The following is a 72,089-nucleotide window of genomic DNA, read 5'->3' on the forward strand; positions in this document are numbered from 1 at the left end:
GAACGAGGCAGTTGTGGCAGGACTGCCACGTTCTTGGTCATCGGCAACTATTGTTCCAATTTACAAAACAGGGAATCGGGATGACCCACAATGTTATTGCCCTATATCTTTAATCGACGTGACGGCTAAGGTGCTGGGCGGTGCTATTTTAAATCGTCTACAAGAATGGGCTGTGGAAAACCAAATTCTCACAGATATACAATATGGGTTCAGGGAGGGCAGATCTACTACCGACCAGTGTCTGAATTTATACCTTTTGACCGCCAAGTATACTATTGCCAGTAAGGGGGCCATTTATATGGGGTTTATGGACTTCTCTGCGGCCTTCGACCGCATAAACAGAGAAAAACTGTGGGCATTGATGCTAAACATAGGAGTGGAACAAAAGTTAGTTGACATCCTGAAGGCCCTACACTTGAACACCTCGGCAACGGTCCGATATAACCAAGAGGGAAGCAAGACGGAACAATTTTTATGCATGAGTGGCGTGCGGCAGGGCTGTATTTTAGCGCCATTTTTATTCTCGTTATATATTAATAACCTGGACAAAGAACTATCCAAACTGAGCGTGGATTCCCCCCAAATAGGACACCGTGCGGTGCCCGTATTGCTTTACGCGGACGACGCGGTGTTGCTAGCCAGAACACCGCTGGGGCTCCAGAAGCTGATTGATGGATTCGTCAACTTTATGGCCACACTCGATCTATCTGCTAACCTGGAAAAATCCTACGTCATGATAGCGGGAGGTACAGCAAAAAGGAAATTTGTATACAAGATAGGCTCTCACAAAATAGGCCAGGTCAAGTCTTTCTCCTATTTAGGCGTGTTATTTGATGAACATTTAAATTTTAAACCCCTGATGGAAAAACATGCAGCGAAACTGGTGGCGTCATCGGGGGTTATAATGGGCTATGGGAGAAGACTTGGAAGATGGTCACCGGAGCAATTTTGCACCAGATTCAGGTGGAGGAAAACAAGTTTTTCAAAAGAATCTTGAAAGTGCCACAGAGTACTCCATCTTATATTATACACGAAGAACTGGGAGAGCCCTACATTGAAGACCGAATTAAGATCAGGCCACTTTTGACTTGGATTAAAATCTGGACCAACCCAGAGGCGGGACTCACGAGGCAAATTCTTAAAGACTGCCTGAACCTCGACAGAGGGGGTCTTATCCCCTGGCTGAACTACGTAAAAGTTTCCTTGGAGGCAATTGGCTGCAAAACTTTTTCACTGCACCAGAAGCTTTAAATACCCAGAACAAGTCAATGGTCAAAAAACTTTTCACTGATTGGACATTTGCTAACAGGACTGTTGTCGAAAAGCGTAAATCTGCAGTCTTGACCTATTGCTCACTGAAAAAGAAATATGGAATGGAACCATACCTCGCCGTGCTGTATAACGCACAGGATAGATTTTACATGACTCGTTTCTGACTTAATATGTTACATCATCTACTTTCTGTCCCCTCTGGATTCACCCTATCATTGGAGTTGAAGGGTACCTGTGGCTGCGACGGTAGGTCTCCGCAGGATACCCTTCACTTCGTACTGCTATGCCGTTTTTATTCTGTCCCCAGACGTAAGTTTTTAGTGGGGATTCTGAAAGAAGTTAAATTTAGACAGGCGAAAGCAGCCCTAATGTTTCTACAGGAAGCTCCTGATGCTCATACATTGTTTTGTATAGTAAGCTTTATCAAGGTGGCAATGAGGCTATGGAACACAAGAGAAGCAAGCGATTGTAATGCCCCATAATCAGAGACTTATCTTCGGAAACCCTTTTAAATGAATGTAATGCTTTTTGGCTTTTTTAAATCATTTTAAACGTGCTTTTTTATATACTTTTAAAATGTAATTGCTTATGTACTTTTATGGTGTCTTTTTAAGTACCGAATAAAGCATTTAATTGAATTGATTGATTGAAGTTCTAGGGCTGATCTCCAGAACCCTCAAAGAGGATATACATATAAGTATATACTAAAGTATATATATATATATTCACTGAAAAAACCATAGGTTATAGACCATATATAGTTAGGAATTAGCATTTAAAAAACCTTATTTTACTCACACAAAACCATTGAAATTCCATATATAGTTAGTTGCACTAACTATATATCGCGCACCCGCAATCCACTGCTGATCATGTCACATATTACATCATTCATGACATGGTCAGTGACATCACTGATGACATCACTGATGACATCTCAAATGACATCACTGATGAGATCACTGATGACGTCATCCAGTGACTGTGTGTTTCTGTAAAGTTTAAATATGTTTTACATATTGAAGAATGAGTAGATGTATAAGTGTCTGGACGAAGGATTTAGTAGGTGCATGACTGAATGTATGAGTGAGTGATTAAATGTGTCTCACTGAATGCATGGGTTAGTGACTAAACTGTCTTAATTTGTGCATCATTATGTCTGTTGTTCTGTAAACTGCTGCATGTGTTGATCATTAGCTATACGAGAGGCTATATGTGTTATTAATTGGTTGCCCAAGTATTTCTATGGCAGATTGAGTTTGTGTGGGGGTGGCTGGAAGGTGTGTGACTCTATGCATAGATGTGTGAGCAGTTTATTCACTAGGTGTATGAGTTCAAGAGTGCATGTGGAAACAGCTACATGGGCAGTTGACTGTGTGCATGAGTGTATTGATGAGTGAATGGATATCTCAATGCTACATGTCATAGTAAGTACATATGTAAAACACAGTACATGTGAGAGTTGGCATATATAAATAACTGTGCATGAGAGCCACTGAATGAGTGAGTGGTTGTATCGATCATTGTGAACTTGTATCAGGGATTGTATAAGAGAGTAAATATGTGTTAGTATATGTTTCAATAAGTAAGGTGTGTTTAACTGTATAGTTGAAGAAATGGAGGTGAGATTGTTTCTTTGCATGACTGACTGGGTGTGTGAGTAACTCCATGGATGAGTGGCAGTGTGTGAGTGTCTGTATACACTGAGTGTATCTAAGGTTATATTAGAGTCTGAAGAGGTTTATCGTATTAGCACACGAATGATGTCAAATGAGATGTCATCAGTGATGTCATCAGTGATGTCATTTGAGATGTCATCAGTGATGTCATCAGTGATGTCACTGACCATGTCATGAATGATGTAATATGTGACATGATCAGCAGTGGATTGCGGGTGCGCGATATATAGTTAGTGCAACTAACTATATATGGAATTTCAATGGTTTTGTGTGAGTAAAATAAGGTTTTTTAAATGCTAATTCCTAACTATATATGGTCTATAACCTATGGTTTTTTCAGTGAATTTTCAAGGTTTTGTAAATGCTAATTCCTAACTATATATGGTCTATAACCTATGGTTTTTTCAGTGAATTTCAATGGTTTTTTAATAGCAAATATCATAAGCTGTCGAATGTCAAGTACGTGGTAAGTGAAAACATTTTCGTGTTTATGCACACTGATCTGCTTTGAATGGTGCCCCCCCCCCTCATTTCTATTAGGAGTACTCTCTCTTTGCAGATAGTGAAAGGTAGTTAACGCAGGCCTTTGCCCCCGTTGTAATCCGTCGTGCCTGCTTCTCTCTCCATTTGATTGATTGTTATCCAAGTATTTACTGTTTTAGAATTAGTTCTCTTTGGTTCATTCTCTATTTACAAACAAACACAGAGTCGCAATACTCTGTTTAGTCTTTGCAGATAACGAAAAATCGTGTAAAAAAAAAGAAAAGGAATCGAGCAAAATCAGTAGGCCACTAATGGGATCTCTTTTTGACCTCGCTAAAATAGAAACATTAGGAACAACCCCTCATGACAAATACAAAACTAGTGAGATGAACTGAACTCCACACAATGATGGCTGCAAAACAGCTCGGCTCCGCCACCCACCCCGCCCAAAATAACGATAAAGAGCGGCTGCCATGATTGGTTGCGGAATGGCCACAACGGAGCTACGAAATGGTGGTGCTCTCATGCTAACCCCAGCTTCAGTCTGAAACATCCAGAAACACTGTAGACTACCAATTCGATCAGTTCCGGTAGCGCCCCAATGTAACCCGGTAGAGAAGAACTAGCCCTCCCCTCTTTGACTGATGGTTCTTGTTGCCTGTCCCTTCTGTTGTCATTTAACAGAACTATTTAGCCTGCTGAAAGGGGTTGTGTTTCGACCGCTGGTTGGTGGAGACATTTTGACTATATTCTGGACCTGCGTTGTCGCGTAATGCGTCATATGACGCGCCGCGTTAGCGCATCCGGAAGTCATCCGGGGCGCGCAGCGCGTAACGTAAGCATAACAAGTCATGTGACTTGTTAATAAAACTTTTCATTGGTTCATTTTACTTTTCTTATTCTAATGATGAAAGCCTTGGTCATATCACCTAAAAATTACGCTTTTAATTACTTCCGAACATTTTTTTTTCTTAAATATATGTTATAATGTTCCAGGCTAATGTACTTTCCCGGAAATTTTACAACTGTCCTGCAAGTAAAATATATTCTTTTTTCGAGAAAAAGAGCGTTTCTTCGTCCCATGACGGAGCCGTTGAGCAAAAGAGGGTCGACCTGCTGTCTTAGTCGCCGATACGCCTGAATATGAGATTCCTATCGATCACTTTATGTTGCAGGAATAGAAAACACAACAGCCCTTGACCATTTATCTTTACTGCGTTCCTTCGTATTATACCTTTTACCCTTCATGTAATTGGTCTGCTTTATTTCACTTGCCTTTTAATGATTCTAAAACAGTGACTATTATTAAAAACTTTACCAATGTATATACTACTACCATGTTTTCTTTTAAAAACCTTTATTGTGAAAATTTCATTATACAAATACGAGCCTATAACCACGTGGGCCTGCCACGGAGCAAACTGTAATCGTATATGATGAATAGACATTTACACTGTAGAGGAACGTAACGGGCGGGCCATTAGGTTGCAAGAACTAAGGTGTCTAACAGTTACGGAATCGGTGGACGTACATTTTATAATTAAAATACGACAGGGCCAGTTACAATAAAATTATCTAGATATACATTTGCGGGCAAGTACCATGGGTGACGTTAATTCGAATTTTCAACAGTACAGTAATCAATAACACATCAGAACTTAATATCAATAGGGATGTCGAAATATTCAATCAATTCTCGTCCCCGCCCGCCATGTGCTTCAAAACTGCATACGTATCTCGTGATTTCAAGGTTCTGCAACCAGTACACAACAAGGAGTTACGAGTCCCATTTATTCCGGCGCCATTTTGGGCGAGGACGGGCAGGTCCAGGATATAGTCAAAATGTCTCTACCAACCATCGACTATGATGATGTTCATATGCTGTATTTATTAGAGTAACACTCATCTGTCCACAATCTAAACATGTCATTTTAATCTTTCCAAAGTTCTTCTAAATATTTGGGACCGTTTCCCTTGCCTCTGAAGCTCTCAGTGCCACTTCTTTGATGAATGTACTAGCAGGTCAGGGGTTCTCCTCCAAATCTCTCTTTTATGCAGCACTATAATTAATTGGTGCCACCTCTCCATATGACGATGCATGGTATAGTTACCACAACTATATTTTTTTTCGGTTCCTCTGGAGAGTTCATCGTGGCAGATGAAGCGTGTAACGTACCGGGCATTTACCTTTTTTTGCATGTACAGGAAAGGAAAAAAAAATCGAGCGTCCGAGTTCTAAGGTGTCCCAGGGCCATTTTAGTGGACCAGGCCCAAATCCAAAGAACAGGCCGCCATTTTGAGAGTCCTCTTGCAGCCGCCTGTCGCTGTAGCATCAAGAGCAGCCGAAACTCAGCTGAATGGCAACTGAAACGGTAAATGGGCGCCCCACTACATTTCAGCATTGTAGGATGACCACACCAGTACAGCAACTTGCTAGACATCACCTCGGTGCCATCCGGATCTCGGCGCCCCACTGCAGATGAAGTGCCTCTCAACTATGAAACCACCACGGTGACATCCGGATCTTGGCGCGTTGTGCTGCCTTCGGCCTATTCGCACATCGGTCCGCTACTGACGCCATCTCACAGGCTAATGGGGTGACCCACGCCGAGTTTCAGCATTGTAGGATGACCACACCAACTTGCTAGACATCACCTCGGTGCCATCCGAATCTTGGCATCTCAACGCCTAGTGGTATCTTCCATACAGAAAATATTGTTACGCTGCCTTTGGCCCCATTCGCACATCAGTCCGCAACTTAGACATCACCTCGGTGCCATCCGGATCTTGGCATCTCAGCGCCTTGTGGTGTCAGTCAGAAAATATTGTTGCGCTGCCTTTGGCCCCATTCGCACATCAGTCCGCTACTGACACCATCTCACAGGCCAATAGGGCGCCCCACGCCGACTTTTACCATTGTACGATGGCCACACCATGGCACAACTTGCTAGACATCACCTCGGTGCCATCCGAATCTTGGCATCTCAACGCCTAGTGGTATCTTCCATACAGAAAATCTTGTTACGCTACCTTTGGCCCCATTCGCACATCGGTCCGCAACTTAGACATCACCTCGGTGCCATCCGGATCTTGGCATCTCAGCGCCTTGTGGTGTATTCTCTTCAGAAAATATTGTTGAGCTGCCTTTGGCCCCATTCGCACATCGGTCCGCAACTTAGACATCACCTCGGTGCCATCCGGATCTTGGCATCTCAGCGCCTTGTGGTGTCTTCTACTCCGAAAATATTGTAGAAAATATTGTTGCGCTGCCTTTGGCCCCATTCACACATCAGTCCGCTACTGACACCATCTCACAGGGCAACAGGGCGCCCCACGCCGACTTTTACCATTGTACGATGGCCACACCAGTGCCACAACTTGCTAGACACCACCTCGGTGCCATCCGGATCTTGGCATCTCAGCGCCTTGTGGTGTCTTCAAATCAGAAAATATTGTTGCGCTGCCTTTGGCCCCATTCGCACATCGGTCCGCTACTGACGCCATCTCACAGGCCAACGGGGCGCCCCACGCCGACTTTCAACATTGTAGGATGGCCACAGAAGTGCGACAACTTACTAGACACCACCTCGGTGCCATCCGGATCTTGGCGCGTTGTGCTGCCTTCGGCCTATTCGCACATCGGTCCGCTACTGACGCAAACTCACAGGCCAACGGGGCGCCCCACGCCGACTTTCAGCATTGTAGGATGGCCGCACCAGTGCGGCAACTTGCTACACACCACCTCGGTGCCATCCGGATCTTGGCATCTCAGCGCCTAGTGGTGTCTTCTATTCCGAAAATATTGTTGCGTTGCCTTCGGCCCCATTCACACATCGGTCCGCTACTGACGCCATCTCACAGTCCAACGGGGCACCCCACGCCGACTTTCAGCATTGTAGGATGGCCACACCAGTGCGGCAACTTACTAGACACCACCTCGGTGCCATCCGGATCTTGGCGCGTTGTGCTGCCTTCGGCCTATTCGCACATCGGTCCGCTACTGACGCAAACTCACAGGCCAACGGGGCGCCCCACGCCGACTTTCAGCATTGTTGGATGGCCACACCAGTGCGGCAACTTACTAGACACCACCTCGGTGCCATCCGGATCTTGGCGCGTTGTGCTGCCTTCGGCCTATTCGCACATCGGTCCGCTACTGACGCAAACTCACAGGCCAACGGGGCGCCCCACGCCGACTTTCAGCATTGTAGGATGGCCACACCAGTGCTGCAACTTGCTGGACACCACCTCGGTGCCATCCGGATCTTGGCGCGTTGTGTTGCCTTCGGCCTATTCGCACATCGGTCCGCTACTGACGCCGCCTCACGTGCCAACGTATTTTCTCCGCATTTTACACCCTATGCCGCATAACAGGTCATGTGACTTGTTTATAAAACTTTTCATTGGTTCATTTTACTTTTGGTTTCCTAATGATGGAAGGCTTGATCATGTGACCTAAAAACAACACTTTTCATTGGATGAAAACTTTTTTTTTTTTCCCAAACGATGAAAGCCCCACCTTGTTTCTGGATGTTTCAGACTGAAGCTGGCGTCAGCATGAGAGCACCACCATCTCGTAGCTCAGTCGTGGTCATTCCGCGAGCAATCATGGCAGCCGCTCCCCACCAGAAGCCTGCAGGAGTCGGAGCCCCCAAAACTTTTGATGAATTCTCAAGGCGGAGGGGACGCTTTCGAGAATGGGGTCCAAGACCTAGCAGACAAGCGTCCGATTTCCAAGGTGTCCCAGGGCCATTTCAGTGGACCAGGCCCAAAAAGGAAACAGCCTGCCGCCATTTTGAGAGTCCTGTGACAGCCGCCTATCGCTGCACCGCAAGAGTGGGCGCAACTCAGCTGAATTGCGGCTTTTGACACAGTGGACCAAAAACGGACGGAATGGCAACTGAAACGGTAAAGGGGCGCCCCACTACAACAGATGACACTCCACCTGGAGAGGCCCGTTCACGCCGCCTCCCCCGGGGCGCCCCACGCCGTTATTCGGAGCAGCATTGTAGGATACCAAAACCAGTGCGGCAACTTACTGGACATCACCTTGGTGCCATCGTTCTGCTGCCTTGGAACTATTCGCGCAACAGTTTGCTACTGATGACCCACCCCCCGCGACGCCCCAGGCCGTTATTTGCTGGGTGGCAACTTACTAGACATCACTTTCGTGTCATCTAGATTTCAGCGCGTTCTGCTGCCTTGGAACTATTCGCACAACAGTTTGCTACTGATGACCCACCCCCCGCGACGCCCCACGCCGGAAATCTGGACGTTGTGCTGCGTTGGGACTATTCGCACAGCCGACCGCTACTTCGTTGTTTTTCCCTAAAAATGTTTATATGTTATTACTATTTTTGTTTTCTTGTATATATTTATAAATTATTAAAGTTTTATAATCTTACTACTTTGTCGGAGTGCTATATATTTTTAATGTGACACATAATTGTAAAAACTTTGATGTACAAAGAGTCATCCCTGGAATCTTCCGCTTCAGGCTCGGTCCCCTCCCCAATCACAATACAGGATGGTTTTCAGATAATAGCAACGCTTCTGCTGTGACGGATCTCATCGAGTGTGGGCCTTGATCTACTATAACTCCTTTGAAGAGGGGTGATTCTTTACAGCTGTGGCCATAAACTACATCTGCAGGGCTAGCTGATACCCTAGGACCAGCCTGGACAATCGGACACAGAGGAAAAGGAGTGTCAGAGGGTGCGGTAGTGAATAGGGCGAAAGGGAGGTGTCGGGCGGGCACAGGGTGTGATTCTCAGGGAAGAGCAGCGCAGATGGGGGGAGGTTTATTACCCATGCATAAGACAGAGAGCGGGGGTGACCACTGCCTGGGGGAGATGCTTGCGAGGGTGGGGAGCCATGCTAAGGATCGACAGCGTGCACAGAGTGGGTCTGGTCAAGGCATCTAAAATGGCTGCCGTGCACGACAAAAGTGTGGCATTTGAAAAAAGACAAGATGGCGCAGACAATGTTTTTCAACACTTCCTGATTTCCTTCGAATCGAACGTTAACAGACGTTGGGGCATATTACCAAAGTTAAGCGATATTTATCCCTAACGATGCTTAGCAACGATTTTTTTACCGTCAGAAATTATCGCAGATAAACCTTGCTATTATCAAGGTTTATCGGAAATACGATAAAAAACGACCGCAATGCATTAATATCGCTGAAAACTCAGCGATATTCATGCATTACCGAGCTAATGCTCTTAGCCATGTTATCCACCTCCCATTGGATAACATGGCTAAGAACTGCTCAGGGCAGGTGGTAGCTTTTGGAGATATTCGCGCTTATCTCGAATATTTCCAAAAGTTGATAATAGGAGATAGCGATGTTAGCGACTGTTTCCAGTCGCTAACATCTTGGCATGCCCACTTTGCATGTCATTAGTGATAAATATCACTCACATGCAAAGTGGGGCCCAAGATGGTCGCTATCTTCTACTAGCCGTCGCTAACTGGTGTTAGCAACAGCTAGGTAATACACATATAATTTTATCTCCGCGAAGCGGAGCGCTGTTACAGATATATATCTTGTTTCTGAACGTTAATTTCTCAAAATGCACTGAAGCACATATATTGAGACCTAGCAAAGGCACATCGGGCTACCAGTCCCTACAATTTTGCCAAGTTTCGTGCAAATCCATTCAGCTGTTCGATCCTACCGAGAGACAAGATGGCGGCCGCTACGGACTGTTTGGAATGTTTACAGACACCGGAGAGCCAATCAGCTTCGCTTCGCAAAGCTCCGTAACGCGAAAAGTACGCGAAGCGGTGCGCTGTTACAGATATATATCTTTTTTTGAACGTTAATTTCTCAAAATCCACTGGAGCACATATATTGAGATCTAGCAAAGGCACATCGGGCTACCAGTCCCTACAATTTTGCCAAGTTTCGTGCAAATCCATTCAGCTGTTCGATTATTATTATTTTTATTTTTTTTTGCCCCGCGGGGCCCTTTTAAAACCTCCACATCAAACCTAGGGGGTGAGCGACAATGTACTATGCCCCCTTATGGTCATTTGCCCCTTCGCTTTGGCCTCCTCTTGTCTCTCGATCCTACCGAGAGACAAGATGGCGGCCGCTACGGACTGTTTGGAATGTTGACAGACGCCGGAGAACCAATCAGCTTCGCTTCACAAAGCTCCGTTGCGCGAAAAGTACGCGAAGCGGTGCGCTGTTACAGATATATATCTTTTTTTGAACGTTAATTTCTCAAAATCCACTGGAGCACATATATTGAGATCTAGCAAAGGCACATCGGGCTACCAGTCCCTACAATTTTGCCAAGTTTCGTGCAAATCCATTCAGCTGTTCGATTATTATTATTTTTATTTTTTTTGCCCCGTGGGCCCTTTTAAAACCTCCACATCAAACCTAGGGGGTGAGCGACAATGTACTATGCCCCCTTATGGTCATTTGCCCCTTCGCTTTGGCCTCCTCTTGTCTCTCGATCCTACCGAGAGACAAGATGGCGGCCGCTACGGACTGTTTGGAATGTTGACAGACGCCGGAGAACCAATCAGCTTCGCTTCACAAAGCTCTGTTGCGCGAAAAGTACGCGTCCTGGGGCGCTGCCCGGTCCGCTGTTACAGATATATATCTTTTTTTAAACGTTAATTTCTCAAAATCCACTGGAGCACATATATTGAGACCTACAAAAGGCACATCGGGCTACCAGTCCCTACAATTTTGCCAAGTTTCGTGCAAATCCATTCAGCCGTTCGGGCTAAAAGTGAGGCCAACCGCCCTATGGAAATTAACATGGGAAAAACGCGTTTTGGGACCCCCCTTTTTTCTCGGCCCCCCCTTGACGAACCCCCCCAAAATTTTCAGGGGCTGCTCAGAAACAAAATGTGCCATTTTCCTGAAAATTTCAGCCAATTCCGTCCACAAACGCCAAAGTTATTAGACATAGAATTTTCAAAAATCCCATAGGGAAAAAATCCTAACTATATATACCTACTGGCGACCGCCAGTAGGTAATATATATATATATTCAATAGATCTGGAATGCTCTACAAATGCTGGTATTAACTACTGTAACGTGAACAACCAGGTTTTGGAACTTTTATCTTAGCAATATCTTCCAACTTTTTTAAATCTAAAATTTTTTATTACGGTCATTCAAAGAGATCGACGCATCATATATATAAAATACTGGATCTAGTTACTGTTTTTCAGACTTAAATTTTAGGAGATTATTGTTTAAATAACTCCTCCAAAAATTGGTGTTTATTCTCCCATCACTCCCACACTAAGTGAAGTGACAAAAAGAGAATTCCATCACAATGAGGATACTGAACTTTGCTGCATACCGTTTACTAGTAAGTGCAAGTCACCGTTCACTATTAGCAGCGGAAAAAATTCAGACCTCAACACGTCATTCTTAAAATTTGCACCCTCAAAAGTGTCTTTTTTCCCACGAGAAAAAAAAATGTGCTTAGTATTTCCCAAAGAACCCTGGATATTCTGATTTTGAACAGAGGATTGTGGGATTGAGACGTCATTAGAGCGCCAGAGGAGGCTGTCCCCGGTTGCTCTTCTCTGATTGGGTGGCTCACTGTAGCGTCAGGAGTGACGCGTGTCTGCTCTGGGTGTCCGGTGTGTTTTCCTCGTCATCTGTCATGCTCTGCAAAAATTGTATTTATTTATGCTTCGAACATCTGAGCGGCTGTTTGTGTGACGGCCCTACTTTCACCTCAACAAAAAGAGCTGGAGGGGGTGAAACTATGGGAAGTGTTGGATATTGTAGGACTTGATACAATAAAAAATGAACGAGAAGAGAAAACAGTAGCTTTTTCCCTTATATCTCACAGCAGCGATTTCTTCATCTGCTCGTTTTCTTTACTTTAGAGCATGGGTACTCATAGTACGGCCCGCGGGCCAGGGGCGGCCCGGCAAGCCTTCCTCGGCGGCCCGCGGACCTTGCAAACATCAGTACCCATGTATTATTTTTATTTAAATTTTTTTTAAAGAGTTCTGCTGCAGCACGACTCTGAGAGTCTCTGCTGCTCTGTGGGGGCCGGGCGATTCTCACATAGCCAGAGTGGAGCTGCAGGGGCCTAAGATGAGGTGAAATACAACAAAGCCTCATTAGCATGTAAATGGCCTTTAACGACCTGTGAAGTGCTTGGGTGCGGCTGTGTGGGTGTGTGCGCGCCTGGAAGCTGTCTCAGCCCCAGCTGACACGCAGGAAGGGTGAGATGACAGAGGGTGACAGAGGGAGGTAGAGAGAGGGAGGGAGCAAGCAAGAGAGGGAGGGAGCAAGAGAGGGGGGAGTGAGTGAGAGAGGGAGGGAGTGTCAGTGAGTGAGGGAGTGAGAGAGAGACAGACAGAGGGAAGGAGACAGAGAGAGACAGAGGGAGGGAGTGAGAGAGAGACAGACAGAGGGAAGGAGACAGAGAGAGACAGAGGGAGGGATGGAGAGAGGGAGAGGGAGGGAGAGAGGGAGGGAAAGAGAGAGAGGGAGGGGGAGAGGAAGCGAGAGAGGGAGAGGGAGGGAGAGAGGGAGGGAAAGAGAGAGAGGGAGCAAGAGAGGGAGTGAGAGAGGGAGAGAGGGAGAGAGAGAGAAGGAGAGAGAGAGAGAGAGAGGAGGAAGTGAGAGAGGGAGTGAGAGAGGGAGTGAGAGAGAGGGAGTGAGAGAGAGGGAGTGAGAGAGAGGGAGTGAGAGAGACAGAGGGAGGGAGAGAGATAGAGAGAGGGAGAGGGAAGGAGAGAGGGAGGGAGCGAGGGAGGGAGAGAGGGAGGGAGCGAGGGAGTGAGAGAGGGAGGGAGAGAGGGAACAAGGGAGGGAGTGAGAGAGAGGGGGAGGGAGAGGGAGGGAGAGAGAGAGTGAGAGAGAGGGAGTGAGAGAGAGGGAGTGAGAGAGGGAGGGAGAGAGGGAGGGAGAGAGGGAACAAAGGAGGGAGTGAGTGAGAGGGAGTGAGGGAGTGAGAGAGAGGGAGGGAGAGAGAGAGTGAGAGAGGGAGTGAGAGAGAGGGAGTGAGAGAGGGAGGGAGAGAGGGAGGGAGAGAGGGAACAAAGGAGGGAGTGAGGGAGTGAGAGAGAGGGAGTGAGAGAAAGAGGGAGTGAGAGAGAGACAGAGGGAGGGAGAGGGAGGGTGGGAGTGAGGGAGAGAGAGGGGGAGAGAGAGGGAGCGAGACAGGAGTGAGGGAGCGAGAGAGGGAAAGAGGGGGCGAGAGAGGGAGAGAGGGTGCGAGAGAGGGAGCGAGAGAGGGAGAGAGGGAGGGAGGGAGAGAGAGCGAGAGAGGGAGCGAGCGAGGGAGGGAGAGAGCTGTGTGTATGCAGGGTCTGGTGGCTCAGTGGATGAAGGCATCTGCTGCAGGGACCTGTGATCAACCTCATGGTCATAGTTTTTTTTTGTTGATCTAGCCCGCCCCCTCCCCCACTGATCCCGCCCCCACCGGTGCGGCCCTCGGACACAAACCACACTGTAAATTTGGCCCCGAGAGAAAGTTTGTGAGTACCCATGCTTTAGAGCATGAGCCCTGCAGACTGACTGATGTTTTCTTATGAGCGTGAAGGTGCAGTACCACAGGCCGGCACTAGATGTCGCTGTAGAGCCAGCGGTTCCAGGTGCAGTGCTGTGGGTCATTACTAGGGTCCTCATCTACCTGAATCTGGAACTCACTTCCGCCTCAGCTCCGGACCACCACTTCCTCCCAGGCCTTCAAAACTGACCTCAAAGTTCTCCTCCTTCAAAGACACTTCCAAATCTAATTCATGCCCTCTCTATTATCTGAAGAAAGACCTCCCATAACTGAAAACTCTATTCTCCATGACTATGGAAGTGCCTTCCCAGTGTGTTCTTGTGGTTTGAGAGTCTGCCATTTATTGCAGTATTACCCTTTTACCTGTGTTTGGTACTCTTTTGTAACATGCACACGTCACTTTTCTCTTGTAACACACTGCTTGCTACCTCTTACATTTTGTTTGCTTTCGATACTTGCACAAGTGCCACTATTGCTTACGTAACGTTTGTTCTTGTGCTTAAGTGTCTGCCATGTATTGCAGTATTATACCTTTACTTGTACTTTGTACGCTGTTGTAACCTGCACACGTCACTTTTTCCTCCTGTAATGCACCGTTTGCTACCTCTTGTATTTTGTTTGCTCACGATTGTCACTTTTGCCTCATGTAACTTAGCGTTTGCTGTTGTAATTTGTTTACTTGTAATGTTCTCATGTTTCAGTTCTGTTCCTATTGTGAAGCGCTCTGACACCTTTGGGTAAAGTCCACGCTATATAAAAACACATAAATAAATAAATAAATGTATGCCAACATTTTAGAAGAGAAAAGCGGGAGGGGCCTTATTTATGAAAAGTGTTGCATCGTTGGTCGAAAACAGCGATGCAACACTTAATCGCGCCCTCCTTGCGACACCAGGGATGCGCCGTATTTACACTTCGCTGCTCCATATGGCAAGGATTGAACACATACGTCAGGGATCATGACGTATCTGTTAGCGCAGTAATGACGCATTTCTGGAACGGGTCAGAAAACAGATGCAATTCCAACAATGTGTCATAACACATGGGCGAGTCCTATGTGAAAGGCCCAACGTCAGTTCTTACACCTGCTCGAAGCAGGCGTAAGGATTTGGGGCAATGAAGTTGTAAGAAGTAGCGCAATTAAGTCTCTTAGATATCATTGCACCACTTCTATGCGCCTTTTTTTACCGGGGAATGTACACCCTGCATACATTATACCTGACACAGGTATAATATAGTGCAGGGCTTTACAAAGTGACGCATCTCCCTAGATGCGTCACTTTGTGTGTAGGACACAGTGTGGCGCATTAATGGCGTATTAATGGCGCGAAAGCCCTTCATAAATAAGACCCAGAGATTTTTTTTTTTAATTAGAGAGAGAATGTGTTTCTCCCATTAACTTCTATTGGGGTATGAATAAGATTAATGTCATGTTTGGGATTTGCAAGTATGCTGCTGCAGGATCAGATAGTAGAAACATAAATGATGATTTTTATTTTCTTACCTGTCAGAAGCACATAGAAAGCGCTCTGACAGAGTAGAGAGAGTGTGATGCAAGTGTTAAGCACTGGCCTGCAGATGCAGGTTGCTGGCACTGCATACTCAGAGTAACACAAAACCAGTCGCTGTTAGCTGAAGCCTGCAGAGGAATTTGGTTTCTGCATGCAGGAACCAGGAGGTGGGAAACTTGCCTTGAAACTGAAAGTTTCCCACCTGAATCAGGAGTGTTGGCATGTATGTTGCACTATAGAGCAAGGGTGCCTGTGTTTCGGTCAGGATTGGTTATGTGCAGGAGGGTGTCCCTTTCATCACAGAAACAATCCTAAGAGGCATTTTCCTCTTTCTATGTGTGCTGCATTCTGCAGCACACTTAGAACGAGGACAAAATGAGGAGAAATAAAGATATTTCTCCCTGTCAGGCCTCACCTCAGGAGGCGTATGGTTTTAGCTCATCCGCAGGTTTACATGCTCTTGTAAATCTGGGGAAGTCTCAAAATTCATGGATGTTGCATTGGAAAACCCACTGTTAGAAATGGGGATTTCTGGTTGGCTAAGGCTTGCGCCAAAGCCAGGCAGAAACCACCATTCTAGTCAGGGCAAGGAAGTCACCTGCCAAAGTTAATCCCTGCTCACACCCTTGGTAGCTTGGCACGAACAGTCAGGCTTATCCCGGAGGCAATGTGTAAAGCATTTGTGCACGCACCCACCAGCAACAACATCCCAGGCCCCCCACAAAAGGAACTCCACACAAGGTAATATATAAAAACTAGCAGCCCGTCCCGACGTTGTCCGGGTATGAATTGCTGCCGGCCAGTAGTATATTGTTTTGTAGGATTTCGTTTTGATGGTATTTCTTATCTGTGACAGGCCTGTGAAACGCTCCGATTCAGAGTGCACTGCTGATGCACTTAAGAGTGTGCGTTCAATAGTGTGTGAACTCGAGTTGCCCTACTTTATTTTTCCTTGAAATATTATATAGCGCGAACTCGACAACATGGCATGAGCACAATTTACATTACAGAAGAACACATTTATTTGTGGTAGGCACGGGGAGAAAAAGCAATTTGCCTGGAATCACAGGATGTTGAGCTGATGCCAAGATTCGGACGTAGCTCCCCAGCTCTAAAGTTCGCAATTCTAGAACTTGTGGCGGGAGGTGTGCCTAAAAGTGTATGTCGGTGCTGGCCATCAATGAGAGAGACCTGTGCATTTTTCAAATCGGTGGTGAAAAAATATGAGTATGTTGCTGGAGATGTGGGCCGCCGTGCCACCAATGTACTTACCGGGGGAGGATAAACACCCATTATTCGGCAACTTTCTTTCCGCATACCATCACTCCGCATACTTTCATTACGAAAGTACCATGACTCCGCAATGCCATTATAACGCATGGCATTACATTTTATATGCTTTTACCACACATACATTTACAATGAAATTCGTTGTAAATGCATGAATGGTAAAAGCATTTTTTTTAATGTTTGGATAAGGTAAGTATGGGTATAGGGGTATATGTTTTGGGGTACTAAGGTTTATGTTTTGGGGTGTTTGGATATTTTAAGGGTTCAGATATAGTTTTGGTTATGGGGTACAGGGGTAGTTTTAGGGTTCAAGGCTAGGTTTGGGTTTTGGGGTATAGGGGTATTTTTAGTGTTATGGGGTAGGTTTGGGTTTTGGGGTACAGGGGTATTTTTAGGGTTCAGGGCTAGGTTTGGGTTTTGGGGTTCAGGGGTAGGTTTGGGTTTGGGGTACAGGGTTATTTTTATGGTTCAGGGCTAGGTTTGGGTTTTGGGGTACAGGGGTATTTTTAGGGTTCAGGGGTAGGTTTGGGTTTTGAGGTACAGGGGTATTTATAGGGTTCAGGGCTAGGTTTGGGTTTTGGGATACAGGGTATTTTTAGGGTTTATGGATAGGTTTGGGTTTTGGGGTACAGGGTATATTGATAGGGTTAAGGTGGGTTAGTGTTTAAGGGTGTTGGGGTATTTTAAGTAGTGGGTTATGATTATGGGGTGCAGGGGTATTTAAAGGAGCAGGGTGGACACCCGGAGCTGGAATGTACAGACCCTGGGAAGAATAAACAATGAAATATTTGGCACAACGCGTGCTTTTTTTCCCCGTAATCCCGCGCCCCGCACACGCCCAGGCCCCCAGCACACGATATGAGACATGGCATGAAGGGCGGAACGTAAAAACAACAGTTGATGGACAGAATGCAGAACAATGTCATACATTCACCACAGTACAGAGATTTGGGCCTAAATCCATTGTTTTTTTTGCACTCCACACCACCCCAATTCAGACATGGCCATATGCAAATCAGCCTTGACCCTGTGCCTCATGGGAACAGTCCAGCTCGAATGGCGGAACGTACGACACTCCCCCAGCGTTTGTCATGCCCCCCAGCACACACCCACAGCACAATGCAGACACGCCCACAAGGGACTACTTTGCTGCCACGGTTCTTTTACCTTTTAAATGTATATGGTGGGCGTCTGCGTAGCCTATGTCCTTCTGCTGCAACTGCCCTTTCCAACGCTGTATTGGGAGTTGTGATTGGTGCTGTGGTTCCTGAGATTACCTGCCTCAAAGGTTTGGGCTCTCTCTTTATTATATTAGTATGGATAGCCTTTGTATTATACCAAACACATTAGATAATAAACACACACCAACTGGCACGGGCAGAATTTACAGTGGATTATGTACATAGGACAGGCCTACATGGACCACTGTCAGGAATAAGCACTTGGTAGAACTAGCACTTAGAACATGGAACAATTGTAGCATAAAATAGCAAATGTAGCACGCAACCAGTAACCACTGGTAACAGGTAAGTATCTCCTACGCAATCCTAACCATTTTAGGCATATATTACACAGGGAACCATGAACACACTAGCATAACCTATACTAGGTAAAACAACCTCCTAAGCATAAACATATGCCTAGAGGTATCAGAACACAGGGTGCGCAAAACATACTACACACCGTACATTTCCTAACACCCAAAGCATTAGCACATAAATCACCATAGCACATAAATCACATTAGGGTCCAGGTTGCGCCACTGCGCCAAAACCTAAACGTAGCAGCTGCCCACTACTTGCTGGGCAGCTGAGGACAAGAACAGGGCCTAAACGCTGCAGCTGGCACTAAGTGGTGCGCAGCTGTGAAAGGCCAAAGTAGGGGCGAAGGAGTGCGATTCACTCCTGAGTCCAAAGACATGTCCCTAGGAAGAAAACCTAAACGGTGCAGCTGCCTACTACGTGCTGGGCAGCTGGAAAGCAAACTGCGACAGGGGCCCTCACTGGCCCTTAGGAGCAAAACTGTGCAAAGGGTTGGAGCCCTCTGGCTCTGGAAATATCTGTGCGCATGGGAGCACTCTGGCTCTAAAACAATGTGTCCCCAGGAGCCCTCTAGGCTCTTAAAAATAATGGGGCCTCGTGGGAGCTATGGGGATGTTGGAGCGGCTCGCTGCCAACCGGGGCCGCTCTACCCACTAAAATACCCCCCATGTGCGTGGAGCCTCGTGGGCTCGAGAAACAATCTGCCCCCTTTGAGCCTCGTGGGCTCGAGAAACAATCTGCCCCCTTTGAGCCTCGTGGGCTCGGGAAACAATGCTCCCTGCTGGGGGAGCAGCCCGCGCCAACCGGGGCCGCTCTACCCTCTGCAATGCCCCCAAACAATGGTCAGCCGGAGCGACGACAGCACCTGCAGGAGTGGAGGGGCGTGCACCGGCAATGTGCCCTGACGCCCTCCTCTTCACAAATAAACACAGGGGGCCCCACTCACCGGCTCGGCAGGACTTCTCTTCCTTGGGCGGCAGTAGCGCTCGGCGGGGCTCTCTCTCCTCTTGGGAGCCCCGCCTTCACCGTGCGCCCGCTTTGCCCGCTCTTCACCCGGTCCCCCGTCTCGGGACCGGGACCTTCGTGGCTACGGGGCAGCAGTCCCCTCTTCCGGCCGGGCGCCGGCCAATCACAGTGCGGCGGTGGGCGAGACTTCCTTCGAAAACCAGAAGTTCCGCCCATCGTCAGGCACTACGTTGCCTGACTTCCTGTTTGCGACACGAGGGCCACGGCGGTGATTCTTTCCACAAAATGAGGGGTGGGCACCCTCAAAACACAAAATCAAAGTAGAAACGGGGTGGGCACCCGTTAAGGCGCATAAATAGCTGGGTGGGCACCTGCTCCACAAATAATAAAAATAAGCGGGGTGGGCACCCGCGATGCAGGGGCCACAGGGGGAATCCCTACGCTCGGGATTCCCTCTCACAGGGCCACAGTGGAAAGGAGCCCAGCGCTCCCAGGGCGCCCACAGGCAGCATCAATATTTGGGGCAGAGGCAACTACAAAGAAAGAGGTCCTGGAAGTCAGGGGGCATGTAGCGCCCAGGGGCCAGCACACAGGGTACTACAGCAAGGAGACAGCCCCCATGGCGTTCCACCTGGGCCCCACCATCAGCAAGCCCCACTCTGTCAGGATCCAGGAAGTAGAAGGGTCCTCCAGGCATCCAGGGCAGGGCAGGGCCCAGGGAGGCAAGCCTTCCCCTGGGCCCCAGCTGCAGCATGCCCCTGGTAGATTCAAGTCAGGAAACAAGAACATTTAACATGAGGTCACAGCCTCTTTTTATACACCAAATCCCTTTGTCTCTAGGGTGCAGGGTGGGGGAAAACCAGCCGCAGCTGGTTCTGGAGCACTTTGTTTTGCTCAGCTCCTCTCCCTATTCACAGGACAGGCTAGGGTCATCAGTCGCACCACAGGGGGCAGAGCCAGCATTCTGGAGGGAAAGCCCAGCCCTATTCAGGTCCCAGGTGCAGACCCTCCCTGCCATCAACATGCAAAACTCTCCATTCACCACCGGGGCAGACCCATCCTGACTTCTGGAGCCAGGCACACCAGCCAGCTCCAGCCAATCACAAGCCAGACAGTCAATTCACATTTACTGCACAGGCAGGCCAACTTCTAGAAGTGGTACTTCCACACTAGACACATTACAGCAGCACACATCATCTCGCAGCATTTAATCACACGAGTCTTCACATACCAAACTCGACCCTGCACTCCCCACACATCAGGAACTACCATGGACACACATATTCCCCATGCATTCCTATGGGAGGGCAGGCCAATCTCACACACGCACTCAGAGAGCGCACGCACTTTACACTGCGCCACAGTGCTAAAGTGCGCAAAGACCAGAAATCACTATACTTATCTCAGAGTTCAATGCAAAAAGTTCAGGGGTGAACCTGCCAGGAGGGCCAAGTCCAACACCCACCACAACACCCCCAGAGCGCAGAGTAAGACAACACACCGATTTGCGCAGCCTTGCCTTATTCCATATCTATGAGTCCATTCAAATCCGTGCATAGAGGCTTTGCATGGCCTCATAGATATGATATTGTGATTTGTGCTGCTAGAGCGTCACAAAAAGTGATGCACCGGAGACTCATGGGGCTTGTAAATATCCCCCTTGATGTTCCTGTATAGCCATCAGGACAATGATGTCAGCATAAGGCGAGTCAAGGTAACAAAGATTAGACAAATCACAATGCAGAATCCTACAATTTCGTCCAATACCCCTATCCTAGAACTATCTCCTACCTGAATATTAATGTGCCTTGCACTGACGTAATATAAGAGAAGACAGCGGTTCCTGTGGACTATGTGTTTGATACTAATAACATGAATGCTCAATGGCATATATTTGGGTGGAAAATGAATGTCAGAAAAAGAATCAGAACCATACACTTAGTTGACTTGTCACAAAACACTTTTACTAAATTGATGATCATTTTGACAGAAAATGCGAACCATCAAGGAGCTCAGTGTCCCAAGGGAAGTAGAACTTTAGAAAAGTGGGGGAGTGCTAGTGAGTGGTAAAATTCTTGAGCGACTCTGGGGAAGGACTCATTGTTCGCCCTCTCCCCCGCAGACCAGCTGTCACACTCGTCTGCGTCGGATTTCCTTCCTGCAACTCTGCAACACTGGTCATGAATCAAGCAACTGTTGCCCATGACCTTCGATCCTCTCTCGTGCCACCAGACCGAGGTTTCCACTTCATTTTCCTGGATGGGAAGTAACTGACCCCACACAACTACTGAATGGGACCGTACTTCCATATCGCATATGACTTTCTACTTTAACGTCCACCTCACTGTGGGTGCCCGGCTGGGCCCTCTGTGAGTACCTTTTCTTTTTCTTTACCCAGTCTTGAGCCACATAACTTCCCTGGTGTTTTCACCGTACACATTGGCAGGCCTTTGTCTCTATCCAGGTGTTCCATATCTCCTGATGAGACCCCCATTGCCCTTGGGGTTGAAATGTCGTCAACATAAATTAGAAATGAACCACCCTTTCAGCCTTTTAGCATTGTACTAGAGGACTGATTTTCTATTTAATACATTGATTGTGGTTGTTTGATATGTATAGAAAATTTTTTTACCACTCACTAGCACTTCCCCTCTTTTCTAAGGTTCTACTTCACATGGGACACCGAGCAACTTCTTGGTTTGCATTTTCTGTCAAAAATATCATCAATTTAGTGTTTCTTGAAAATTCTACTAAGTGTATGGTTCTGATTCTTTTCTGACATTCATGTTCCACCCAAGTATATGTCATTGAGCATTCCAGTTATTAGTATCAAACACATAGTCCATAGGAACCGGTGTCTCCTGTTATATGATAGATACCCTGATTCCGTGAGAGAAGGGTAACCCTTGTTTTGGATACACATTGCAGTGACTTAATGTCACGGTTGTGAGAATGCAAATGTAATTACATAAAACAATAATAAAACTCAATATATGAAGGTTTCACAGTGTTGAGTATGAAGAATTTGGAAATTTTGAAAGTCACAGTCAACTTCCTTTTGAGGCTCATGAAGAGCAGCATTTCATGAAATGAAATGAAATGAAAATAAAATTTATAAAGCGCTACAGTTGCCCTGAGGCGTCCAGGCGCTGAACTAAACAAGAAACCCTCAGAAGAACAGGAGGTTGTAGTTACTGAAACAAAAAGGTTTTGAGCTGTTTCCGGAAACTGGTCAAGTTGGGGTTGCCTCTCAACTGCAAAGGAAGGGTGTTCCACAGTCTTGACACATTATACGAAAACGAGCGTCCTCCTGCTCTGGCTCTAAAGATTCTAGGAATCTCGGCCAGTGATGCAGTCGAGGATCTAAGCACCTTGTTGGGCAGGTAAGGAGAAATCAGAGGACGATTGATTTCTGGACCTGTTTTCCAGAGGGTCTGATGAGCAATGCACAGAGCTTTGAACTTCACTCTATCCCTAACAGGCAGCCAGTGTAAAGTTCTTAGGCCAGTTTTTATTGAAGTTCTTCGTGGAACTCCCAGTAGCGCACGGGCAGCACAGTTTTGAATGCGCTGGAGTTTTTTCAGGGTATAGTCGGGGGCTTCAAGATAGAGGGCATTATTAAAGTCTAGGCGGGATTGGACGAGGCCCTGTATGATTATTTGTTTGGCCTCAAATGGAAGAAGGGGGAGAATTTTTTTGATCACCCTGAGGAGGCCAAAGCAGGTGGCCGACACCTTGGTGGCCTGTGTGTTGAGTCTCAGCGACTTGTCTAACCATACCCCCAGACTTTTGATGTTATCTCTGGGGGCAGGAGCCGCCCCCATGCTCGCGGGCCATGACAGCTCCACAGTATTGTATTGTATTGTATTGTAAGGGGAATTTATAAAGCGCGCTGACAGCATGGGTTTCGCCGGGCTCAGGAGCATGAGCTCGGTCTTGTCGTCGCTGAGCTTCAAACATGAGCTCATCATTCAACTCCTTACTTCCTCCAGGCACGCCACTAAATTGGGCGGTGATTGGAGGCCACTCTTCTGCGCAAGGGAGACCACCAGCTGGGTGTCTTCCGCATAGGAAATGATGTTAATGCCATGCGGACGAACAATCCCAGCCAGCGGCCTCATGTACGCGTTGAAGAGCGTAGGGCTCAAGGATGAACCCTGCGGAACTCCACACCCCAAAGGCCTGCTTGATGACATGGATGTGCCGTTAAAGACCTGGAAGGTTCTGTCCGATAGAAAAGACTCGAACCAGACCAGGGCTTCTCCGGACACTCCCAGGTCGGCGAGATGATTCATCAGAATTTTATGATGTACCGTGTCAAACGTTCTTAGGTCCACATTTTACTGCATGCGATGTCAGCAATAAAATAAAAACAAGCTACATTGAAAAGAAAGATGGAGCCAGGTCCTAGTTTAGGTCTAGTTTACAAAGCACAGAAAAAACACAATTTTATAATGCGAAACTGTTGTATTCTCCTATGCCTATATGCCTGTCATCATCATCATCATAATCAAAGATCTTTATTTCGGCCTAAATGGCCATAAAAGCACAAATAAAAATACAGTACATAACATTTGGTTTAAAAAAATCGATCAATACGTTTTGTGAGGAAACAAATTACACATAATTGGTACAGCCTTACAGTAATATATACATAAAACACTCTACTATCCCACAAAGTTGCCTCAACGGACCAGAAACAAATCCATACTAATATAATAAAGAGAGAGCCCAAACCTTTGAGGCGGGTAATCTCAGGAACCACAGCACCAATCACAACACCCAATACAGCGTTGGAAAGGGCAGTTGCAGCAAAAGGACATAGGCTATGAGACGCCCACCATATACATTTAAAAGGTAAAAAGAACAGTGCCAGCAAAGTAGTCCCTTGTGGGCATGTCTGCGTTGTGCTGTGGGCGTGTGCTGGGGGGGCGTGAAAAACGCTGGGGGCGTGTGGTATGTTGCGCCCTTTGGACTGGACTGTTCCCATGAGGCACAGTGTCAAGGCTGATTTGCATATGGTCATGTCTGAACTGGGGTGGTGTGGAGTGCAAAAAAACGATGGATTTAGGCCCAGATCTCTGTACTGGGGTGAATGTATGACATTGTTCTGCATTCTGTCCATCAACTGTTGTTTTTGCATTTGTCACCCCGATTGGGATGGGTATGCTTAGACATGAGTCCCATGCTCTCCACACCGCAGGAGTCAAGCTATCCTGGCTGAAGATGGCTGATTGCCAGAAATCAGTTCTAGAGTGCTTGATTCGGGTCCAAGAAAGACATGGCTTGACAGCTTGGACTGGACTTTTCCCATGAGGCACAGGGTCAAGGCTCCTTTGCGTATGGTCATGTCTGACCTGGGGTGGTGAGGAGTGCAAAACAACAATGGATTTAGGCCCTGATCTCTGTACTGTGGTGAATGTATAACATTATTCTGCATTCTGTCCATCAACTGTTGTTTTTGTATTTATCACCCTGAGGGGGATGGGTAAGCTCAAGTGAGTCCCAAGCTCTCCACACCACTGGTGTCAAGCTATCCTGGCTGAAGACAGCCAGAAACTGGTACTGGGATGCTTGATTCCGGTCCAGTAAAGACATGGCTTGGCAGTTCGGGCTGGACTGTTCCCATGAGGCACAGGGTCAAGGCTGATTTGCATATGGCCATGTCTGAACTGGGGTGGTGTGGAGTGCAAAAAGATGATGGATTTAGGCCCAGATCTCTGTACTGGGGTGAATGTATGACTCTGTTCATCAACTGTTGTTTTAACGTTCCGCTGTTCATGCCATGCCTCATATCGTGTGGTGTGGGCGTGTGCAAGCGTTGTGCCAAATATTTCATTGTTTTTTCTTCCCAGGTTCTGTACATTCCAGCTCCGGGTGTCCACCCTGCTCCCTTTAAATACCCCTGCACCCTATAATCATAACCCACCCTTACTCCTTAAAATACCCCAACACCCTTAAACACTAACCCATCTTAACCCTATAAATATACCCTGTATCCCAAAACCCAAACCTACCCCTAAACCCTAAAAATACCCCTGTACCCCAAAACCCAAACCTAGCCCTGAACCCTATAAATACCCCTGTACCTCAAAACCCAAACCTACCCCTGAACCCTAAAAATACCCCTGTACCCCAAAACCCAAACCTAGCCCTGAACCCTAAAAATACCCCTGTACCCCAAAACCCAAACCTACCCCCTGAACCCTAAAATACCCCTGTACCCCAAAACCCAAACCTAGCCCTATAGCCTTAATATACCCCTGTGCCCCAAAACCCAAACCTACCCCTGAACCCTAAAAATACCCCTGTACCCCAAAACCCAAACCAAGCCCTGAACCATAAAAATAACCCTGTACCCCAAAACTAGCCCTGACCCCTTAAAATACCCCTGTACCCCAAAACCCAAACCTACCCATAACACTAAAAATACCCCTATACCCCAAAACCCAAACCTAGCCCTGAACCCTAAAAATGCCCCTGTACCCCAAACCCCATACCTATCCCTAAACCCTAAAATACCCCTGTACCGCAAAACCCAAACCTACCCCATAACACTAAAAATACCCCTATACCCCAAAACCCAAACCTAGCCCTGAACCCTAAAAATGCCCCTGTACCCCAAATCCCATACCTATCCCTAAACCCTAAAACTACCCCTGTACCCCATAACCCAAAACTATATCTGAACCCTTAAAATACCCAAACACCCCAAAACATATACCTCAGTACCCGAAAACATATACCCCTATACCCATACTTACCTTATCCAAACATTAAAAAAAACATGCTTTTACCATTCATGCATTTACAACGAATTTTGTTGTAAATGTATGCATGGTAAAAGCATATGAAATGTAATGCCATGCGTTATAATGGCTTTGCGGAGTAGTGGTACTTTCATAATGAAAGTATGCGGAGTGATGGTATGCGGAAGGAAAGTTGCGGAATAATGGGTGTTTACCCCCCCCCCTCCCCCCGTAAGTACATTGGTGGAACGGTGGCCCACATCTCCAGCCACATACTCATATTTTTTCACCACCGATTTGAAAAATGCACAGGTCTCTCTCATTGATGGCCAGCACAGACATACACTTTTAGACACACCTCCCGCCACAAGTTCTAGAATTGCGTACTTTAGAGCAGAGGAGCTACGTTCGAATCTCAGCATCAGCTCAACATCCTGTGATTCCAGGCAAATCGTTTTGTCTCCCCGTGCCTACCACAAAAGAATGTGTTCTTCTGTAACGTAAATTGTGCTCATGCTATGTTGTCGAGTTTGCGCTCTATAATATTGTAAGGAAAAATAAAGTAGGGAAACTCGAGTTCACACACTACTGAACACGCACTCTTAAGTGCATCAGCAGTGCACTGTGAATCGGAGCGTTTCACAGGACTGTCACAGATAAGAAATGCTATCAAAACGAAATCCTACAAAACAATATACTACTGGCCGGCAGCAATTCATACCCGGACAACGTCGGGACGGGCTGCTAGTCCATACTAATATAATAAAGAGAGAGCCCAAACCTTTGAGGCGGGTAATCTCAGGAACCACAGCACCAATCACAACACCCAATACAGCGTTGGAAAGGGCAGTTGCAGCAGAAGGACATAGGATATGCAGACGCCCACCATATACATTTAAAAGGTAAAAGAACCTTCCCAGCAAAGTAGTCCCTTGTGGGCGTGTCTGCGTTGTCCTGTGGGCGTGACAAACACTGGGGGCATGTGGTACGTTCCGCCCTTCGGGCTGGACTGTTCCCATGAGGCACAGGGTCAAGGCTGATTTGCATATGGCCATGTCTGAACTGGGGTGGTGTGGAGTGCAAAAAAACAATGGATTTAGTCCCAGATCTCTGTACTGGGGTGAATGTATGACATTGTTCTGCATTCTGTCCATCAACTGTTGTTTTTTCATTTGTCACCCCGAGTGGTATGGGTATGCTCAGACGTTAGTCCCATGCTCTCCACACCACTGGAGTCAAGCTATCCTGGCTGAAGACGGCTGATAGCCAGAAACTGGTCCTAAAATGCTTGATTCCGGTCCAGGAAAAAGATGGCTTTGCAGTTCGGGCTGCACTGTTCCCATGAGGCACATGTTCAAGGCTGTTTTGCATATGGCCATGTCTGAACTGGGGTTGTGTGGCGTGCAAAAAATTGATGAAGTTAGGCCCAGATTTCTGTACTGGAATGAATGTATGACATAGTTCTGCATTGCATTCTGCCCATCAACTGTTGTTTTTACGTTCTGCCCTTCATGCCATGTCTTATATCGTATGCTGGGCGCGGGGTTATGGGGAAAAAAAAGCGAGCATTGTGCCAAATATCTCCGGGTGTCCACCCTGCTCCCTTTAAATACCCATGCACCCCATAATCATAACCCACCCTTACTCCATAAAATACCCCAACACCCTTAAACACTAACCCATCTTAACCCTATAAATATACCCTGTACCCCAAAACCCAAACCTATCCCTAAACCCTAAAAATACCCCTGTACCCCAAAACCCTAAAAAAACCCTGAACCCTATAAACACCTCTGTACCTCAAAACCCAATCCTATCCCTGAACCCTAAAAATACTCCTGTACCCCAAAACCCAAACCTACCCCTGAACCCTAAAATACCCCTGTACCCCAAAACCCAAACCTAGCCCTGAACCCTTAAAATACCCCTGTACCCCAAAACCCAAACCTACCCCTGAACCCTAAATATACCCCTGTACCCCAAAACCCAATCCTAGCCCTGAACCATAAAAATAACCCTGTACCCCAAAACCCAAACCTACCCTTGAACCCTAAAATACCCCTGTACCCCAAAACCCAAACCTAGCCCTGAACCCTAAAAAGTACCCATGTATCCTAAAACCCAAACCTAGCCCTGAACCCTTAAAATACCCCTGTACCCCAAAACCCAAACCTACCCCTGAACCGTAAAAATACCCCTATACCCCAAAACCCAAACCTAGCCCTGAACCCTAAAAATACCCCTGTACCCTAAAACCCATACCTATCCCTAAACCCTAAATCTACCCCATAACCCAAAACTATATCTGAACCCTTAAAATACCCGAACACCCCAAAACATATACCTCAGTACCCAAAAACATATACCCCTATACCCATACTTACCTTATCCAAACATTTAAAAAAAACATGCTTTTACCATTCATGCATTTACAACGAATTTCGTTGTAAATGTATGCGTGGTAAAAACATATAAAATTGAATGCCATGCGTTATAATGGCATTGCGGAGTCATGGTACTTTCGTAATAAAAGTATACGGAGTGATGGTATGCGGAAAGAAAGTTGTGGAATAATGGGTGTTTATCCTACCCCGGTTAGTACATTGGTGGCACGGCGGCCCACATCTCCAGCAACATACTCATATTTTTTCACCACCGATTTGAAAAATGCACAGGTTTCTCTCATTGATGGCCAGCACCGACATACACTTTCAGACACACCTCCCGCCACAAGTTCTAGAATTGCGATCTTTAGAGCTGGGGAGCTACGTCCGAATCTTGGCATCAGCTCAACATCCTGTGATTCCAGGCAAATTGCTTTTTCTCCCCGTGCCTACCACAAATGAATGTGTTCTTCTGTAATGTAAATTGTGCTCATGCCATGTTGTCGAGTTCGCGCTATATAATATTGCAAGGAAAAATAAAGAAGGGAAACTCGAGTTCACACACTACTGAACGCGCCCTCTTAAGTGCATCAGCAGTGCACTGTAAATCGGAGTGTTTCACAGGCCTGTCACAGATAAGAAATGCTATCAAAACGAAATCCTACAAAACAATATACTACTGGCCGGCAGCATTTCATACCCGGACAACGTCGAGACGGGCTGCTAGTCCATACTAATATAATAAAGAGAGAGACCAAACCTTTGAGGCGGGTAATCTCAGGAACCACAGCACCAATCACAACACCCAATACAGCGTTGGAAAGGGCAGTTGCAGCAGAAGGACATAGGCTATGCAGACGCCCACCATATACATTTAAAAGGTAAAAGAACCGTGCCAGCATATTAGTCCCTTGTGGGCGTGTCTGCGTTGTGCTATGGGCATGTGCTGGGGGCGTGACAAACGCTGGGGGCGTGTGGTACGTTCTGCCCTTCGGGCTGGACTGTTCCCATAAGGCACAGGGTCAAGGCTAATTTGCACATGGCCATGTCTGAACTGGGGTGGTGTGGAGTGCAAAAAAACGATGGATTTAGGCCCAGATCTCTGTACTGGGGTGAATGTATGACATTGTTCTGCATTTTGTCCATCAACTGTTGTTTTTGCATTTGTCACCCCGAGTGGGATGGGTATGCTTAGACGTGAGTCCCATCCTCTCCACACCACTGGATTCAAGTTATCCTGATGAAGACGGCTGATAGCCAAAAACTGCTCCTAGAATGCTTGAATCTGATCCAGGAATGACATGGCCTGGCAGTTCGGGCTGAACTGTTCCCATGAGACACAGGGCCAAGGCAGATTTGCCTATGGTCATGTCTGAACAGGGATGGTGTGGAAGTGCAAAAAATGAAGGATTTAGGCCCAGATCTCTGTACTGGGGAGAATGTATGACATTGTTCTGCATTCTGTCCATCAACTGTTGTTTTTGTGTTGTGCCTTTCATGCCATATCTCATATTGTGGTTGTGGACTGTGGGCGTGTGCGGAGCGCGGGATTACGGGAAAATAAAAGCGAGCGTTGTGCCAAATATTTCATTGTTTTTTCTTCCCAGGTTCTGTACATTCCAGCTCCAGGTGTCCACCTTGCTCCTTTTAAATACCCCTGCACCCCATAATCATAACCCACCCTTACTCCTTAAAATACCCCTACACCCTTAAACTCTAACCCATCTTAACCCTATAAATATACCCTGTACCCCAAAATCCAAACCTATCCCTAAACCCTAAAAATACCCCTGTACCCCAAAACCCAAACCTAGCCCTGAACCCTATAAATACACCTGTACATCAAAACCCAAACCTACCCCTGAGCCCTAAAAATGCCCCTGTACCCCAAAACCTAAACCTAGCCCTAAACCCTAAAAATACCCCTGTACACCAAAACCCAAACCTACCCCTGAACCCTAAAATACCCCTGTTCCCCAAAACCCAAACCTACCCCATAACCCTTAAAATACCCCTGTACCCCAAAACCCAAACCTAGCCCTAAACCCTTAAAATACCCCTGTACCCCAAAACCCAAACCTACCCCTGAACCGTAAAAATACCCCAAAACCCAAACCTAGCCCTGAACCCTAAAAATACCCCTATACCCCAAAACCCATACCTATCCCTAAACCCTAAAACTACCCCTGTACCCCATATCCCAAAACTATATCTGAACCCTTAAAATATCCAAACACCCCAAAACATACATGCTTTTACCATTCATGCATTTACAACGAATGTAATGCCATGCGTTATAATGGCATTGCGGAGTCATGGTACTTGAAAGTATGCGGAGTGATGGTATGCGGAAAGAAAGTTGCGGAATAATGGGTGTTTACCCTCCCCCGGTAAGTACATTGGTGGCACGGCAGCCCACATCTCTAGAACATACTCATATTTTTTCACCACCGATTTGAAAAATGCACAGGTCTCTCTCATTGATGGCCAGCACCGACATACACTTTTAGACACACCTCCCGCCACAAGTTCTAGAATTACGAACTTTAGAGCTGGGAAGCTACGTTCGAATCTCGGCATCAGCTCAACATCCTGTGATTCCAGGCAAATCGCTTTGTCTCTCCGTGCCTACCACAAATGAATGTGTTCTTCTGTAATGTAAATTGTGCTCATGCCATGTTGTCGAGTTCGCGCTATATAATATTGCAAGGAAAAATAAAGTAGGGAAACTCGCGTTCACTCACTACTGAACGCGCACTCTTAAGTGCATTAGCAGTGCACTGTGAATCGGAGCGTTTCACAGGCCTGTCACAGATAAGAATTGCTATCAAAACGAAATCCTACAAAACAATATACTACTGGCCGGCAGCAATTCATACCCGGACAACGTCGGGACGGGCTGCTAGTCCATACTAATATAATAAAGAATAGAGCCCAAACCTTTGAGGCGGGTAATCTCAGGAACCACAGCACCAATCACAACACCCAATACAGCGTTGGAAAGGGCAGTTGCAGCAGAAGGACATGGGCTTCGCAGACGCCCACCATATACATTTAAAAGGTAAAAGAACCGTGTCAGCAAAGTAGTCCCTTGTGGGCGTGTCTGCATTGTGCTGTGGGCGTGTGCTGGGGGGCGTGACAAACGCTGGGGGAGTGTCGTACGTTCCGCCATTCGAGCTGGACTGTTCCCATGAGGCACAGGGTCAAGGCTGATTTGCATATGGCCATGTCTGAATTGGGGTGGTGTGGAGTGCAAAAAAACAATGGATTTAGGCCCAAATCTCTGTACTGGGGCAAATGTATGATATAGTTCTGCATTCTGTCCATCAACTGTTGTTTTTGCATTTGTCACCCCGAGTTGAATGGGTATGCTCAGACGTGAGTCCTATGCTCTCCACACCACTGGAGTTAAGCTATCCTGGCTGAAGACGGCTGATAGCCAGAAACCTGTCCTAGGATGCTTGATTCCTGTCTAGGAAAGACATGGCTTGACAGCCCAGGCTGGACTGTTCCCATGAGGTACAGGGTCAAGGCTGATTTGCATATGGCCATGTCTGAACTGGAGTGGTGTGCAATGCAAAAAAACGGTGGATTTAGGCCCAGATCTCTGCACTGGGGTGAATGTATGACATTGTTCTGTATCTGTCCATCAACTGTTGTATTTGCATTTGTCACCTGAGTCGGATGGGTATGCTCAGACGTGAGTCCTATGCTCTCTACACCACTGGAGTTAAGCTATCCTGGCTGAAGACGGCTGATAGCCAGAAATCTCTCCTAGGATGCTAGATTCCCGTCAAGGAAAGACATGGCTTGGCAGTTCGGGCTGGACTGTTCCCATGAGGCACAGGGTTAAGGCTGATTTGCATATGGCCATGTCTGAACTGGGGTGGTGTGGAGTGCAAAAAAACGATGGATTTAGGCCCAGATCTCTGTACTGGGGTGAATGTATGACATTGTTCTGCATTCTGTCCATCAACTGTTGTTTTTACGTTCCGCCCTTCATGCCATCTCTCATATCGTGTGCTGGGGGCCTGGGCGTGTGCGGGGCGCGGGATTACGGGAAAAAAAAGCACGCGTTGTGGCAAATATTTCATTGTTTTTTCTTCCCAGGTTCTGTACATTCCATCTCCGGGTGTCCACCCTGCTCCCTTTAAATACCCCTGCACCCCATAATCATAACCCACCCTTACTACTTAAAATACCCCAACACCCTTAAACACTAACCCATCTTAACCCTATAAATATACCCTGTACCCCAAAACCCAAACCTGTCCCTAAACCCTAAAAATACCTCGTACCCCAAAACCCAAACCTAGCCCTGAACCCTATAAATACCCCTGTATCTCAAAACCCAAACCTACCCCTGAACCCTAAAAATACCCCTTTACCCCAAAACCCAAACCTAGCCCTGAACCATAAAAGTAACCCTGCATCCCAAAACCACAACCTACCCCTGAACCCTAAAATACCCCTGTACCCCAAAACCTAAACCTAGCCCTGAACCCTAAAAATACCCCTGTACCCCAAAACCCAAACCTAGCCCTGAACCCTTAAAATAGCCCTGTACCCCAAAACCCAAACCTACCCCTGAACCCTAAAAATACCCCTATACCCCAAAACCCAAACCTAGCCCTGAACCCTAAAAATACCCCTTTACCCCAAAACCCATACCTATCCCTAAACCCTAAAACTACCCCTGTACCCCATAACCAAAACTATATCTGAACCCTTAAAATACCCAAACACCCCAAAACATATACCTTAGTACCCCAAAACATATACCCCTATACCCATACTTACCTTATCCAAACATGTTTTTTAAACAATGGTTTTACCATTCATGCATTTACAACGAATTTCGTTGTAAATGTATGCGTGGTAAAAGCATATAAAATGTAATGGCATGCGTTATAATGGCATTGCGGAGTCATGGTACTTTCGTAATGAAAGTATACGGAGTGATGGTATGCGGAAAGAAAGTTGACGAATAATGGGTGTTTATCCTCCAAGTACATTGGTGGCACGGCGGCCCACATCTCCAGCAACATACTCATATTTTTTCACCACCGATTTGAAAAATGCACAGGTCTCTCTCATTGATGGCCAGTACCGACATACACTTTTAGGCACACCTCTCGCCACAAGTTCTAGAATTGCGAACTTTAGAGCTGGGGAGCTACGTTCGAATCTCGGCATCAGCTCAACATCCTGTGATTCCAGGAAAATCGCTTTGTCTCCTCGTGCCTATCACAATTGAATGTGTTCTTCTGTAATGTAAATTGTGCTCATGCCATGTTGTCGAGTTCGCGCTATATAATATTTCAAGGAAAAATAAAGTAGGGCAACTCGAGTTCACACACTATTGAATGCACACTCTTAAGTGCATCAGCAGTGCACTGTGAATCGGAGCGTTTCACAGGCCTGTCACAGATAAGAAATACTATCAAAACGAAATCCTACAAAACAATATACTACTGGCCGGCAGCAATTCATACCCGGACAACGTCCGCTGCTAGTTAGAGATAAAATTGATCAATGACCATCTGACACCCGTGTGAGAGGCACATCAGCTAATCCCTCGCTAAAGTATCAGCACCGGCCAAGGATGCAGCTATCCAGGCAATTTGAGGGAAAAAATTAACAAGAGTGATAATACAGCATAATAGAAAGAATTTAAAAGGAGCATACCCACATTCAAAAGACTTGGGGGAACTTCACCATATGCAGCCCTACCTATACTGTTCATTACTGACAGTAGGGCATCACTTATTATCATGCCAGTAGACAAGTTCAACAGCCTCTCACCTATGGTACGCCTCACTCAATCCAACACAAAGGTTTATACCTGGGCTGCTTTCAAACCTTTACAAAGGCAAGAATCTTTCATAACAACAGTGCAACACAAAACTACATCAACCCAAGACACCATTCATGTCTCACAAGGAACATCGTCTAGTTCATGTCTACTCAGCTTCACCACAACAGCCGACATGGGGTTAACATCCCTCAACTACAACGTATGTGCTCAATCTGACATCACAAAGCAGTTTCCTTCAATGTTTCATGGCTGAGGGAAACTCAGACTGAGAGTGCAGTTTCACATCAATGAAGACATGTGCCCTGTTGCCCAGTGGCTTATTAGAGTTGCTTTTCATCTGCAAAAAGCAGTAGAGAAAGATTTTGTAACCATTCTGAAGCACGACATCATTGAATGCTCCAAAGGTAGCACCGAAGAAAGACAGTAGTGGAGCGGTGGGCATTTGTGTTCGACATGCACCAGCCAGACAAGTCAATAGAGAGGGAAAGACATCCCAGTCTTCAAACAGCGGACATAATCATGCAACTTAATGGAGCCAAAGGCTTTTCTCGCCTTCACCTCAACAAAGGGTATTACCAGCTTGAGTTAGAAGAGAACTGCAGGTATATTACAACTTTTTCCACTCTTGTTGTATTATGCAGTTATTACAACAGGGACTGAGATTTTGAGTATCTTCAGCTGTGGAAAATTCCAGGATGATATCTACAGAGTAATCCAACCTGTTTCGCATGCTTTCAATTATAATGACGATATCCTGGTCTTTGGAAGCACACAAAGAGAACACGACAAAGCCCTCACACAAATGTGCCAGTCACTTGCCCACGCTGGCCTCACCTTGAATGCAGCATAGTACGAATTCAACAAAACCAAACTCAAATTCTTTGGGCACATATTCTCTGATGATGGCATTACCCCCGATCCAGGCAAAGTACAAGCACTGTCATCCACTTGCCCCCCTTCAGATGTAGCCATGCTGTGGTCCTTCCTGGGCATGGCAGTTACTGCTCATGTAACATTCGTACCTTTGCCACTGTGAGTGCCCCATTGACAGACTTAACAAAGCGGAATGTTCCATTTCAGTGGTCACCCTAATGCCATCAAAGTTTCAAAGAAATAAAACGTGCAATTGAAAATGCGACAGTAATGTATTACTTCGACCCCGAAGTAACTGTAGATGCAAGCCCTGTGGGGCTACGGGCCGCCCTTGCTCAACACAGTGGCCATCCCAATTCCCAGAGACAGGTGCTGGCATTTGCCAGACAAAGCCTATCCGACACAGGACTTACCTACTCTCAGTCAGAGAAGGAGACTCTGGCTGTGTTGTGGGCCAGCGAACACTTTCACGTGCTGCTATATGGGAAATGATTCACTGTTATAACAGATCACCAGACTTTGCTCTCCATATTTGGAAGCCAGAAGGCTAAGATCCCTCCTCACATTGAAATATAGGGGTTGGGGCTGCAGGAATACGGTTATCAGATTGAACACAAACCGGCAAAGGATCAAACCCCAGAGTATTACTTTTCATGAGAACGACTACATTTCCAAAGATCAATGCCAGGGACTGCTGGAGTACCTCAATTTCATCATGAGGTCAAGCACACCTGCAGCTCTGCCTGTAGACCAGATCGTTGCAGCCACCAATGAAGACAAGGACATGGTCAAAGTCAAAGAACACATTAAGACACAATCATGGAGACGAAGCAACCGGCACCTTGCTGACAGTACTGATTTTCAAACATTCTGAAATGTACAGGATGAGTTGTCACCCAAGAGGGAACAATACTGAGAGGCTCAAAAATCACCATCTCTCCGCTTTCTGTGTGCCATGATTTGTTTGCGGGCACGCTAGGTGCAGCGAGGATTCCCGATCACCTCTGCCACTCAGGAGTCACTTCACGAGGGGTCTTGTCACAGCCTCACAGCAACTGTTACTCTGCGGGCTCACAACACACCTGGAGGGTAACCTGGCACTTGGCTAGTTTGTCGCTGAAGTCGTCACAATGCAGCCCACACAACCAGGTCGCCCCTCTAGACTTCTAGGGGCACTCTCTGTTCGCTGACACCGGCGCCTTCCGTCTCAGTGGCCGCAGGGGTGCCCACAGCATGGGCAATGCTCACTCCCCTTCCAGCACCAACAATAGAGGTGGCTGCACACGTGGGATTAGCCCGCTCCTCGCCAATGTAATATTGGTGCAGTGCCCTAGGCCCTCATGCATACATAGGGGCAGATTTATGTTAACTGGCGCATCCCCAGGGATGCGCCAGTTAACATGCGCCACAGTGCGCCACTGCTCCGCCACCCATGGTGCGCCGCATTTATGATGCGGCGCACCATGGGGCAAAAACGGCACAGATGCGTGACGCATCTGTGCCGTAAAGGTGGCGCATTGCTGGAGTTGCGTCGCAAGCGCGACGCAGCTCCAGCAAGGCTCGGGGGTGCCCATCTTAACAATGCTGCGTCAAGACCTACGCCTGCTTCAAGCAGGCGCAGGCTTTTGACGCAGCATTGGCCTGAAAGTGACTGAGTGAAATCTCATAGATTTCACTCAGCCACTTTTGCGAGGCGCACCTGCCCCGGAACGCCCCCCCTGCGCCGGAACGCCCACAAGCGGCGCAGGGCTTTACTACGTGACGCATCTGCCTAGATGCGTCACGTTGTAAATCGTTCGTAGGGATGCGCCACGTTTACGCCGCCTTGCGTGACGCAACAGCGGCGCAAACGTGGCGCAAGGGCCTCATAAATCTGGCCCATAATGACTGGGCACAGACACAGTCAGTTGTAGTGTAGAACTGGCCCTCGGCACGTGCACCCAGCCCCTTAAATTGCCAGGGTCATCCGACCAATGATGCCTGTGCTGGATGGGTGTGGGGTGAGTATAAGACAGGCCTCAGGGAGTGGCTGATGCTGGCAACAACTAGAACAGTGATCAGCAAGTCACTACTCCATGTAGAAATGAAATCAGCAACTCTTCATTTCATCCTTCTATTCTACAAAGCACAATGCACCCGCTCCTCATTTCACCCTTCTTTTCGCACCCAGGCTGCAGCCAATCACTGCAGCAATTACCAGTAGCGGGTCTAGTTTCTACTCACAGGCCAGTCACCACTTCCCGCAATGACTGCCTTGGTATAAATATTTCTGCCTCTCCGAAACCCCCCTGAATTACCCCCATGTTACCTCCTTCACACAGGTGACATGGAGGTGTGAACGTGTGGGATGGTGGTGGGGGGTGAGAGGGAGATGAGAGGATAATGGGAGTTAATAGGTGCTAAACACGGTGCCTGCAGCATATTACAAGAAAAAATATTTAAAGCAGTTTAGGAAGAATCACTGGTGCTTGGTCAGAGGGAGATGCTACATGAACAATCTTCATGCAGACAGGTCAGTGGCCCCTCTGCAGGTTGTCTCCACCCCTCGCATGGACTTGAACCCACAATGTGTCTATGTAACCTTCATTTCTTAGTCTCCTGTTTTTCTTTGTAATGTTTTATTGTGTTTCCACTGTTCTCTTGTAAAGTAACTGGCTCCATTGCACAGCGCTCTGACACCTTCGGGTAATGTCCGCGCTTTATAAAAATGCACTAAATAAAATAAAAATTAAAAAAAAAACAAAGAAGGCTCCTGTTTCTGTACCTGGCGGCGGCGCAGGTGCAGGAGCTGAACCCACCGTGCTTGAGCCTGACCTCTAGCGACGGAACAGAGCACTGCACCCCAGCTCTCTTGATATAGACCGTGCTCCCGCACAAAACTGCTCGTTGCGGCGACACCTATGCGATCTGTAAATCATTCGTACAACATAAAACATCGGATAAAAATATTAAATAAAATTTAATATAAAGCATCCGATTATATGGACAAGCCTGCATGCACGGATCATGTGAAGAAACTATCCGCTCATTAAACGAATCACTTCATGATAGAGCGCTATTTATATCTGTTTTTCTACTGAGTAATCAGACGAATCCTCCCGGACCCGCCTTTCAAAAATTCCGAGAATGGTCTTTCGTTGCCACACGAAGTGCACTGAAAACCAATTCCCGGTATTAGAGGTACTGCTGAAAAATTTCCGAAGACTTCAGATTTTCGAAGATAAACCAAAAAATAAATTCACCGAAGAATGTGAGTGTGACTCCGCAACTTTAACAAATAATGTATAGTATAGAACTAAATCTCTGCATATTTTAGTACATTAGCAACAACAAACAATTTTATTTATTCCATAAGAGAGAAAGAGAAGTGCCAAGTGGCGTTGTATGTAGATATCATGCAAAGGATTGTGGGAAAGTGGGTGTCGCTCTCACCGTTGGTGACTCCGCAGCGCAGCCCATTTGAAACAAGCACTGGCATAGCCAAAGGTCTCGACTTTTGAGTGTTAAAACCATACAGCACATTATGCTGGGTGCTGTGCCGTCAGGGATTAAAGAGTTAGGGGCAGATTTATGTTAACTGGCGCATCCCCAGGGATGCGCCAGTTAATGTGCGCCACAGTGCGCCGCTGCTCCGCCACCCATGGTGCGCCGCATTTATAATGCTGCGCACCATGGGGCAAAAACGGCACAGATGCGTGACGAATCTGTGCCGTAAAGGTGACACATTGCTGGAGTTGCGTCGCAAGCGCGATGCAGCTCCAGCAAGGCTGGGGGGGGGGGGGGGGTTGCCCTATCTGACCAATGCTGCGTCAAGACCTACGCCTGCTTCAAGGCGCAGGCTTTTGACGCAGCATTGGCCAGAAAGTGACTGAGTGAAATCTCATAGATTTCACTCAGCCACTTTTGCGAGGCGCACCTGCCCCGGAACGCCCACCCTGCGCCGGAACGCCCACAAGCGGCGCAGGGCTTTACAACGTGACGCATCTGCCTAGATGCGTCACGTTGTAAATCGTTCGTAGGGATGCGCCACGTTTACGCCGCCTTGCGTGACGCTACAGCGGCGTAAACGTGGCGCAAGTGCCTCATAAATCTGCCCCTTAGCATTAGCAAACTTGCATATTTCATCATTTATTTAACGTGTAATTGCCTTTAAACTTCTTTTAAAGACAATAACAAATATTGCCATTTAACGGTCTGCTGTTCAAATGCCACAAAAGCAGCAAGAAAAACGAGAAAGTGAAGATTGTAGGAAATTAAAAGAGATCATGTTAATGATGGGGGGGCGCGAAGTGATGGGAAGGCAGATAAAGAGACAGAGGGGCATATTATCAAGGGGGTTTATCTCCGCTTTTTTGCCTTTAAAAGCCAAGAAAGCGGAGATAAAATTATCTCCCTATTACCTAGCTGTCCCTAACACCAGTTAGCGACAGCTAGTAGGAGATAGCGACCATCTTGGGCCCCACTTTGCATGTCAGTGATATTTATCACTAATGATATGCAAAGTGGGCGTGCCAAGATGTTTGCGACTAGAAACAGTCGCTAACATCGCTATCTCCTATTACCAACTTTTGGAGATATTCGCGCTAGGCGCGAATATCTCCAAAAGCTAACACCTGCCCTGAGCAGTTCTTAGCCATGTTATCCAATGGGAGGTGGATAACATGGCTAAGAGCATTAGCTCGGTAATGCATGAATATCGCTGACTTTTCAGCGATATTCATGCATTGCAGCCGTTTTTAATCGCATTTGCGATAAACCTTGGTAATACCAAGGTTTATCTGCGATAAAAATCCCCGCAGCTCAGCGGTAAAATTTTGTCTCTAACCAAGCAATAGCGATAATTATCGCTATTGCTGGGTAATATGCCCCAGAGTAAGATAAAGAGTGAAATGGAGAGGTAGAGGATCAAAGACAGGATGCAAGAGCTTGAGAGGGAAGTGATGAGTGAGATACAGAAGGAGAAGCCAGGTGGTAAAGAGTGAGTGGGAGGCAGTGAGTGGACAAGTATAAAACAAGCATTTGCAATGCAATAGGTCTCGCATTAGGAAAGTTTGAGCTATTGGTATTGTAAATGACAATTTTTTTATTTATGTGTTGGTTTTGAAAATAGCGAAATTAATAGCTTTGTCATTTACAATGCCAATAGGTTTAACTTTCGCAAATGTGACACCTATAGCATTTGTAATGTAATATGTGTTGTATTTTCGTGACTTAGATGTATTGATATTACAAATAACAATGGTTTTTAATTTTTTAAAATAATTAATACTTAAATAAAAGTTATTGTAATGTTTAATGGCAAGAGCTTAAACTTTTGTAAATAACTTTTGTGAAGAATATGTTCATTGTATTTTATTGTGACGAAAATCCCAGAACAGAAGTGAAATATTAACATCTTTATGTGACATTTGTAATAAAGCTTGAAACATTGAGAGAACATATTTGAACCAGTTGTTGAATGGTTGCACAGATTGATGCTGTGGTGACGCTGAGTGATGTTGTGGTGGCGACGAGTGATGCTGTGGCGTTCAGTGATGCTGTGGTAGCGCATAGTGATGTTGTGGTGCCCCTGAGTGATGCTGTGGTGCCCCTGAGTGATGCTGTGGTGGTGCGATAGATAGAAAGAGTGAGTGCAATAGATAGAGTGAGGGCGATAGATAGATAGAGTGAGGGCCATACATAGATAGAGGGAGGGCGATAGATAGATAGAGTGAGGGCGATAGATAGATAGATAGATAGATAGATAGATAGATAGATAGATAGATTGAGTGAGGGCGATCGATAGATAGATAGATAGAGTGATGGCAATAGGTAGAGTGAGGGCGATAGATAGATAGATAGATAGAGTGAGGGCGATCGATAGATAGATAGAGTGATGGCGATAGGTAGAGTGAGGGCGATAGATAGATAGACAGATAGATAGAGTGCATTTATGTTGCATTGAGAAGAGTGTAATTATGTGGCGTGTAATTATGTGGCACTGAGTGGTAATATGGGGAGTGTATGTTGTATTCAGTAGAGTGTAATTATGTGGCGTGTAACGATGCTCAAAAGACGAAATTCAAGAATGGCTTAAAAGCATGACAGGACATCAAGCCGGGGCACGCATACACTACTTACCCCAATAAAACATGGTGTTCTCACTGCATACGTAAAAGGTGTGCCAAAAACACGGCATGTAGATACATACTGGCAATAAGAGAATCAACATTCCACAAACTGCCACCCAGACCTAAATTTATGGGGCCGTAACAGAGCCTAACATTAACTGTGGTTTGGGCTTTATTGTTGATTAAAAATCCTGCTATTTATTGAACACAATGGCAAGTGCCATGCATGGTACAATATATTCAATGTATGAAACCCTAAATATTATTTCCGTTTATAACAGGCAAATGCATGTTTCAATGAAACAATTCAGAATGCTCAGGAAGACTGCAATTAAAGTCTACTTATGTGCAAGGCACTTTGGGGCATATTACCGAGGAGTGCGTTGGAAAACGCACAACGCACATTCCCGTATCGCCGGCTATCGCCGGATTTCATCGCCTTTTTAGCGCGCAATTATCAATGCGCATCAGGCAGGCGAATAGAAATCCGGCGATAGTCGGCGATATGGCTCATTAGCGCATGAAAACAAACGTTGTTTTCACGCGCTAATGTGGGCCTTGATAATATGGGGGGGTGGATTCAGCTTTATGATCCACACCCCCATGTTATCAATGCCTAACGCCTGGTCGGGGCAGGCGTTGGGAGACCTGTGATAAATGAGTTTATCGCAGGTCTTTTCCTCACATTTTTCATGTGGTCGGACGTGGGAACGCCCACTTTGCATGTCATTAGCGATGTTTATCGCCGACATGCAAAGTGGGCTTGGGGCAGGCTTTAAAATGCCCTTGTTAATAGGGCTCTAGCAGTATCGCCGCTTTCTCGGCACAATTCGCCGAGAAAGCGGCGATACTTGCCCTTGGTAATATGCCCTTTTGTATTTCGCACTCATGTGTACTGTGTCATGCGGTCACCCAAAATAGCACGATCTGATAATTTTTTCCATGTTTTTTGTTGTTTTTAATCTTTTGAATTGAATATTATATTTCTGTTTAGGTCTGGCATAGAGAAACATTAACTCTTTACCGACATTTGTAAGAAACACAAATCATTACACACAAATAAAATAATACATAGGAAGCCTTTGGGTCAACTCGGTTCAGTGATCGCTCTTTTGCAGGATCATTTACAAACTGGATCAACCCCACACAACAACATACATAGAGCATGGCAAACGGCCAGCCTCCCATGCCTTTATGCATCCACCCGTCTCCCATTTATGCCCATGTGCATGTTGGCTGGCATAGTGTGCGTGCCTGCAATTGTTTTACCTATGTATACATCTGTGGCGTGTCAAGGTGAAAGGGGTCCTGATGGTCTCTTGGGTGCCAGTGCACATGTGATGGTTTCTTTGTTGGTCTGTGTGCATAGGTACCTCCATCTATGGGACTCTATTTTGGTGCCACAATGAAGGTTGAATTTTGTGTACATGGATGACTATTGGTGTGAATCAATGCCTGCATATGTGTGCACCTGTTATAGTATGTGCATGCCTTCGTTTGCATACAATAAACTAAGGAAAAGCTCTAGGCTGGGCCCATGTTTTTTTGCCTTTTGCCTTCCCAGCCAGCATGATACCTTTCTGGACTGACTTTGCTCAGTACAACCTAAGCGTCTATATGTATAAATCATTGTGTACAGTTTATGCTGTTCTCATTCCTTTGTACATTTGATTATACATTAAAAATGAAAAACATAAATATCAGGTCTCGTGTTATGTCTGAAGGAATCCTTTGAATTACACTGCATTGCGTCAGTGTAATAAGTTTGAACTCAGACTGACCTCTCCTCCCCCCTCCAAGCAGCAAACAGGCCCGATCGAATTTATTGCAAGAGGCTGGCGCGCGACCCCTGACCCGTCTTACCAATGCAATGATTACATGTTAGCTTCACAACAGCAGGGCAGATTTACAATTACTGGCGCATCCATGCATACCGGCAGGGATGCGCCAGTAATTGTGCGCCGCAGCTCGGCCACCCTTGATGCGCCGCATTTACAATGCGGCGCACCATGGGGCAAAAACGCCACAGATGCGCCACGCATCTGTACCGTAAAAGCGGCGCATTGCTGGAGTTGCGTCGCAAGCGCGACGCAGCTCCAGCAATGCTCTGGGGGCCATATTCTCACAATGCTGTGTCAATCCTTACGCCTGCTTCAAGCAGGTGCAGGGTTTTGACGCAGCATGGGCCCAAAAGTGACTGAGTGAAATCTAGTAGATTTCACTCAGCCACTTTTGGAAGGTGTTCCTGCACCGGAACGCCCCCCCCCCCCTGCGCAGGAACGCCTCTTCTGGCGCAGGGCTTTACAACGTGATGCATCTGGGAGATGCGTCACGTTGTAAATACCCCGCGCCATGGCGCATCTTTTGCGCCGCCACTGCATCACAAAAGTGACGCAACGGCGGCGTAAAAGCAGCGCAAGGGGCTTGTAAATCTGCCCCAGCGTCATTACAGTGGTGGCAAGCTGGAAACCAGAACAGCAGAGTCTTGTGAATTCGTCACTGAGTTATCAATCTGTGCATTCGTTTCCCCCCCTGTCACTGCAGTGTGCTCCCATTGTGGCTGCATAGTACTTTATAGCGGCTTCACAAAGGCAAAGCCAGCACGCCGCCAGCACAACGTGCACTTCATTGTATCCCTCCAGTGGTTTGGATAATTCGTTTTGTTATGTTAAAAGTCTCATTTGCATGGCGAGAATATTCCGTGCTTTTAGGCTTTCGCTGTGTTCTGAGAGGAGCATGACCGGTCGGAACAGATAAATATCAAAATGAACAGGTAGGTGCCTAGAGACATACACATCACGCTCTACAGTCTATACACTTCTAGGTAAAACAGTGAATGGTGCCCAGCCAGAAGGCAAAAGTGAAAAAACACAGAGGGGCATATTATCAAGGGGGGCGATAGGCACTTTTCGCCGGTTTAGCGGCCGTTTTCAGATGCTAAGCGGCGAAAATTCTATCACCCTATTATCAAGCTGTCGCTAACAGCAGTTAGCGACAGCTTGAAGGCGATAGCGAGCGGTTTGGGGCCCGCTTTGCATGTCAGCGATATTTATCGCTAATGATATGCAAAGTGGGCGTACCCAACCCGTTAGCGACTGAAAGCAGTCGATAACGTCGCTATCGCCTATTCACAAGGCTGGCGTAGCGATGGAAATATGACCAGTTCTTAGCCATGTTATCCAATGGGAGGTGGATAACATGCCTAAGAGCATTTTGTCGCTAATGCGAGAATATCGCTATATTCTCAGCGATATTCTCGCATTACGCCGCTATCGCTGGATATTTTAGCGCTATGGAGAAAAACGTTGCTAATAGCATGTTTTCTACGCTAAAATATCCAGCGATAGGCAGCGATAAAAAAAAGTCGCTAAGCGCATTTAGCGATAAATATCGCTAGTTGTTGGTAATATGCCTCAGAGTATGTTAAATGTCACCTTTAACCCGAAATAAACACAAAAACCCTCTTGACTGTGGTAATAGCAACCAATAATAGCAGAGAGTCCGAGGTCGTGATATTTGCATATTATCTGTAATCCTGTTGCAAGGGAGCAGAGGAATTGAACAAGACTCCCACTCCGCTCCTCCCTCCCCGTCCTTCTGCTCCCGTCTCATCACTGCTGCTGGAACAAGGAATTTAAGGGCAATTATTAAGCATGGGCGGATTTTGCGGATTCGCAATCCGCAAATTTGCGGATTTGCGGATTGCGAAAATCCGCAAAATCCGCGAATTCTCGCGGATTTTGCTTTTTTTTTTGTGTTCGCACGGGTTTCTGCAAGTTCGCGAGGGTTTTGTACAATTTCGCAAATTGCGAACTTACTTGTCGGGTCGCCAGTTATGCGAACTTGTTGTTTCTACGTGCCCAGCCTGTTTGCAACCCTTTCTTCATCACTGCCACCCTCTGTCACCACTGGCACTCTCTTTGTTCACCCATGCCACCCTCTGGCTCACCCATGTCACCCTCTGTGTCATCACAGCACCCTCTGGTTCACCAGTGTACATTATTGAGGGAAAGCAAAGCACTGCCATCCTCTGTCAACACTGGCACTCTGGTTCACCCATGCCACCCTCTGGCTGGCACACCCATGCCACCCTCGGTGTCATCACAGCACCCTCTGGTTGACCAGTCAGTGTACATTATTGTGGCAAAGCAAAGCACACCTGCTAAGTGCTTTAAGTTTTGCAAAATTAAGTTACAACAACACCTGCCCTGCCCCAACTGACATTAATGAAGGCTGGCACCTGCTTGTCTGCTCCCTTTACTTTGTGTTGCAATGTAACTTTTTTAAACAGGATCTTTGTTGGCAATGGCATACTTGTAACTATTCTGTGACTGTCAGAGCAGGGTCACACAATAGTTGCAAGTAGGCAACCGAATTCTGGAGGGCCCCTTCAGGAAGCACTACAGGGAATGGTTACAAATGATGAGCTTGAACTTTTGCACCTGCTCATTGGTTTTGCTTTTGCAAAAATCGTTTTTCGGTAATTTCGCGCTATTCGCGAGGCGCGGCGTCGTGCGAAATCGACCGTGGAAGCCGCGAACTCGTGCGAATTACCCCAAGGTCGAGTATGGGCGCCGCCATTTTGTTTGCGTGACGTATTTCCGTTTCCGCCCGCTATGTGTAATCTCGCGGAATGAGCGCCTTGCGAATACAAGTTCGCACGAGTTCGCGAGAGAAATCGCGTGCGAACTTACTTACGCACACGTGATCGGGCCGCCATCTTGTTTTTCATTCATTCCTATGTGTCTGGGCATGGTGTTTCTATCCTCTCTATATCTCTGCCATCCTTCGCTTGTTTTAATATTTTTTTTATCTATTTAACTTATTATTTATCCCTCTAGTTTTCTAGCTCTATATTTTTGTGTTTTAGGCTACTTTTGTTTACTTTTCAACTACTTTTTAAAACTTTTATTTTCTTCTTCCCTAGTCTTATTCTTTTTCATTTTTTCTCCTTGTTGCTACCACCTGCCCAGACCATGGTGAAGCCATCAGTCAAGCTGCCCAAGACGGGCCCCGCAGCCCGTGCCCGGCTCCCGTGTGGCCGTTTGAGGGCAGAAATGGTGGTGCCCAGGGACATCTTCAGCCCTGAGGATGTGGGCGCACTGGTTTACTTTGTACAGCGCCGCCTCCCCAGGACCATCGCGTCAGGCGGCAGGATCGCTCGTGGCTACAACCTCCAGGAGCGACGGAAGCGGTGGGAGGAGGTGTGCCGGGCCCTGTTTGACATCTCGGGGGTCCAGCGCACCTACAACCAGGTGACCCACCGCTGGACGGATCTCCTGGACCGGGAGCGCGACCTGCTCGACCTGCTGGGAGTGGAGATCCCCGGGCTTGGTGAGTAGTAGCAATTTTTTCATCACTCACTACTCTGTTTTTTCTCCTGCTCTGTGTGTTATATTGCAAATGTTTGTTTTAACTTTTTTACAAAGAGCAATAATGCTGCCGATTACATTGATAGTAGAGGTAAATTAATATTTCAAAATCTTCTGTGCATTTCAGGTGCACTGCTCTCCTTCTCTGTGGCGGTGCCACTGCTTATTTATTTTTTATTTTGTGTTCATTTAATTGTGCTGAGTAATGTATGAGTGTACTTTACAGAACTGCGTAATGCTAGACACAAAGGGGCAGATTTACAAGCCCCTTGCGCCACGTTTACGCTGCCTTACCTGACGCAACAGCGACGTAAACGTGGCGCATCCCTGCGAGTCATGTACAACGTCATGCATCTAGGGAGATGCGCCACGTTAAGGCCTGGGCCTGCGCCACAATGGGTGCGTTCCCACGCAGGGGGGGGGCGTCAGGCAGCTGTGCGCCTCGCAAAAGTGCCTGCGTGAAATCTACAAGATATAACGCAGGCACTTCCGCGACGCTGCTACGTCAATTCTTTATGCCTGCTTGCTTGAAGCAGGCGTAAGGACTGATGCGGTATGTTGAGTATTGGGCAGCCCTGAGCATTGCTAGAGTTGCATTGCGCCTGCGACGCGACTCTAGAGATGCGCCCCTCTTTCGTCGCGAGATGCATCACGCATCTGCCTACCCTTGCGCCAGGGTGTGCCGCATTGTAATTGCGGCGCATCTACCGTGACGCAAGGTTAGTTTTGCGTTACGCATTTGTTCTGGCGCACCTCTGGAGGTGTGCAGCCCAGAACTCGTAAGTATGCCCCTAAGTGTCAGATTTGCAATTACCTGCGCATCCCTGCAAAGTGTGCGGCACGCCAGCACCACCCATGGTGCGCCGTATTTACAATGCGGCACACCATGGTCCCAAAACGTCACCGAAGCGTTACGCATCGGTGCCGTAAGGCGGCACATTGATGGAGTTGCGTTGCAACGATGGCGCAGCTCCAGCAATGCTGCGTCAAGCCGTACGTCTGCTTCATGCAGGCGCAGGGTTTGAGTGACGCATCATTGTCCTAAATGACTGATTGAAATTTTATATATTCCCCACAGCCACTTTTAGCATGCGTTCCTGCGCAGGAACGTCCTCCCTTGCGCTGGAACGCTCCCTTATGGCGCAGGGCTTTAGAATGGGATGCATCTCCCATATGCGTCACGTTGTTAATATACGCCACACCATGGCGCCTCTCTTGTTGTGGCGCTGCGTCACAAAAGTGACGCAAGAACGTAGCAAAAGAGCTGCAAGGGGCTTGTAAATGTGCCCCTAGAGTAGAGGCTCAGGTGCAGTCCTTCCTTTGTAGCCCTCTTTTTGGCTGAAATAGTTGGTTCTTGTTCTTTCTAAATGTTTGATTTGGTTGCCAAGGACATCGACAAGCAGCAATCATCAATGTTTTCTGTTCTTTCTTTCATGTTGTACGTCAGGTTCCCCCAGGGGCAAGCGGACGGAACAGGAGGATGCTGTGGCTCCAGAGGAGGAGGAGGATGCAGGCCAGGGCGGCGAGTGCTCCTTTGCTGGCCCCAGTAAGTTTTCATTTAAATATAGAGGACCTATTGTTGTCCAAGCGTTCCTAATTTAATTTTTTCGAAATAGTGTTTAGATAGGAGCACAATCCATAATACTACTGTTGCAGGGACAATTCTCCACAAACCGAACTATGGACACTAAACACCAGAGTAATAATATTTCAGAGTGGCGTGTTTGGCGCACTGTATAAAAACCTGGTAGTGTCAGAGGCACGGACTCCTCCTTGCAAAAATTGCAAAACCTTTCGCTCAGTCACTCTAGTCTGGAGGACCAAAAACCACAGAGTCTATTCAAGTTTAAAAGATTTATTAAAAGTAAACACATATATTAAAATTAAGTTAGCTGGAAATGGAAAAGTGTTTGGTGCTGAGTTGATGAGTAATGGAACACATTTCTTGTGGTCGAGCCGAGCTTTCACCTGGTTTGAAGTTGATGTTGCTCTTGTCCTTAGAAGTCCAGCTTCTGTCTGTTCAGAGAAAAATGGTGTGTGTTAAAATTAGGCAAGCATTCATCAATTGTGACAAAAAAGTGCAGCAAGACAACAGCCTTTCCATGGAAGGAGGGACATTTTTACTTTAGATTACTTTTTCTGTTGTTTTCACATTTCTTCATTCCTAAACCAAATACTAGTGAGTGGTGTAATCTAACATTCTTAAATCTACTTTGTAGGTGGAAAATCTGGTGGCCGGGCCAGCTCGGATGTGGTGGTGGTGGTCGACTCCGAGGACAACTCTGGGGAGGAGGTGGCGCAAGTCGCCCAAGAAGATACTGTGAGGAAGCAGACAGTGGTGGTGGCGGGTAGAGGTAAGCTGGATCATGGTACTATCTGACTCTTAGATAGCATATGATGTGTATCTACAGAGAGTAGACGGTCACTGGATGAACTACGTGTTACTTTGAAGAGCATGTAACACCGCACCCGCACCCGCACGTCCGTTCCAGTGTAGGAAAGGCAAGGAAAAGAAGTTGTAATTTTGTCAAAAAAGTACCATGAATAGTAGCAGTAGTTTTTATTGCAAGCACAGCATATATCCGGTTAATAGTACGGTGGCCACTCCCCACCTCTTAATAATTTTAGTAGTAGTACGTCATTCATGTGTGGATGTATCACTGATCACTCAATAAAAAGCAAAGCACCTAAAGTCATCCCATATGTAAGCAAATACATCCCTTGTGAAGTAATAGATAATCCCATTATTTAGCTCCTTGATTTTCTTTTCTTAGTGTTTATTTGTATTGTAGGGTGAAAGTTAAATTAATTAAGCAGTAGCCCTTGTAACAAAGTAATCTCAGTGCCACCCGTAATAGAAAAGTAAGAGCTTCTCCACCTGCATGTACTGGACCGGTACAGTAACGCAAGTGTATGTCACTCATCATGGCGTGCGTCTGTTATTTTTCTCGGGTGCAAGTTCACTGCGCTGGCATTATGCCGGCTTGCAGATAACGTACCAAACAATTTTGCCCCCTTGCCCCTCCCTGCGGATGCCCATGATACTGGCCTCAATAGTTTTGTGCTGCGCTGGCTAGTTGCTAGTTGTACTGTGACACAACTTTCTGCTGAATCATTTTGTGTTAATCATATTCTTAAAGAGCATTGGTTACAGATTATGTCTTTCTTTCTTCATATAGTTGGTCGTACTAAAACATCCAAATCATCCAGGAGTATGCAGGCTCTACTGGCCCGGCAACGGAGGCTGGATGCCACTGTTGCGGAATATCGGCGGCTGGTGGAACTGGAGGGGGAGGACACGCAGTCCAGTACATCTAATGGGACACCTGCATCCTCCTCCGCGCCCCCACGTTCTGCCGGTCAGCGCAGTGCTCCGGCGGTACGGAGCCGGGCTGGCAGACGCCACCGCCGAGCATCAAAGGCTGTCCCTCACAGTACTCTCAAGGCTCTCTTGCGCCGTGCAACCCACAGAGTGTCCGACCTGGAGGCGGAAGTCCGCAAGTTGAAGGAACATCAAAATTTGTTGGAGGGCCTCCGCTTAGACCACGCCATCCTCCGGGAGCAGTACGATGCCCTGGCCCTAAGGCATGATGCCCTGGAGGCCAAAGTCCACAGCATGCATCCCTAGAGTGTCCCTTGCCCCTTTTTTAGAGACTTTTGGGGGGTGGGAATTGGGAGTTGGCGTTTTTGGGGACTTTTGAAGGACTATTTATTTGTTGGGGTTAGGGAGGGTCTTGCGGGAGATTATTTTGTTAGGGATATAAAAATATACTTGTTCAAACTTTATCTGAGCATACCTCACGTGTAATTGGCCAAATGAGGAATGCTGCGGCATCAAAATCAAGACAGTTCTGCTGATGGGCTTGTTGTTGCTTGTGATGGGGTGATTACAGTTTTGTTGTGAATGTGATCAAGCACTTGCTAAACAAAGAAAGACAGACACACAGGAATAACAGTGAATAAGGACGAAAAATAAAGTTAATGAATCATTGACTCATTTTCAGAACTCGCTGTCAGGGAAGCAGAGCTCGTCCTCAAACTCTGCAAATTGAGTCGGTAGTACTTCTGGTAACTGAGGAAAACTTCCCTCAGGTAGGTCGGTGTCCTCCTCTTCTTCCTGCGTGCATTCTCGTACTTTGTAATCTGGTGGTATGAAGTGCTGGTTCATCTTTATCATGGTGAGCCGCTCCACATTTGCGGGCAAGAGGCGGGACCTTTTCGAAGTCACAATGCCACCAGCAGAACTAAAAACACGTTCTGAAGACACGCTTGCGAGTGGGCAAGACAAGCAATTGATAGCCAGGTTGGTGAGCTCTCGCCATATGTTTCTTTTCCCATGCCAATACGCCAATGGGTCCTCAGTAATATTGACCGCTGTTGAGTCATCCAGATAGGCCTGCACCATTGAAACAATGTTCTCCCAGATTCCTGTACTTTGCACTTCTGTGTCCTTTCTGGGACAAGGAAACCCTAGCTGACTTAGCCAATCCTCTTCAGACATATCGCCTGGGCCTGGTGCAGATGATACGGTTGCTGGTGGGGTTAATGGCTCAGAGGAAAAGACACTCACTTCTGCCACAGGCACAGATGCAGAAGTGCTTTTTTGGGACGCCTGATGGCCTGCTGATTCACTAGTAGTACTGTCTTCTCCTACAGTTTCCTTGCGCTCTCTTTCAAAACGAATGGCTGACTCAGTTAGCCAACGTTTGTACTCTGTAACATCTGATGTTTCAAAAGGAATTAATACTTGCCAAACAATGGCTTTTTGTAACGTGGGTCCAGAATAGTAGCACAAATGTAGTGCTGTTGTTTCTTGATATTTACAAGCTGTTCATTGCTAACTAGGTGTTGTAATAATCTCTGCGCCAACTCATATGCTTCATTCTTTCCAGCGTCGTTTAATTGTGAAGACACCACCTTGACTTGGTGCTCGAGCTTCAGCAACAATGGGATAGCTTTGCTCAAAGAACAGTCCTCCCTGCTGACTTCACGCGTGAAGACCTCAAAAGGACGAAGCATGTCTGTCAGGCTTTTAACTAGCTGCCATTGCTCCACCGCTAGCATCATTTCTGTCGCACCACCACCCAGGTTGTAGACATACTCATTGACTACAGGAAACAGCTCATGCAGACGCTCAAGCATGTAGAAGGTTGAGTTCCAACGTGTTGCCACCTCCTGGATAAGTGCTTTCACTGGCATACTACGTTCATTTTGCTTGCGCCTCAGCTCCTTCCGGGCCTTAAAAGAATGGTTGAAATGTGTGCATATTCTTCTGCAGATGGTCAGTATTTTGTCGACTGCAATTTCTTTTTTCAAGAACTTTTGCACGACCAGGTTCATACAGTGCGCCAAACACGCCACTCTGAAATAGTCACCGTCCTCCATGGCCTTAAATACATTGCTGCCATTATCAGTAGAAACATAACCAACCTTGCATTTTCTTGGGGGCAGCCATTGCGAGACCTTTTTGTTAAAGTCATCCAAAATGTTGTCTGCAGTATGACTTTTCTCCATGCCAAACATGGCTAATGTTGCATGTTTACGAGCACCCTTAAAAATCTCGAACAAGTCACCACCTGCATTTATCTGTTTTGCAACCCCTGAAAAAGAGACCCAGTGTGCAGTGATGCACATGTAATCAAGGGCTTGGCAACTTGTCCACATGTCTGTTGTCAGGTGTACAGTGTGAACAGCACTCTTCTGCAAAGCTGCCCCAATCAACTCAAGCACCTCTTTATGTAGTGCTGGAACAGCAACCCTGGCAAAATAGAACCGGCTAGGAACCTTCCATTTAGGGGCCAGTGTTGCCACGAGTTCAAGGAAACCCACACCTTCGACAAACGAAAAAGGGAGAAGGTCCACCTCTAGCATTTTAGCCAGCTTAGTGTTATACAGGCGCACAATTGGGTGGTTGCGTTGAAATGGCGCATCTGAGGAGAACATGGCTGTAATGGTGCGCTGGACAAATCTACTGGATGATGCTGATGCCTTCTTCGACCCAGTTCTGCTCAGTGTTGACATTTTCCGCATTGGTGTGTCTCCCAGACTCTCAGTGTGCCTCCTATGTGTTGCGGAGGGTGTGGTGCTGCCAGGGGTACTGGGTGCAACCGGACAAATGTCTGACGCTTCTTCTACCTCCCCGTCATCTTCAGATGAAACATCTAAAACGGGTATATTTTGGCCACTTGCCCTTTGGGATTGCTTTCCCTCGATGTTTGCTAGGTGCGCAAACCATTCCATACTGTGCCTTCTTTGAAGATGACCTATCTGGCCTACGGTACCATAGTTGGTACCAGGCTTACCACGGCTAACTCTAGTCTTACAAATGGAACAAATGGCTAAGTTATCATACTTTGCATGGACACTAAAAAAGTTCCAAACTGGGGACTGGAAACTTCTGGTTTTGCCGCACGAGGTGATACTGCCAATGCCAGATGAAGCAGTGGTGGATGAGCCTTGCAGACATCTACTGGGTTGTGCAATTATTGCAGCAACCCTACTTGAGGGAGTCGAGCTGGATGGAGTTCCCCTCTGGGGAGAAAATATGGGAGCTGTAGGTTTTGTTGAACTTGTTGTACTACTTGACTGCGTTGGTGGTGCTACCAGTGCCACGTCGCCAGGGTCACGCTCAGCATGACGTCGGGATAGGGTATAAATGTCTGTCTGCTGCATGGCCGGTGTGGCTGAATGACGTGTGTGATTGATAGAGATCGCAGGTCACCCGACCAATAATTTCGCCACTCTGGCTTCGGGCCCATATACTCCAATTCACAATATATACATTGATCAGATGACCTTACAATCTACTACCAATAATCATTGAGTCCCTTTCGATTATTTCCAGTGTACCCGACTTACCATCCACCGTTACGGGTACCTATGACCCCGATGGGTCAGGGAGCTAGCTGTAAAAGGAAAGGCAGCAAAATACAAAACCCCAACTTATTGTACTTTTATTTTTATGAAATGACCACGGACAACTGGAAGTTTTAAAAGTTTTATCTAAAGTTCATTCTCAGAAATCAGTAGATTTACAAGAAGAAGACAATCAATAATCAAGATAACGAAAAGTACATAGCTATAGAGAAATAATGTCAGGATAACCATTGAAATTCTGATATGAGATGCAACGGGGATATGCTATGCCGATTCAGAAGAAATTTTAAGAATGGACATTTATTAAGGAACAATCTTATGCACGTACTAGAGATTCCCTATTGGAAAAGTTTTATACTATGGTAAATTCAGAGATCCTATATATCTATAGGAGAGTCAAAACACGCTATGCATTAAGGGAATTACTTTAGTCAGTTTTATACGAGAAAATTATAGACCACATAAGCAAATTGCAAACTGCAATGGAGAAAATGATTTCTAAAAAGGTAGGGTAACATAGGAACATACTATGAAATTTAATGCAAAACGACTTTATGCTATGCAATGATTGCTGAAAGCATGGAAAATTAACATGTGCAAAGGGTATGTCTTTATTGAATCAAAGACAGAAAATAGAAAGGTGCAGTTTCAGAGTTTTCAGCAAGATATTTACCTAGACTGGTGTGAAAACCAACCCTGGCCATGGGTCAGTTAAGGACAGGAAAACCCTCAAGGAAGGATAGACATCAACGGGACAGCAGGTGCAGTATGGACACCCCAGGACGGGACAGGAAACCCAGATTAGGATCAGGACAGGACCACCAGGACAAGACCAGCACCCGCAGTTCGGAAGCAACGCCTGCGCTCCACCCTCTCTGCAACTATCAGTCAGGACCCCGATTGGGTCAGCGAACTCCCAGCAAAAGTGCTCCGCCAGCACTTAAGGTTTAGTAAAACCTTAGTCTATGGTCAAATTCGGACAGAGTGCTCCGCAGCGCTCTGTATCTTCAGTCACCTATTGAGTGCGTTGGGTCAGTGACAGGTCAGCTATTCAGACAAGTCGGACAAATTCCCTAGGTGAACCTAGGCCAGATATACTGTTTTGGGACAGTGTACCACCCCCCAAATGTTGCAAAGTGTCAGAATCCCCAATTTCGATTGGTCCTAAGGTAGGATTTGGTTAACACACCAATCAGAACAAACTATTCTAAGGCCTAATCTGCATTCAAGATTGGGGTTCTCATGAGAAGTCGCACTGAATACAATGGGAAAGAAATACATTGTATAAAATACAGTACAATCTAGTCCCTCTCGCTGGGTGAAGGTGCATCTTCCCAGGCACATCTTGGCAGCGACTTGCTCTTGGCGCTTTGTCAACGGGACCTCGCTACTTCTGGTCCTGCGCAGTACTGCCCTCCAAAATGGACTCCCAAGCCCCCATCACCCCTCCGTGCCGAGGATACATGAAAGTAAGCGAAAACAAATTAGCACATAGAAATAAATGAATGTATTACATGTCAAGATTTCGTACTTCAGGTTTATCATTTATAAAAATATACTATGCAATTAGATATTAGTGCAATATATAACGACACGAGAGCAACAGCACGAGCCTCACCACATGATTACTTTGAGCAGCCATTTTATGGATATTACGCATGCGCACCCTTTCCCTCCAAACTACATCTACGTAAAGTCACGTGAGTGTGACTAACGCATGCGCAGAAGCAAACTTAAAAGCGGCGGCCATATTATGGACACGGGTTATTTGTATTAGTAAAACACATAGGCAAGCTTCGCTATTACACACGTATACCCAAAATAAAAGAGATTAGTAAAACGTACAACTGTTATAAGGTTACAACAGATTCGAGGTTCATGAATCGAGCAAGTCGCGATGCGAAATCTTGCTCTATCAATCCCCTCTTTGATGATATTTACTATCATCACAAAATAAATGGAACCAGATGCCAACTTTTCCTTTCACACTTTGAACAACTATATTTCTTCCAACAGCCTATTCAGTTTCTCTTTCTCGTTTTTGGTAGGGTGAGAATTTTTCACCCTTTTGTAAATCTGATTATTCATTTCTTCTAATTCAAGTTCATCCGCACTCCGTTTCACTCCTCTTGCATTCACTTGATACCCTTTTGTGTGTTTGCGACATTTGCAACAGACGAATATGAGAAATAGGATAAAACCTATTATTCCAATTGGCATCAGTATCTTGAACAATAAGCTTCTACCTAAGTTAGCAAACCAATGACCTACATTTGAGAGACCATCAACTAGTCTCTTCCAGGCACTGTCAACCTCGAGTGGTTTGAGTTCCCTTTCCAAATTAATAATGTTTTTCACATATATTTTGAGCTGCACACTTTTGTCCGGAATATAAGTGCAACAATGTTGCGCCTTCAACATCCGGCAGACTCCGCCCTCTTTTGCTAATAAGGTGTCAAGAGCAAGTCTGTTCTGCAAAATCATTGATCTGATCGCAACCATTTCGGTATTGACCAGCAGAAATCCATGAGCCGTGTCATTAGACAACACATCCACTATTGTGGATAATTTGCAAATTCTGTGAGTGTTCAGAACCACTCCCACTCCAGGTATCAGTGCACTAAAAATACTACCCATTATTTCGCCTACGCTTTCTCTTTTGCTACGCACTATGCCATTAGTGTTTTCATTTCTTCCAGCAATTTCATTCACATGGTATATTTTCGGGAACACAATGCCAAAGTAGCAGCTTCCATACCAGTGATCCGGCAATTTGAAATAAGCCTTGTTTCCACATATATAATAAATTCCTGGAAACACAGGTTCTGACCCATTTTTGAAACCCCAACCTCCAATTATCTCGTAATTGTGCTCACATTGACTGGAACCAATGAAAATGTTATTATAATAACTAGTCTTCTCGCGGTGAAGACAGAGTTTCCCTTTCTTCTCGAAATCCAGCAACAAAGCAGGCCCTGCTCCGCCATTTGAGGTGCTTTCCATGTCCTCAGCCCATTTTGGTGTTTTCTGTCTTTTGTCATTTGCCTTTCTTTGGAAACTCTCCCTTCTCTTCTCTGCCATGTTCAAAAATATTTTCTCTTGTTCATGTAAAGAACAGGTCAAGTTGTCTCTGTGTGCTTCATTTAAGTCTATGGTACCTATAGTCAGAAAGTATTCTCCCATATAACGTGTAACGTCACTTTTAGTATGTACAGGGTTCAGGTTTCCACGTATAGGAAGTTCAGAAAAGATCACGTCATTGTTAGAGTAATAGTACTGTAACGGTCCTCTTTTGTAAAACAAGCTTGCTAAAATACTACAGGAAATTCCATATGTCAGGGGCAAGTGATGGTAAGTCATGCCTTCAGCTACAGAAGTAGGTAGCTTCATGCAGACATAGCAATCCTCTATCTCCATAGTCTCTACATAGTGTACTAACAGGTTTGCGAAAACATTTAAATGAGTCTGATTTTTAACTCCATGGTAATGTAGTCCTTCCTCATCTGATGCTTCTAAGTCTCGTTTTGTTTGTCTGAGTGCCTTCTCATGTCTTTCTACACTTCGTGTTGTCAGTTCGACAGTGTCAGTAGTCTGTGTAGGGTCGATATTAGTATTTTTGCTTACCATAAAGGGAATGAAAACTGTTAGTCCTATCCAAACTAATATAACTATAACTATACTACATATACATACTTTGCAGCATGTTTTGCAACAACTACGACTAGGCCTTCCATTCATTCTTGAATCAGACATTTTGGCTCAGAAGAAGTTTTTCAACCCCTCTTTGTAACTTTACACAGGTAACTTACTCTGTGCAATTTCAGGTGAGCTCTTCTTCTTCGGCAGACAAATCAGCAACCTGATCTTCGTCGCTTTCGTCAGTTATATCAAGATCCTCAAAATTTTCCAAAATTAAATATGTCCATTCAGGATCTTGATATTTTTCATTCAGTCTTTTTATTCGATCACTTCTTCTTTTGGAGCTATCCCCAGGCTGTTCTGCAATCCGTGGACTTCTCCTTTTGTCTGCAAGTTTCTCTTGTACTGTTTTTATTCTCAGTCTCAGTCTCTTAATATATCTTGGCTCAATGTGTTTCTTTTTCTTTAGTCTTTTAGCTGGCACTGTGATCTGGCTTTCTTCTAATGCTCTTTTGTTTTCACTTGTTTGTGGCACTTCGGTTTCTGCTTCTTCCCTTCCTGTCTGACTGGTCCCAGGTCTTGTATCTATTTCTTCTGCCTGGTTACTAAGCTGGCCTTGTTCAGGTAACTTTTTGTTTTGGCTTTCAAATGTCTCTGTGTCTGTTTCCTGAATACGTTCTTCTAATCCTATCTTATCCTGTTCAAGCACTTCGTTCCCTTGATTTTCTTCTGCTCGAACCTTTACACTAGTTCTAGTCTGTCCCTTTTCAACTTCAGGAGTCAGTGGGGGAGTGTCGATCACTTGTTCTGTCCCTATCTGACCTCCCTCTTCGTCCTCAGATTTGATGTGTATCTCAATGATCTGAGGATCTTCGCCTGTGCCTGACTCAACCTCTCTATTCCACTCTCTATCTTCGTAGATTCGTTCTCTTGTTCTGATTGGGTCTTCAATGAGATCAATTAGGGGTATCCAATCATCTTGGCTGGTGCTCGGCTGCTCGTCATCAGCTACTTCCGGACCAACGTCTACAGGACCCTCAACTGGACTGGTGCTCGGCTGTTCGTCATCAGCTACTTCAGGACCAACGTCTGCAGACCCCTCAGCTGGACAACCTTCAGCTCCAGGCTCCTCGTCTGGTATCACCTTCTGGGTATGGCTGGCATGGATCCACTTGGGAACGCCTGCACACTTCACTGCTGTCGTGGTTACCAGGATTACTTGGCGCTTTTTTCCCCACCTTGGTTCAAGGCAACTCGAGCGAGTGTGTTTCTTTATTTTAACCCAGTCACCCGGAACCAATTTGTGAACTGGGGTTGTCGGGTTGGCGACGGCGTCTGCCCCAATCTGGCGAGAGATAGAACGCACTTGGTCACCCAGTTGCTTGCAGTATTCAAGTACCAAATCATCAGAAATGCTTAACAGTTTGTATCCTGGTACCCATGCTTGTCTCATCACTCTTCCCATCAATATCTCATGGGGGCTCAGGCCTGTTTTTCTATCTGGAATGCTCCTGAGTCCCATCAGAACAAGAGGTAAGGCATTTACCCAGTTTATGCCAGTAGAGTCACACATCTTTGCCAATCTATTTTTTATGGTGCCATTGATTTGCTCTACCACTCCAGAAGCCTCTGGACGATGTGCACAGTGCAGCTTTTGTTTTGTGTGATCCCAAATGCTTTGCAGAGTTGAGCCAATATTTCATTCTGAAAATGTCCGCCTCTATCTGATTCAATAAAGACTGGAACCCCGAACCTAGGTATCAACTCTTTTAATAACAGTTTGGCTACTGTTATGGCATCATTCTGTGTGGCAGGGTAAGCTTCCACCGATTTTGAAAATAGGTAGACAACTACAAGGACATATCTTTTCCCCTCACAACGAGGCATGGTGATGAAGTCAATCTGTATTCTCACAAAAGGACCCCCTGACTTCCCAATTTTCCCTAGTTCGACTACTGTCTTCTTGCCAGCGTTGAACTGCTGACATGTCAAGCACCTCTGACAAAGGGACTCTGCTACCTTCCTGAACTTCTTGTTGTACCAAATCTGTTGAAACACCAGAACCATGGCATCCCTACCAATGTGTGACCCTTCATGTATCAATCGGGCCATAGGGGCAAGCAGGTGTCTAGGTAACACAGGCATACCATTTGGGCCCACAATGACACCATCCTCACGTCTCGGTCGACAACCTTGCTCCTTCCATTTCTCCTTCTCTTCCCATTGCGCAGCATGCTGCCATTCTCTCACTTCATCCCATGTAGGCACTTCTTCAAACATCATAAGTTGGCAGCTGTTTCCAATCCCACCCAGTCTGATATTCATTGACATGCGATCCATAGCACATTGTTTTGCTACCCGATCAGCAAAATCATTTCCCAATGACACAGGGTCAAGGCCCTTTTTATGAGCAACACATTTGACCACTGCCAATTCCTTTGGTAATTGAATTGCCTCTAAAAGGTCTTGGATAATTTTCCCATTTCGAATGGGAGTACCTGATGAAGTCAGGAATTCCCTTTGTAGCCATAATTGGCCAAAGTCATGCACAACCCCATAACAGTACTGGCTGTCAGTATACACTGTTATTCTTTTGTCTTTTCCCAACTTACAAGCTCTTATCAGGGCAATCAATTTGGCTACTTGTGCAGACTTTACTCCGAATAAACAGGATGCTTCTTTAAATCTGTCTAAAGCAACCACAGCGTAGGCAGCACTCAGACCCACCAGTTCGTGTCTCATACATGAACCATCCACAAACCATTCCTCATCATGTACAGGCAAGGGTGTTTCTTTAATGTCTGGACGGGGCTTGGTACTGAACTCTGTCAAGTCCATGCAGTCATGCTCGTGGTCTCCCCCATCTTCCAGAATCATTGAATCAGGGAGTAGAGTGGCTGGGTTCAAGACATTACACCGAGTAATGGCTATATTTGCAGCACCCACGAGAATTCTCTCGTATTTAGTCAGTCGACTAGGGGTGAGATACTGAGTCTTAGTTCGGGTCAGTAGGATCACAACTGCATGGGGAACATACACAGTTACAGGATGTCCCATGACAATGGATTCACTCTGCTCTAAACTTGTGCAAGTTGCAGCTACTGCTTTCAAGCACCCAGGCAATCCAGCAGCCACTGGATCCAAAGTGGCAGAAAAATATGCCACGGGCCGTCTAATTAAGCCATGCTCCTGAGTTAGGACTGACAATGCACAATTGTCACGAGTGTCACAGAATAGGGCAAACTCCTTAGAATAGTCAGGCATCCCTAGAGCAGGTGCTGTACACAGGCAATCTCGTAATTTAGTAAATGCTGTTAAGCTTTCATCATCCCATTCCACTGGGTCCTGAGCCTCTTTCTTTGTCATTTTTATCAAAGGCTTTGCCAGGACTGCGAATCCCACAATCCATTGCCTGCAGTATCCTACAACTCCAAGGAACATTCTGATTTCTTTCTGAGTACGGGGTAACTGCATATTTTGAATTATCCTGACTCTTTCTGAGGTGACTTTTCTGACGCCTTTTTCTATTTGGTGTCCCAGATATTTCACTGATTTTGAACAGAACTGCAATTTCTCAGGGGCCACTTTATGTCCCTTTTCACTCAGGTGATTCAGTAGGGCAATGGTGTCAATCACGCAGTCCCTATGACTTTTGGACGCCACCAATAGGTCGTCAATGTACTGCACCAAAACAGATTTTCCAGGTAAGACTAAAGATTCAAGGCATTTTTTCAAGATCTGATTAAAGATAGAGGGGCTTTCTGTGTACCCCTGGGGGACCCTATTCCAGACATACACGTGACTGTTGAAAGCAAATGAGAAAAGAAATTTGCTGTCTGGATGCAATGGAATCGAAAAGAATGCGTGACATAGGTCTATCACTGTGAACCACTCAGCATCCCAGGGAATCTGATACAGAATCACTGCTGGGTTCGGAACAATAGGGCAACAAGGAACCACTATTTTGTTTACCTTTCTCAGGTCCTGCACTACTCTGTACTTGCCATTAGGCTTTTTGATGCCCATAATGGGTGAGTTACAGGGGCTGCTCATTACTTCCTGTATGATGTTTGCTTCTAGTATTTCAGTATTTCGACGGCAACTCCTGCTCTTACTTTGGCACTCATTCTGTAGGGCTTGGTATTGGGGTACACTGCATTTTCTTTCATTGCTATTTGTATGGGGTGTACGTTTTTCATTAGTCCTACATCCTTTCCTGTAAAGTCCCATACTTCTGGTTTCACTGTCTTTTGGAGTTCTTCAGGTAAGTCCTGTATAGTCATTCGTTTGATTTCTGAGTCAGGTCTGATTAACATTAGCTTGTAAATACCATCCTCGTCTGGGGTTTGAATTTCGACGCCTTTTGGTGTGCAAAAGATGGTACAGTTCATTTTGCACAGCAAATCACGTCCCAGTAAGTTCACTGGGCTGGTGTCACAGACGACAAATCTGTGCATTTCTTTAAAGTTCCCTATTGAAATCTCCATGGGTTCTGTACCGGGGGTACTAATCAATTGATTAGATACCCCTACTACCTGGATTGCTTCTCCCGAGAGGGGTAGGTTTGGAACGTCCACTGTTCTCACAGTAGAACGGGTAGCACCAGTGTCCAATAGAAAGGTGACATCATTTCCGTCGACCTTTCCTTCTATGTATGGCCCTGACTGGTCTACCGGCAGAATGTCTGACAAAATATCGAAATCAAAAATATCGAAATACAAAAATATCGGAACAAAAATATCGAAGTCAAAAATATAGGAATCCTATCCCTAACAAGGTAAGTACAAAAATATCGAAAAAATAATATCGTAGTACAAAAATATCGAAATTAAAAATATCGTTTTTTTAAATGTATTAATAATAATGTAAAAATAATTATAAAATACATATAATGTTACAAATATTAAATAAAAATATTAAAACATAATACATATACATTTAAAATAAATTAAAAACTTAATAATTTAATGTAATTTTATATTTTTTAATTTCATTTAATTGATTTAATTTAAATTTATTTTATTTTTACCCTGTACGACTGTACCCCAAAACCCCAAAACTGACACTGAACCCTAAAAATACCCCTTTACCCAAAAACCCAAAACTGACCCTGAACCCTAAAAATACCCCTTCACCCATGAACTGAAAACTGACCCTGAACCCTAAAAATACCCCTTTACCCAAAAACTGAAAACTGACCCTGAACCCTAAAAATACCCCTTTACCCATGAACTGAAAACTGACCCATAACCCTAAAAATACCCCTTTACCCAAAAACTGAAAACTGACCCTGAACCCTAAAAATACCCCTTTACCCAAAAACTGAAAACTGACCCTAAACCCTAAAAATACCCCTTTACCCAAAAACTGAAAACTGACCCTGAACCCTAAAAATACCCCTTTACCCAAAAACTGAAAACTGACCCTGACCCCTAAAAATACCCCTTTACCCATGAACTGAAAACTGACCCAGAACCCTAAAAATACCCCTTTACCCAAAAACTGAAAACTGACCCTGAACCCTAAAAATACCCCTTTACCCAAAAACTGAAAACTGACCCTGAACCCTAAAAATACCCCTGTACCCATGAACTGAAAACTGACCCTGAACCCTAAAAATACCCCTGTACCCAAAATTAATTAATATTATTTAATTACCAATTAATTATTAATTAACAATAACAATAAAGTAAATATATTAGCACATTTGCTGTAATTAATTTAATTTAATAATTAATATTATTTTGCACAATTAATTAATTAAGAATAACAATAAATTATATATAAAAAAATTACTATAATTAATGTAATTAAATAATTAATAATAATTAATTACCAACTAATTAATAATTATAAATATGTAAAAAATTATAATAATTAATTAACTAATGAATACAAATTAATTACCAATTAATTATTAATTAAAATATGTACAAACATATATCAATTAATTAAATATTATTAAATTACTTCCCACCCTATTCCCCTATAAACCCATAACCCGCTACAGAACATATTTATCTATTAATAAATTAATTAAAAATAATTAAAAATTAATTCTCAATTAATTAATTAATAATTCCTACTAATTAATAATTAATTTAACATAATTAAATTACTTCCCACCCTATTCCCCTATAAACCCACAACCCGCTACAGTAGTAAAAGACAATATTTAATAAAATAACATTAAAAATAAATAATAAAACATAATAAATACAATATAATATACACTAAATTTATTTAAAAATTGATATTAGTAACATCAAAGTTATTAATTTCGATATTATTAACATCGATATTTACAACTTCGATATTACTGATATCATGCCAATATCGATATTTAGACTGTCGATATTACTTACCTTCGATATTTTTGTATATCGATATTTAAACTTCGATATTTTTGCATATCGATATTTAAAAATCGATATTTTGTCTGTGTACCCTACCGGCAAGGAGGCGCCAAGTACACACTCCTCGTCCTCCCCTCTCAGGCCCCGTCAGTACTGGTCGTCACAGAAGAAAGTGTCATTCAGTAGATACTGCGAAGTTGCTGTATTTCTATTCTCATTGCCTCCCCAGATCTCTATGTCGTCACCCTGCGGTGATTTACCCTTAAAAGTTGGCTTTGGCGCTCGGGGTACTTGAATTGTTTTTACCTGCTGCTGGGTCTTTCTTGGCTTTTCATTCTGCGTCTGTGGATTTAAATCAGGGGTTTCGGGATTATCATGTTGTAAATATGGACACTCGTCTCTCCAGTGTCCAATTTCTCCGCACTGGTGGCAGGGAAATTTCTTTTTCGCTTCCTCTCTGCTCATTTTAGCTCGGGGTTTTCCTCCACCCCCACCCCCAGGGCCTTGGTTCTGCGTAGTTTTATTTATCTTATTCAATTGCTTCTCCTGCTGTTCTGCGAGCTTTACTTGTGCTCAGATCACTTTCTCCTTTAAAGCCTTTTTCTTTTCTGCCATCTCGTCCTCACAGTATTTTGCATACCGTAGGACCTCATCCATCTTTTTGGATTGCCAACAAATTTTGTTATCTTTTATCCACTGACAAATTTCGGGTCTTAAACCGTTTACAAACCTGTAAATGAAGTGGGTCATGTCCTTCATCTCGATGTTATCTATACCACTGTAGGTCTTAATACCTGCAACAACCTTTCATAAAAGGAGTGCACAGTCTCGTCCCTTTCCTGCGTTGTTCTATCTATTTTGGTCCAATCAGTTTCCTTTGCGGGCACTTTTAGCTTCAGATGCTGAATTATCTGATCATATTTTCTCATCACTTCTTTAGAGGGTTCTCCTGTTTTCTCTCGGGTATTCCTCACTAGGCCAAGCTATGGCGATTTTACACTCGGTCCACAGATCTACAGGGACCACTATGTCAAAGAACCCATCCAGGTCCTTCCACAGGCATTTCTGCACCTTTACAAACCTTTCTACCTGTCTGTACCAATCCACGGGCTTCTCTCGTAATTTTGGGAAATCATTAGTAAAGGACACAATATCCTGTCTGGACCATGGAACGTGTACATATTTTCCACCTGGCACTTCGCGCATAGGGCATAACTGCTCTGGTTTGTCAGCTTCCTTTAGAACGAATTCGGGAGTTGCCTGCTTAGACCTGGCCTCATCTTTTTTCCTAGCCCATCTGGCTTTCCATCTCTCTACATCTCCCCATTTCTGCAATACTGTCAATAGTTCTTTGACCTGTACTTTCTTTCCTGACACATTCAGGTTTTCTAAATCTTTGTCTGAAAAGTCTGCTCTGTAGGGTTTCTGTAAATGTTTCGATTTTGAAATATCTATTCCCATGCTAGCAGCCGTGTCCGTCAATTTTTCATGGAGTACTCGGGCATTTCGGGTAAGACTTTTGCAAATGAACAGCAGCTCTTCTTCAGAGTAGGTATTTAATCTGTCTAATCCTACATTTCCTGCCATTAGCTCTTCTATTTCTACTCTCAATTTGTAGAGATCTAAAGGTTTCGTCTGTGGAGTTTGTTTCTCTAATTCCTGACTCCATCTTTCGATTTCCTCAGGAGTCACCAACGTGACACTCTTAGTACCCGAAATCGATTCCATTTGAATCTCCCTCGTGTTGAAAGGATTATGTCTTTTCTGCATCCTTCTCCCTGTATTTCTAATGGGCAGATCCAATAGTGAGACTTCAGATTCGCACTCACTTGTTTGTTCATCTACAATTAAGGGCTCTGGTCTTGGCTGTGCTATGACGGGAGTAATGACTGGAGTTTTCGGACTCCCTTGACGGTCCCCATACAACGGAACCACCGGTCCGATAGTTACTGGGATTGTGAAGGCTTCAGGACTGGTATTTAACTGAGAGATTTTCTGAATGATCTCAGCTCTCTGTTTTGCTAGAACCTCCTGCTCCTTTTCTTCCAATATTCTCTCTAAGGTTTTGTCATGTAACACCTGCGGGGTCAGAGTGGGAGCATAACTCGGGGCAGTGGGATGTGTTTCACTTGGTCCTTCGCCATAATTAGGTCTTGGGAACAAACTTCCTGTGCCTAGAGATCTTGGTTCCTCCTCATAATGAGGGTGTAGGAACGGCATTCCTGAACCTGAGGGTCTTGCTTCACCTCCGTAGGGAGGTCGAGAGCAAAAATCTTTTTCACTGGAGTATCTTGCCTCCCCACTAACGGGTATCTTTGGATAAATATCCCTCTTCTCTACAGGACCTAGACTTTCGGGGTAGGGAGGTATGAAGCATCCCCCTCCTGCACTGGCAGATCTGGCCTCCTCCGGGGAGGAGGTCTTCGGAAAATTTCCCCTTCACTAGAAGGTCTACGTTCTTCATTATAAGGAGGTGGGCTTCTTGTAAATATGTCATCTAACAATTCATCATCCGACTCTCCAATGGGCACCCAATGTTTACATTTTTCTGTCTTTTTCTCCCCCCCAGGAGGGCCACCCGCCGGCATCATTGGAAACAGTCCCTCAACAATCATATTCTGTCTCTACTGTTTCATCTTTTTGGCTCGGGCTTCCTGCTTCAACTTTGGATAAAATTTAGTTAACCCTTTATCCATCGTGGCTTATCCCTTTCGAAAGCCTCGATTTCCCATTCCTCTAGTGCTTCGTACTGCGTTAATCTAGGTCTGGGATGTAAATCATTCATTCGGGTTCTCAGATTAAATAGAATCCTGCTGTTAAATGTTCCGTCTAACGGAAAAGCCAATACTCCGTCATCTTTTGTGTATTCCGCCCAATTTTCCAACCATACACATGTGTTGTACCCTTTATCGAACATCATGAAAGATGCGGGAGTATTTGGTGGCGGAATGACAACACCTTCTCTAGTTTTAATCGGTTTGTCCTTTTTGAAATTTTTTTTAACTTTATTTACAAGGGACAATTTTCTCTTGTTTCCGTACATAATGTTGTGTTTTATGCCTTTAAACTGATCTCTCTCAAATCCCAAATCTCTCGGATCGGGTCTAGTATGCGGTCTGTACGAGTGCCACATACGATTCCTACGAGTGACTTTGTTTACAAAATCACTTCCAATCAAAATGCGTCTTTTATTTTCGTGCGGCCAATGAAATGCACGAGTTCAAATATTTTCGACCAATGGGTGCGCGGCCCTTTCGCGAGACAGTTCTCACGCTTCGGCGCTCACCCCTCCTTTACAATTCCAGCCCCGCTACCCGCCCGCTGCTTCTACCAATCCCAGCGCGGCACAGAGTGACGTCAGAGCAGCTTCGCGACTGACTCCCTCCTTTACAAGGTACCGGAAACTTTCTTACTTTCTAAAGTGCTAGTGCTTGGTTATTAAACAACGAATATACATTCGCCACTGTGCTCAAGTGTCTAGACAGGAAATAATTCTTTTTTTTTTTCACTGCAAGTAAACTACTTCCATTTACTTTTCACACACTACGGGCAGATCTCTTCTGCCTACCCTTCACTCAAGCATTAGAGAACCTGTTACTTCCCTAGACTCATCCACCTTTCCGGGATATATCCGAGTCTAAAGTTTCCCCAGCGAACCCCTTTGCCTTCACCCGAGCTTCGATGAACCTGCTACTCTTCCGGTGTGACCCTCACTAGGTTATGCCACAATAGGAATTTTACCAATGAACCTCGTTGCTAACATTTATTCAAACATACATTCAGAAAAAACCCTAATTAGTGCTTCCAGTTCTGCCTAACCTGCACCAACTTTCCTTGTAACAAGTGACCTCACAGCAAGTGGATTCTATTCACCACTCGCTATTCAATTCCCCGGGGATTCCTAACAACATAAAAAACGTTTTACGTACGAATGGATTAATACATATAACAGTATAATAACAAGAATAACGATTTTAAAACATTTCATAATTTTTCAAAGTAAACACTTCAAGTGAGTGATCAGTCCACCTGAACTGCCTACTTTCGCTAGCAGCATCCGACTTAGCTAGACTAACTAGTCCTACCTATCCTTTAACTATTCCCTAACCATCATCGATGCTACCAGAAAATTACTGATAGAGATCGCAGGTCACCCGACCAATAATTTCGCCACTCTGGCTTCGGGCCCATATACTCCAATTCACAATATATACATTGATCAGATGACCTTACAATCTACTACCAATAACCATTGAGTCCCTTTCGATTATTTCCAGTGTACCCGACTTACCATCCACCGTTACGGGTACCTATGACCCCGATGGGTCAGGGAGCTAGCTGTAAAAGGAAAGGCAGCAAAATACGAAACCCCAACTTATTGTACTTTTATTTTTACGAAATGACCACGGACAGCTGGAAGTTTTAAAAGTTTTATCTAAAGTTCATTCTCAGAAATCAGTAGATTTACAAGAAGAAGACAATCAATAATCAAGATAACGAAAAGTACATAGCTATAGAGAAATAATGTCAGGATAACCATTGAAATTCTGATATGAGATGCAACGGGGATATGCTATGCAGATTCAGAAGAAAGTTTAAGAATGGACATTCATTAAGGAACAATCTTATGCACGTACTAGAGATTCCCTATTAAAAAAAGTTTTATACTATGGTAAATTCAGAGATCCTATATATCTATAGGAGAGTCAAAACACGCTATGCATTAAGGGAATTACTTTAGTCAGTTTTATACGAGAAAATTATAGACCACATAAGCAAATTGCAAACTTCAATGGAGAAAATGATTTCTAAAAAGGTAGGGTAACATAGGAACATACTATGAAATTTAATGCGAAACGACTTTATGCTATGCAATGATTGCGTAAAGCATGGAAAATTAACATGTGCAAAGGGTATGTCTTTATTGAATCAAAGACAGAAAATAGAAAGGTGCAGTTTCAGAGTTTTCAGCAAGATATTTACCTAGACTGGTGTGAAAACCAACCCTGGCCACGGGTCAGTTAAGGACAGGAAAACCCTCAAGGAAGGATAGACATCAACGGGAGAGCAGGTGCAGTATGGACACCCCGGGAAAGGACAGGAAACCCAGATTAGGATCAGGACAGGACCACCAGGACACGACCAGCACCCGCAGTTCGGAAGCAACGCCTGCGCTCCACCCTCTCTGCAGCTATCAGTCAGGACCCCGATTGGGTCAGCGAACTCCCAGCAAAAGTGCTCCGCCAGCACTTAAGGTTTAATAAAACCTTAGTCTATGGTCAAATTCGGACAGAGTGCTCCGCAGCGCTCTGTATCTTCAGTCACCTATTGAGTGCGTTGGGTCAGTGACAGGTCAGCTATTCAGACAAGTCGGACAAATTCCCTAGGTGAACCTAGGCCAGATATACAGTTTTGGGACAGTGTACCACCCCCCAAATGTTGCAAAGTGTCAGAATCCCCAATTTCGATTGGTCCTAAGGTAGGATTTGGTTAACACACCAATCAGAACAAACTATTCTAAGGCCTAATCTGCATTTTTGGGTACCGCCTAGCAAGAGTGGGGTTCTCATGAGAAGTCGCACTGAATACAATGGGAAAGAAATACATTGTATAAAATACAGTACAATCTAGTCCCTCTCGCTGGGTGAAGGTGCATCTTCCCAGGCACATCTTGGCAGCGACTTGCTCTTGGCGCTTTGTCAACGGGACCTCGCTACTTCTGGTCCTGTGCAGTACTGCCCTCCAAAATGGACTCCCAAGCCCCCATCACCCCTCCGTGCCGAGGATACATGAAAACAAATTAGCACATAGAAATAAATGAATGTATTACATGTCAAGATTTCGTACTTCAGGTTTATCATTTATAAAAATATACTATGCAATTAGATATTAGTGCAATATATAACGACACGAGAGCAACAGCACGAGCCTCACCACATGATTACTTTGAGCAGCCATTTTATGGATATTACGCATGCGCACCCTTTCCCTCCAAACTACATCTACGTAAAGTCACGTGAGTGTGACTAACGCATGCGCAGAAGCAAACTTAAAAGCGGCGGCCATATTATGGACACGGGTTATTTGTATTAGTAAAACACATAGGCAAGCTTCGCTATTACACACGTATACCCACAATAAAAGAGATTAGTAAAACGTACAACTGTTATAAGGTTACAACAGATTCGAGGTTCATGAATCGAGCAAGTCGCGATGCGAAATCTTGCTCTATCATGATGACTAGGTCATTGCTGTCATCCTGTTCAACAACATCAGAATGCACCACTTCATCAAGTCCGACGTTCGGATCCATAAGTATGAGCTTTCCAGGGCCCTTCCTATTAACATTTGATACCTTTCGCAGCTCATGGTGTGCCTTCCTCTCAGACGTCGGAGATGGTTGCCAATCTAGATCCAGATCATCTGATGGAGCGGGGCTTGAAGAGGAACTTCTACACACACTCCTTGATCTTTTCCTTGCTGGGGAGCTGGGAGAAAATGAATCATCAGGAGGAGTGCCTTCGTCTTCCTGACATGATACCCCGGCTCCAAAGTCAATTTCCTCCTGTGCCCCTACTTCTGGAAGAACAACCATTGTGGGCACTTGCACCGCTCCATGCGCCGCTACATGGGCCTCTTCACTGACCTCTACTTGCAACTCTCCATGGACCTCTCCTTCTCGGCCAGCTCCTTCTCGGCCAGCTCCTTCTCGGACAGCTCCTTCTCGGACAGCTCCTTGCGCATGTACTTGTGCTTGTACTAGTAGCCCATGCAGTTGTTGTTGCGGCTTTGGTTGTTGAATAGTACTTGTGAGATGAGTTACAACCTGTGTGCTGCTACTTTCTTGCGATGAGCCAACATCACTGGTCGTTGGTGATTGAACCACTAAACAGGCTACCTGTGCAGCACTCATGGTGGACCTTTGTTTTTTCCACAAAAATTTAGTGGTCGAGCCACCAGCCTCCTTGGTAAGTGGTGCCACTTGCTTCTTCTTCTCCTTAGTAGAGACATCTTTCTTGCAAGAGGAGCTACGGGCACCTCTTTTTGGAGCCATCTTCTTCAGATGTCGGAACAGCAGGCCGCAGCAGGACTTCTTCCTGGCACTGATGCTCAACGATGATGCGGAGTTATTGACTTTGTGCACCTAAAAGCAAACGAAGACAGAGAAACGTCAGTTAAATATATGTTGCATATGTAGCGCTTCAATTAATAGTTTGCAAGTAGGCATTTATGAATACACACGTGCACACCACACAATATGGAAATATCAAAAATAAGAATTGCTAAATTTTTGGGAAACAGGAATTTAACATTGATCCAAGAGAGCACACACAGAGAGGGTTGTAGATTCATGTACCACTGACTCCCCCTGGGCACAATGGGTGAAAGCAAGGCAAAATGGGTGCAGGCCTATGGCACAAAGCTCACTGCCTGCCTTCAAAATGGCCGCTTGACCCCCATCCACATGGCTAGGACCATGCCTCAAAATGGCCCCCACCAACATAGCCAGCCCCCAACCCCTACTCCAAAAAGTCAAAAAACACAACACAAATCAAATCACCACAATCCAATGCCATCCATCAAGTTTCAGAAGGTTTATGCTGCCTGCTGGTGGTTTTCTGGTGCAGAATTGCAATTTTTGCAATTTCGCGAGTGCGAGATTGTTGCTTCACGACGCGAACGTGGCGAAAAACCAGCAAAATCCGCGAACAGACCGATTCTGGGCCCCCTGGGCATAATGGATGAAATCAGAGCACACTGGGTGCAGGCCTATGGCACAAAGCACACAAACTGGCTTAAAAATGGCCCCTAGACCCCCACCCACACGGGACCAGGCAATAGAATGGCCCCCACCCACATAGCAAGCCCCCAACACCACCCCAAAAAGTCGTAAAACACACAAAAATCACCACAATCCAATGCCATCCATGCCCTGGCCAGAATCATGTTAAAATTCAACAAAACAGTTGTATCATGCATGCACCCATAACTAAGCCTGGTGGTTTACAATTCATGTGCAGAATTGTAATTTTTACAATTTCGCGAGTGCGAGATTGTTGCTGCGCGGGACGCAAGCAGTGCGAACACAGGCAATTTTTTTTTTTTTAAATCCGATTTATGGTAAATCCGCGGGAGTTCTAGGCCCCCTGGGCATAATGAAAAAAATCAGAGCAGACTGGGTGGGCCTAGGGCACAAAGCACACTGCCAGACTTCAAAATGGCCGCTTGACCACATCCACATGGGCAGGACCTGCAGGACCATGCCTCAAAATGGCCTCCCACCAACATAGCCAGCCCCCAACCCCACCCCAAAAAGTTGAAAAACACACACAAAAATCACCACAAACAAACAACATCAACTTATCAACTTACTTGTGAAATCAAATTTCGAATCCAAAAGTAATCCAAAAGGCCTCAAAGCCAAATATCCAGCAGCATCCACAAAAAGTAATCCTTCCCAGTCAAGATCGAATTCAAAGTGGCCAGGAAATGGACTAAGCAATGGGAGGAGCTTGCTGGACAGGAACAGGAAGTTGGAGACTGGGGCACTTCCTTCACCCCACCCCTATGGGAGGAGCTTGCTGGGCAGGAACAGGAAGTTGGAGACTGGGCCACTTCCTTCACCCCTCCCCAATTGTAATTTTTGTAATTTTCGCGAGT

Source organism: Lissotriton helveticus, chromosome 1_2, assembly GCF_964261635.1.
Source record: "Lissotriton helveticus chromosome 1_2, aLisHel1.1, whole genome shotgun sequence".
Classification (NCBI taxonomy): Eukaryota; Metazoa; Chordata; class Amphibia; order Caudata; family Salamandridae; genus Lissotriton; species Lissotriton helveticus.